Source organism: Capsicum annuum, chromosome 7, assembly GCF_002878395.1.
Source record: "Capsicum annuum cultivar UCD-10X-F1 chromosome 7, UCD10Xv1.1, whole genome shotgun sequence".
In the NCBI taxonomy this organism is placed as follows: Eukaryota; Viridiplantae; Streptophyta; class Magnoliopsida; order Solanales; family Solanaceae; genus Capsicum; species Capsicum annuum.
The window spans coordinates 84,062,683-84,134,771 of record NC_061117.1 but is presented as its reverse complement, the minus strand read 5'-3'; positions in this window follow the sequence as shown (position 1 = coordinate 84,134,771).

Genomic DNA, 72,089 nt, shown 5'->3' with positions numbered 1-72,089 from the left:
GAGAGAACTCAATATCCAAAATCGTATGTTAATGAAAAATTCTTCATAATTGGGGAAAACATAACCCCTTTGATAATTCAACAATTCCATGCACCACACAAGTTCAAAACCATTGACAAAGCATGAATAATGCATAATAAACTAGGGAAAATCAATTTATGAACCATTCATGTCAAAGCCCTCAACCATATTAAAACCCTTATTGAAATACACATAATTAACCATGTAAATTCATGCATTAGATGAAACAAGTTTAAGGATAGAGTCACATGCCCGAAATACCCAAGATTATGGAGAGAATTCAACCCTTGAAGCTCTACTTGACCCACTTCTTGGAAACCTGAGTATTGATACTTGAGAGGATTTGAGAGAGAAAAAAGTGTATAGATGAAAATAGGGTCCCAAATATGTTTACAGGTCATGGGTTATTATCTAAATAAGAGGGAAATGTCTAAAATACCCTTATTAAAAAGCCTAGAAATAGCCGTCAGTCTTTATGGGTGACCTTATGAATCGTAGGATCACCCTACAACTTATTTCCCCTCAGTCGTAGTATGGACCGTGTCCCGGACTACCAAAATTGGTTTGGTTACAAAAAGGACTATATGACTCATAGAGAGTCCATGCGACTCGTTATATCCTAGTCGTACTCAAGATAGAATACTTTGAGCATCATACTAGTTTCCTTACGGAAAGGACTATACAAGTTGTTTAAAGTCCTTACGGCTCATAACATGACAGTCGTAGTCAAAATAGTAAATTAGAAAAATCATATTGGGCACATTACGACTGGGTCTTATGACCCATAATGACTCCCCATGACTCACAAAGAGAGTTATAGTTAGGGCAGTAATCTCATAACTCAGAATTTTTTAGGGACCAAAACCTAGGGTGTTTCATTCTCTCCCTTAGGATCATTTTTCCTCGAATGATGGGCCAAGGCTTTCTTTGGCACAATTTAACATAGAAAAACACTCACACTTACCTTTAACAAAGACCAAAAATAAAAATGTCAAGGAAATCACATTTCCTTTAACAAAGTTAGAAAACAAGGACGTTAAGATTTATAAATACCTTAGGTATGATTATCCGGAATGGGGAACAACAATGGGTACTTGGACTACATGTCCACCTTGGATTCCCAAGTGGATTTCTCAAATTTTTAGTTTCTCCAAAGAACCTTTACTGAAGCCACATCCTTCATCCATAACCGATGGGCTTGTCGATCCAAGATCTCCACCAAAACTTCCTCATAAGACTAGAAATCCAAAATACCCACACATTCCAAAGGAACAACCAATGAAGGACCACCCACGCACTTTCTCAACATAAATACATGGAAGAATGGATGAATAGATCCCAAGTTATAAGGCAAATCCAATTCATATGCAACTTTACCAACCCTCCTTAAAACTAAATATGGACAAACAAAATAGGGACTAAGCTTCCCCTTCTTTCCGAACAACATCACTCCCTTCATGGGAGACACCAGTAAGAACACCCAGTCACCAACATTAAACTCCAACTTTCTGTCTCATATCTTCATAGGACTTTTGGTGACTTTGGGCGGTCTTAAGCCTATCTCGAATCACCTTCACCTTCTCTGTGGATTGATGGACCAAATCAGGACCAACTAACTCAGCCTCACCAACTTTGCACCACCCAATAGAAGAACAACACCTCTTACCATACAAAGCCTCAAATGGAGCCATACCAATTCTAGAGTGATAGCTTGTTGTTGTAGGCAAAGTCTATGAAAGGCAAGTGGTCAACCTAGCTACCACCAAAGTCGATCATACATGATCTAAGCATATCCTCCTATGTCTAAATGGTTCTCTTTACTTTCTCATTCGTCTATGGATGGAAAATGGTACTAAGGCTCACTCTAGTCCCCAAACCTCTCTGAAATGAGCACCAGAACTATGATGAGAACTGAGTACCTCAATTAGAGATAATATAAATAGGTGTACCATGAAACTTCACGATCTCTTGAATCAACAACTTTGCATAGTCCTCAATAAAGTATTAGTTCTCATCGACAGAAAGTAAGCAGACTTAGTCATCTTATCCATGATGACCTAAATAGAATTAAAATAATTTAGATACCATGCAAGACCGGTAAAAAATCCATATTAATTATTTCCTATTTCTACATAGGTAACTCAATTTTATGAAATAATCCATCGGGCCTCAAGTGCTCCACCTTCACTTGCTGACAGACCATGCACTCAGCTACAAAATTGGCCATATCCCTCTTTATGTTATTCCACCAATATATCTCCTTAAGATAATGATACATCTTTTTGATCTAGTATAAACCATATAACACGACTCATGACCAACTACCAAAATTCTTCCTCACAGCCCATCAAAGTCGGGAATACATAACCTTCCTTGGTACCTCAAGATACCATTACCACCAATCTTGAAATCTATCACTTTATGCCTACCTACATCCTCTTTGATATATATCAAAATAGGGTCCAACACCTTCTTCTCTTTTACCTCAGAACTAAGAGATGATTTCTCCACCTCTTGGACCAACACAGCACCATCCTTAGAATCTAAGAGATGAACTCCCAGATTAGCCAAGCGGTGAATATCCTTTATCAAGTCCCAGTTATCCTCATCCACATGAGATAAGCTCCCCATGGATAGCCTGCTAAGAACATCAACAACTAATGTCACCCAAAATTAATACCCGAAAAAAGTATGCTGCGATAGATGCCAAATAAAGTAACCCAACTAGGTTAGGGTCTATCCCATAGGAAAAACATTGAACAATGGCTTAAATTGATGCAATGTACGAGCAGTACAAAAAGTAAATGGGGAAATTTGGAATTATCAGTAACTAGTAACCAAATCTTAAATACTTTGAGTTGTAAACAATAGGAGATGAACATCAGGGTTATGTTCCATCTGGCTTCTCAACTCAGTAAATTTCTCGTGTCCAATCCACCTATTCTACCGCTCTAAAAATAAAGTAAACAAGACATGTATTACCAACCATATTATGAACGTGTTGGTAAATCTCACCCTTTACTTTATTAGTCTCAGGGCATCGCCTTATTGCTCCTTGTCTATGAATTTGGTTCATATTCAATTTTTAAGTCTCAAGTGATTAGATGAGATAATGGAATAATATGACGGAGGTGAATCTCAAATTACTATCGTAATCCTCATTTCCAATCACAAACTCCCTTCTGAGGATGTTTACAAATACAAGATATCCCCAAGATTCTATACTAGCTATGAGGTCAATTATAGTGAAGGAGATTAAAATACATGCATAAGACCTAGAATAGATGAATCTCCCACTTTCTTTACATAGCTAATCTACCAGGGTTCCACAACCCTAGTTAGGGTGATTAGCCGCTCAGTTTATAAAAGAATCCATGATTATCAATGAAGAAAACATGTAATTAATTAAACAAGAATAAGATGAATAAAATACCAATTTTTAAATTGAATAAAACCCAAAATCTCAAGAGTAATTGTAAAGTGTGTAAAAGTATGCTGAAGTAAAGCAAAGTAATTAACCTAATAAAATATAAATCCTAGGGTATTTATAGTATCTCAAAAATACTCTGAAATCCTAAAAAAATGAAAAAGGTAAAGTTATATCAGCACAAGGTACAACTTGCCCATCTACTCGTACCATCTTCTTATGAATCATATTGTGTGTCTTGTATCTACCCAGGGTCTGGTCTTCTAGGCTTTAACTTTCTGTTCTACTTACAACTCGAGCTCACAAGTCGTACCTTGATCATACAACTCGTGGACTTCACTCGTATCCACTTGGGACTTCTTTCTTTCACTCTTTGGACATTGGTTTGCTTATGGTTTATCCATACAAGTCATACTCAGACTTTTAACTCGTATTCTCTTGAGATTTCAACTTTGATTTGCTTTCTTGTTTTTGTTTTGTGTATGATTTTATGATACGACTCGTATCCTCAGATTATGACTCTGATGCTTAGTCATATTTTCTCAATGCTTAGCTTTCTTTTTGGACTTCATTTCTATTATGCTTATGAGTTAGCCTATGAGTCATATGAGGTGTTGATGACTCAAGAGGAGACTCATACCTCTGTAACTTTGGTCTTTTCAGGTCTTTTTTTTCTAGTTTTAGTCCTACACTTATATTGACCTGTTTTACCTGCAATAACCACAAAAGCACATCATATCTACTAAAATAACCTAAATTCAAGTATAATTTCATGGTTTTAAGCATCGAATGTTTTGTGTTTCTAAGACATATCAACACCCTCAACTTAGAAGTTTGCGTGGCCTACGACAAAGTAAAAACTAAGAACTATCACAAGACAACGATGATTTAATAGGAAGATCTTAAGATACCTATGGCTGTGAACTTTAAATTCAATTTTCAATAGTTTTCTTCCCCTTCTTACTTTCAAATTTTCAAGAAATGGTTGTGTATACGATTTGGTACATGGAATGACAAAAAAGAATTTGATTATGGCATTGAATAAATAACAGACAACTGGGTATGTACAAGTAGCATTCGACGAATAGTCTAGCAACTTAACAACATACCCCATATGTGCTCAGATCAAAGAAATCCCTATTTTACTCAATCTGGAACACTTAATTTTTAGGGATATAGCAAAATATACTCTTTCTCATAAAGAAGTTCTGCCGGTGTATATAGAATACCATAGGCTTTCCCATATGCTCTCTTCCTATATTTTCGAATAGTCGAGGTAGGATTATTAAAGGACTTTATTTGTCTTGTAATGTAGGTTTAGGGGCTGGTATGGCATCTTTTTGGGATTTATTTATTGACTAAGCCTCCTTGACAGTACGCTTTATTCCGGGTCCACTCATTTTCCGCTTTTCTTCTTTTTTATTTCTACCCTTATGTCTCCCTTTTTATTTTAAGAACATTTTATCTTGGACCAAGTGCTGTTTTATTTTTCTTTCTTTTTTCTTTTACTTTCTTTTATTTGTACCGCACCTTTCCTTTTTCATTTATTTTTTCTTTCACATGTCTTTATTCACACTCATTTTTCCTATGCAAATCTATAATAGCCATACTCAACTTAGACGATTTTACTAAGTTAAGATGCATAGTGTCCAAGGAGGACCAAGGACAAGACAGGTTCATTGTAAAAATGGGCAAGTGAAATTGGTGTAAACAAAAAATTTGGTTAATTAAGGATCAAATATTTGGATCAAAGGGATTCATGATTTATTTGATTGTACATTTATTTTCAAGTGGACTTACAATAAAAACGTCTTGTGATTATCTCCTACTCGACTATCCTAGACCTAGGTAAAAGAAACTGGGTAAATTTTAGATTATGATTCATTGGGAACTCAGTAGAGCCTCACACACACTTGCATAGGTTTACATTGCTAAGAACTACCTATCCAGCTGTGCAAAATTTCACCTTAGTTGTTCTATTCCTAATCCTAATGCCATTATTAGATTCTCAATCATCTCACCCACATACAGATAACACAGTTAACACAAAAATTAGGAGGGGAATCAATTTTTTCACAAAATTTTCCAACTCAAACCGTTACCAGCATAATTATTACAACCACATACACAAATTCTCCCTCTAATTCAGCGATTCCCAGCATACAAAACAAAAACAACATGAAAGAAAAATTAAAAAATACTAGTTTTTTTAGATTTTTTAGGTTGTGGTCACAGGCTTTAAAATATGGAAAGTATAGCTCGTGGAAACTTGGTACACCCCCGCTCCCAACTTAAAGCTTATGCACTGTCCTCAGTGCATTTTTTAAAAATAAAGTACACGGGATTGGGAACATACCTGGGCTCTCAAGGCATTGGATCATACAATTTCAGCACACGGGCCTTTAGAGTGAGTCCCACTATTAGCAACTGACATCCCATCTACTATTGGGACTGGCTCCATATCATTAGGTGGGGCACAACATCGTCCCCCTTAGCAACATCAGTGGCTGACATTAAACTCTCGGCTCCAGGATGCATCTCCTGGACCTTAGCCTATCAGTCCTGCTTACTCTAATTCTATCTCTTCTAGCCTTATTGATTTCTTTCTTTTCTGCATGCTTTCTCCTTTTTCTCTTTCTTCTTTCCTCTTTGATCTTTTCTATCTAGTTCAGAATAACCATATGTCTTTAAACTCTATCTCGGGCATAAGTTTTGTAACCATGGGCTCTGGGATAATTGGTCTATCATATAACTCCATGACCATCCTTTGTATTTTAGCCACGTCCAACTTGACCTTTTAAATATTTTGGGTTCGACTGCTACCTAACTATCAGGTAATCCTCAACAAAAAGGCATCTAGCTGACCCTATACCTGTTTATCCTGGTCTACTAGCCTCAAATCAACCTAGGGTTTTACACCCCTACCATGTTTCAGACTTTGGCTTCCAGCGTGCCTAGTCTTCGTGTAACCTCATCCCACATATATTATGAAATCATCATAAAATCAGCTGGCATACCCCTCAGGTGAAGTAGTATAGACTGAATCTAAGGAGAGGTACTAGATATACCCACTGGATTTGAAGTCTAGGTGGTTAGAGTCTGGCCACCCACCTTACCCACCCTAGCAGTCTCAGTAGCCTCAGTCTAACTGCTCTGTGATGTGTGATCAATTGCTAACACATTTAAGACCTTAAACTAAGAATAATCGCAAATTCTTAAACAATTTTAGTAGTTTTTGATTTGTTTAAGTCTGATTTTACAGTTTAAGCTGATGGGATAGAGGACCAACAAGAATAGAAGCAAAAAAGTTGGAATCTTAAGGAATCTGAAGAGAAATTTGGCTGACAACATTTGTGATAAGTTGTCAGCTCTGTGATAGGCTATCACAGTTGTCATCAGACTTAACCAGATATTTGGCATGAGTTGAAGCCTGTGACAACATCTGATGATATACCATCAAAAGTATGATACACCGCCATGAATGTCGTTATCCTTAACCAAAGAATGGTAGTTGAAGAGAAGTTGTGATGACATTTATGATAAGTCATCAGCCCAGTGATAAGGCGTCAGGAGCACCGTCAGACTTAGGCAGAACTTGGAAGCTGAGATGAAGTTTTGATGAAATTGGTGACAAGCCGTCAAACTCAGTAAACGTAATCATCGTCATTGTTAGCCTTAGGAAGAAAGAGCCAAAATTGCAGAGGATCTGACGACATTAGTGATAAGTCGTCAGATTCCTGACAAGCTATCACAGATGTCGTCGTCTATTTTGAGAAAAAAATAAAACTTTTATTTTGTTTCCTTTTTTAGGGTAAACTATTTAAATATTTGTCTTAGGGTTTTCTAGAGGCATTCATTCATCATCATCATTATTCTAAAGAGGGTTTGATACTTTAAGTCTTGGAGAATATTTTCCAATATTTCTTTCAATATCTTTTTTGATTCGAACAATACAACTATTTTGGGGATTTTCCTTTGTCATCTAATCTATGATTCACTAATTATTATTCATCTCTATAATTTAATCTTGTTAACTATGAATTCAATTATGTGTTTTGTTCTTTGCATCATGATTGGCTAAACTCCATTACCCTGAATTATGGGATCTATGGTTAGGTCATGATGATGTTCTAAACACTAAAGATTTTATAGGTGTTAGGATTATTTATAATTTTGAGACTTTAATTAACGTCTGTTGGTTGCAAATAGTAGACACACTTATGTTGATTTTCTTGAGAAAGAATTAAAATTCAGTAGGAAGTGAATTACCAACACGGACTCAAAAATACTTCATTTAATAATCAGTGCTGTAACAAGGTTAATTAACTTGAGGTAAAATCTGGGCAGTGAATAGCGATTTCCTAAATCTGAGAGGATTAGGAAATTAGACACTTAAATAGGTCGAGAGACATTTGAGGATATCATCAATAAAGATAGCTTGTTATCCTAACCATCATGAGAATATTGAGTCACCTTTAGCTTCGGTCATGTACCGTAAGCCTTAGTGAACATAATTCTGGTTATTTCATAAAATCTTGATTACAAACATAGAAATTAAACTAACAAACTATTATTTGTGAAACTTCAACCCCCTTTTCAGGAAAAATTTAACTATTAGTTAATTAAATCGCAAACGACTTAAGTTCACACCATATTCCCTGTGTGATTCGACCCCAACCTAGTTGGGTTTTATATTAACAATGATTTCTTACACCCATTCAAGAGTTTAGTTTAACCATTATCAAAAATGGTGCAATGGGTGTAAGCAATCGTTGTCAATATGAAACTTAACTAGGTTATGGTCAAATCCCACAGGGAATATGGTGTGAACTCAAGTCGTTTTCAATTTAATTGACTGATAGTTCAATGTTTCCTGAAATGGGGGTTGAAGTTTCACAAATAATTGTTTGTCACTTTAATTTTGATGAGTGTAATCAAGATTTTATGAAATAACAAGAACTAAGTTCACTAGGGCTTACGGTACATGACAGATGTTAAAGGTGACTGAAGATTCTCATGGTGGTTAGGATAATAAGATATCTTTATAGATGATATGCTCAAATGTATATCGACCTATTTAAGAGCTTAATTTTATAATCCTCTTGGACTTAGGAAATCGCTATTCACTGTCCAGATATTACCTCAGGTTAATCAACCTTGTTACAACGCTGATTATTAAACAAAGTATTTTCGAGTCCCTCTTGATAACTCACTTCCTACTGTATTTGATTTCTTTCTCAAGCAAATCAAAGTAGGTGTGTATACTTTTTGCAACTGACAAGCATTAATTAAAATCTCAGACTTATCAATAAATCCTAACACCTATTAAATCTTGAGTGTTTAGCACATCATCATGACCTAACCCTACATCCCATAGTTCAGGTGATGGAGTTTAGCCACTCATGATGCATAGAACGAAACACATAATTGAATTCATAATTGAGAAGATTAACTTACAGAGATTAATAAGAATTAGTGAATCGTAGGTAAGATTACAAAGGAAAATCCCCAAAATAGTTTTATTGTTCGAATCCATGAAGATAGAGAAAGAAATATCGAAATATATTCTCCAAGACTCAAAGTATCTAAATCTATTTAGAATAATGATGATGATGAATGAATGCATCTAGAAAACCCTAAGACAAAGCTTTAAATATCTTACCCTAATTAATGAAACAAAATAAAAGTTTCAGCTTTTCATCGGAATAGACGACGACATCCGTGACAGCTTATCAGGAGTCTGACGACTTATCACTGATGTCGTCAGCTCTTCTACAATTTTGGCTCTTACTGCATAAGGCTGACGATGATGATGACGACATATCAAGAGTTAGACAGTTTGTCACCAATGTCATCAAAACTTCATCTCAGCTTCCAAGTTTTGCCTTAGTCTAATGGTGCTCCTGACGCCTTATCACCGGGCTGACGACATATCATGAATGCCATCACAACTTCTCTTTAACTCCCATTCTCTGGTTAAGGATGACGACATATATGAAGGCGTATCACACTTTTGACATCATATCACCAGATGTCGCCACAGGCTTCAACTCTTGCCAAATCTCTGGTTAAGTCAGACGGAACTGTGATAGCCTATCACAGGGCTGACAACTTATCACAGATGTCGTCAGCCAAACTTCTTTTTAGATTCCTCTAGATTTCAACTTATTTGCTTTCATTCTTGTTAGTCCTTTATCCCATCAGCTTAAACTGTAAAATCAGGCTTAAACAAATCAAAAACGACAAAAGTTGCTTAAGACTTTGCGATTATTCTTGGTTAAAGGTCTTAAATGTGTTAGCAATTGCTCACACATCAACACCCTCAACTGAAAACAATTTCTTGTCCTCAAGTAACTCAGACCAACTAAGAGAATACATAGCACATTCAGTAGTAAATTTTCTCTTTTAAGCTCAATTCATAGTTACAACCTCCAAGGTCAATCCAATTAAAACCAACTGTGTATGTCATTGAAGAATAATAATGTATCACAAAGGACTCAAGCGATGGTATCAATCTTAGCGACAACAACCATTCATATACCAATGTTGCACCATCTAAACAAGTAAGTAGCTAGCAACAATACCAGTGTGCCCTCACAACAAAGAAATCCCCCTCCTCACATATAGTAAACTAAAAATGTAAATATGGGGATCATCAAAAGACTCTCACTCTGAAAATTAAGTTCCAGTCAGTGTATTGCAAGTACCATAGGCTTACCCTTATTTTCATTACTAAGACCTTCAGATAGGCTAGCTAGGATCACTATAGGACTTTTTTTAGGCTTATAATGTAGGATGGGGCTGGTATATATTTAAGGATATTTAGAGTGACTATGCCTTCTTGATACTACACTACTCTCTTGGGACTTACTTATTAACCTATTTTTCATTTTCTTTTCTATTGATCGCACATATTCAAATTGGGTGACTCTTTGTTTTAGAATAGCACCTAAATTTTATTCTTTTTCCTTTATTCTACCCTTCTTCATACTCATCTTACACCATGTACCCCTATGATAGCCACCCTCAACTTAGGCTATTTGCCTAGGTCAAGGTGCACAGTGTCAAAGGAGGACCACGACCAAAATAGGTTCATTATGGTATAAATGGGAAGGTAAAAGGTGTCATAAGAAATAAATAGGCTAATTAGGCTCAAACAAGGATCAAGGGATATGATGCACATAGAGAAGGCTATTTAGGCTAAAAGTGGGTTAATCAACAAAACGGCCTACGATTCTTTCCTAACCCCTATCCTTTAACCATGGTAAGACTAATCAGGCAAGTTCTGACTTTACCCTACAGAGGGAATTAAGTAGTTTCTTACAAACACATGGCACTCAAGTATATCGTAGGCTACCAATTGTCTATTTCATGCAATTGTTCAGCAATGATCATCAAGCAGCTAGAACTAATGCCACAACAAGATTCACAATGGTCATAAGTAAATGTAATTCACACATTCATTGCAAACAAAACATTTGAGAAGTGTTTAAAAATCAATCAAAAATATGTCAAATGCTTTTTGTACTTGTATTTCTCCTAGTTATGATAAAATATGTTACAACAATATACTACCCTACACCTTCAACTCAAAATCAAAGCAAAACTAAACGAAGGGTTAGAGTGTACCTGGAATAGATCCATCTCGGGGGTCATGGGTTGTCTCCTATGCAGCGCCTGATTTAACATTGTGACACGACTCAGGTATCTCGATTACTTCAGACCTTATTGGGATAGATAATGGTGATACTTTTCACTGATTCTTTCAGGCTAATGTAAGGCTTGACACGTTGCCCATTTACCTTGAAGGTATTGCTATCTTCGTTTTTGAGTTCCACTACTCTAGATGAGTGGACTTGACTAACTTTAAAAGGGCCTGAATACTTAGATTTCAGCTTACATGGGAACAATTTGAGTCTGGAATTGAAGAGAAGCACCAAGTAACCCTTTTGGAATTCTCGTTTCTCTATTCTCCAGTCATGGTACTTTTTATATTTTCTTTATACAGATCTTCTCGTTCATAGGCCCTGAGACAGAATTCATCCATCTCATTCAATTGCCCCAGTCTCAACTCTGCTGCTTCCTTCCAATTTAGATTTAAACTTTTGAGTGCCCATAAGGCTTTGTGCTCCAGCTCTACGGGTAGGTGGCAAGCTTTTCCATTGATTAGCTAAAATGGTAACATGCCAATGGGTGTCTTGAAAGCAGTCCGATATGCCCTCTAAGCATCATCAAGCTTTCAAGACTAATCTTTTCGGCTAGCATTCACCATTTTGGCTAGGATGGCTTTAATCTCACAATTGGATACCTCCACTTGCCCACTGGTTTTTGGGTGGTATGGAGTAGACACTCTGTGCAATTTCAAATCATATTTTACCAAAGCTGCTCGAAATATTTTGTTGCAAAAATAAGATCCTCCATCGTTTATGATAGTACGTGGTACTCCAAAGAAAAAGAAGATGTTCTTCTTAAGACAAGAAACAACCCTCTTCCCTTCATTATCAGACAAGGCCACTAAAATATACTTTATCCCGTTCAATCTCACAAAAGGACCTATGAAATCAATGCCCCAGACATCAAATAATTCCACTTCAAGCATCTTTATCAAGGGCATCTCATGTTTTTTAGTGATTGACCCCTGCCTCTAGCATTGGTCACATTTCATCACAAATTTGTGAGCACCCTTGAACAATGTTGGACAATAATAGCCACTCTGTAACACCTTTCTAGCCGTTCGGTCACCTGCGTGGTGACCCTCGACTGGGGAAGCATGACATGCTTCCAATATGCACAATACATCCATTTCCAACATGCATCTTTTTATATTTTTGTCTGCACATCGCCGAAGAAGATACGGATCATCCCAAAAGTAGTACGTCACATCATACAAGAACTTCTTCCTTTGATGGAAAGAAAGGTTTTCTAGGATGACCTCACTCATAACATAATTTGCATAATTTGCATACCAAGACTATTTTTCCATAGCGACAGCCAGGATCTCCTCCTCAGGAAATGCATCATTTATCTTCATTTCATCACTAGTTTCCTATTCACTTTCCATTCTAGACAAATGATTTGCAACCTGGTTTTCACAACCTTTCCTATCCTTGACCTTAAAGTCAAATTAATGTAGCAGCAATACACATCTTATCAGCCTTGGTTTAGTATCCTTCTTAGCAATCAAATACCTCAAGGCAGCATGGTCAGAGTGGACCACTAATTTGATCCCAAGAAGATAAGCTCTGAACTTCTCGAAAGCATACACTACAACCAAAAGTTCCTATTCAATGATGGTGTAATCCTTTTGTGCTCCATTCAGTGCTTTGCTAGCATAATATATCAGATGGAATAGTTTGTCCCTCTTTTTCCCCAATACAGATCCAAGGGCAACACCACTTGTATCAAACATGATCTTAAATGGTTTTGTCCAGTTAGATGCACTAACAATAGGGGCCTCAATCAGCTTCATTTTAAGGCATTCAAATGCCTTTAAGCACTCGTCATTAAAGAAAAATTTCACCTCCTTCTCCAAAATTTTAAAAAATGGATTTGAAATCATTAAGAAGTCTTTTATAAATCTTCGATAAAAGCCAGCATATCGAAGAAAACTATGCACTCCTTTTACTGAAATGTGAGGTGGTAGTTTCTGAATAACTTCCACCTTTACTGGATCAACTTCTATCCCCTTTTTAGAAATTTTGTGGCCGAGAACGATGCCTTCCTTGACCATAAAATGACATTTTTCCTAGTTAAGAACCAAATTAAATTCAACACATCTTTGAAAGGCAATATTCAAATTCACCAAACACACCTCAATTGAATCACCCACCATAGAGAAATCATCCATGAATACCTCTATGGTGTCTTCCACCATGTCAGAGAAGATAGACATCATACACTATTGAAAAGTGGTGGGTGCATTACATAACCCAAATGACATCCTTTTAAATAAAAAGGTGCCATATGAGCATGTGAATGCCATTTTCTCCTGATATTCAGGAGCAATACATATTTGGTTGTATCCATAGTAACCATCCAAGAAGCAATACCATCTCCTGTTAGCTAATCAATCAAGCATTTGGTCCATAAAGGGCATCGAAAAGTGGTCTTTTTGAGTCCAAGAATTTAGCTTACTGTAGTCCATGCAAAATCTTTACCTAATTACAGGCCTGAGTTGAATCAACTCATTATTTTTATAAGCAACCACCGTTATACCCTTTTTTTTGGTACGCATTAAACTGGGCTCACCCACTTGCTGTCAGAAATAGGGTAAACCACTCCTGCATCCAACCATTTAATAATCTCCTTCTTAACTACCTCTTGTATTGGTGGATTAAGACGGTGCTGATGCTCTATGGTTGGAATTCAATCCTCCTCAAGCTAAATTTTATGCGTGCAAATGCCCGGGGGAATGCTTATAATATCTGTGATGGTCTACCCTATAGCTCTTTTGTACCTTTGAAGTACTAAAATAAGTGAATTCACCTGTTGTTCACCCAAATTAGCTACAATAATAACAGGTAGTGTGCTCCCATTGGCCAGAAGCACGTACCGTAAGTGCCCAAGCAATTCCTTTAATTCCAACACTGGAGGCTCCTCACTAGATTTGCATTTATTTGTTGTTTTTTTTATTGCAGGTTCCTTGTTGTTTATGCCAAAAACAAGAAGTTTTTGAGAACTGCTATTACCAATTAATTTGGAACCTCAGCTGATTAGGAGAATGGAAGAATAGCAAGAGGCTGATAGACTGGCATCCTTGGCCAGGGCTCAGGTGAACGCACAGAACCAGGGTCAATAATTAATTCATCCGAACCCTGATGATAAAGAATTGGGTGATGAGGAATTGCTGAATCCTCAAAACTTAAGGTGAGCTGAGCAAATTGCTGCTCTAGTACAGTGAAATTTCAATAAAAAATGTCTAGTCAAGGGAAGGTATGGTCAACAGCCTGTCCACTACAAGGTTGATAACGATGATAAAGGAATGGATGGAGCAAGTGCAATGGGTTCTATCATTTCTCCAACATTGGCACCTGGTGCAAAATTCAGCATAACAAGTACTATGATTCAACTCCTGAATCAGAAAGGGTTGTTTAGAGGCTTGCCTAGTGATGGTCCGAACATGCACTTGGTGAACTTTATCACCATTTACAAATCTTTTGATAATTCAGGAGTGAGCCAGAATACGATCCGATTAAGATTGTTTCCATTGTCTGTGTCTGGGGAGGCAAGAATATATTTAACTGAGCTGGAGCCCGATTCTATAACCAACTGGAGAAAGTTGAAAGGGGTATTCCTTGAACGATTCTTTCCATCCTCCAGAAGGGTATAGTTGAAGGACAGAATCAATAACTTCAGGAAGATCCCAATTGAAGCATTGTATCAAATTTAGGAGAGATTTAATAAGAAGATGGAATAATGTCTGAACCACAACATGATGGACTTGAACTTGATGGAGACTTTGTAGAGAGCTTTTAACTCTGTGACAAAGCCAATTGTAGGTAATGCTGCAGGTGGTTCATTCATTAACCTTTCTTTTCAAGATGCTTCAGATATGCTGAATAAAATAACCAAACAGAGTCGGACTTGGCATACTAGGGATTTTGTGGTAGCTAGCCCATCTATTTCTGGTGGTATAACTGTGGAGTAGTGTAGAAGGGATGAGGAGCGATACCAAGACATGGCCTACTTAAAGACTCAGATAGACTTACTGACCAAGCACTTGCTGTCAGGCAAGACTAAAAAGGTTAAGGTTGTGGAATCTCAGTGCACTGTTGCTATTGATGCAGATGAGGAGGCAAATCATATTAATAATCAAGGGGGTTTCTGAGGTAATAGCCAAGGTAATCAAGGTAGAAACTTTTATGACAAGCCTGATTATAAAGATAGGGAGCAAGGAAACTGGAGAAGCAATAATGATTGGAATGGTATGTATGTTTCTCCTGGAAGTCGGGATATTGCACCAAATAGATCTGGCAAGTTTTCTATAGAGGACATGATGGAAAAATTGTTGAATGGAGTTGAGGCTACCAATTAGGGGGTAACCACTATGAAGAGTGAATTTTCTACCTTGAGTTAGTTGGTTAGTTCATACTCTACTTCTATCAAGCAGTTGGAGCAATAGATGAGCAAACTTTTTGCAACACTGAACCAAAGAAAAAATGGTACTTTAACTAGTGATATGGTTTAGAATCCCCAGAATAATGTCTCATGTATGGCGATTACCACTAGGAGTGGTAAGATCTTACCTGGCCCTTTTGTGGGAAAATCTGTAGATGGTGAGGTGGTTGTTGATAAATCCAAACAAAGCAAACCAATGGATTTTGAGAAGCTGGATAGTTCTGTTGATGCTTTGAAAAAAAGAAAAAAAGAAGGAAGAGAAAGTGGTGTTGAGATCTATCCCTAGACCACTACCTCCCTTTCCTCAATGATTGAAGAATAGGCTGATGATGCCAAATTCAGCAAATTCATGGCAATTCTCAAGCAATTGACAATAAATATGCCTCTGGTTGTAGTACTTGAGCAAATGCCAGGATATGCAAAATTCATGAAGGACCTTGTGACTGATAAACGAATGGTGAGATGTGAAATAGAGGCAGATCTCCACCTTTGTAGTGCTATTTCTACAAGGACCTTAGTATAGAAAAAGCCAGACCCAGGTGCAGTCACTATTCCCTGCAAAATTAAGACTATGGAATTCACCAAAGCACTCTGTGATCTAGGAGCAAGCGTTAATTTGATACCACTAACTATTTATAGAAAGCTGGGTCAGGGAAATCCCACACCCACCAACAAGAGACTTGTGATGGCAGATAGGTCAGTAAAGCAACCTGTTGGTATTTTGTATGATGTATTGGTGAAGGTGTCCAACTTTATATTCCCTGCAGACTTTATCATTCTAGATTGCAAGGTGTACTTTGAGGTGCCCATAATCTTGGGTTGACCTTTTCTTATAACTGGAAGTGTACTGATTGATTTGAGAGCGAATGAGCTCTTATTCAGGATGAACGATGAAGTGGTACAGTTTGATGTGGCCAAATCAATGAAGCAAAATGAAGAAATAAGTGTGTTCTCAGTAGTTGATGTGTATTCTAAGGACGAACAGGAGGTGCCCATAGATGAGCAACTTGTTATTGAACCTTTAGCTACGGTCATGATGAATTATGATAGTGACGGCATTGGAGAGTATGAAGAGACCATTTGTGACTTGACAGGAATGGGTTCATATCATTATGCTCCTAAAAAGCTAGACCTTGACCTGGCTAATTGACCAATGCCACTTGCCAACCTATTTATTGAGGAGCCTCCGGTGCTGGAAATGAAGGAATTCCCTGGGCACTTATGGTATGTGTTTTAGGGAAATAGGAACACGCTACCTATTATTATTGTAGATGATTTGGGTGAACAACAGGTGAATGCTCTTATTTCAGTACTTCAAAGGAACAAGAGAGCTATAGGGTGGACCATTACAGATATTATTGGCATTCCCCCGGGTATCTGCATGCATAAAATTCTGCTTGAGGAAGATTCTATTCCAACCATAGAGCATCAGCGCCGTATTAATCCACCAATACAAGAGGCGGTTAAGAAGGATAATATTAAGTGGTTAGATACAGGAGTGGTTCACCCTATTTCTGATAGCAAGTGGGTGAGCCCAGTTCAATAAGTACCCAAAAAAGGGGGTATGGCTGTGGTTTCAAATGAAAAAAATAGGTTGATTCCACTCAGGCCTATAACTGGGTGGAGAGTTTACATGAACTACCGCAAGCTAAATTCTTGGTCTCTGAAAGACCACTTTTCAATGCCCTTTATGGACCAAATGCTTGATCAATTAGCTGGAAGGGGGTGGTATTGCTTCTTGGATGGTTATTCTTGATACAACCAAATATGTATTGCTCCTGAAGCTCAGGAGAAGACGACTCACATGCCCATATAGAACCTTTGCATTTAAAAGGAATCCATTTGGGCTATGTAATACACCTGCCACTTTTCAATGGTGTATGATGTCTATCTTCTCTGACATGGTGAACAACACTATAGAGGTATTCATAGATGATTTCTCTGTGGTGGGTGATTCATTTGAGATGTGTTTGGAAAATCTGAATGTAGTGTTGCAAATATGTGTTGAGTTTAATTTGGTGCTTAACTGGGAAAAATGCCATTTCATGGTCAAGGAGGGCATCGTTCTCAGCCACACAATTTCCAAAAAAGGGATAGAAGTTAATCGATAAAAGGTGGAAGTTATTGAGAAACTACCACCTCCTATTTCAGTGAAAAAAGTGAATAGTTTTCTTGGACATGCTGGCTTTTATCGAAGAATTATAAAAGACATCTCAAAGATTTCAAATCCACTTTGCAAACTTTTGGATAAGGAGGTGAAATTTTCCTTCGATTATGAGTACTTAAAGGCATTTGAATGCCTTAAAAAAGCGGATTGAGGCCTCTATTATTATTTCACCTGACTGGGCAAAACCATTTGAGATCATGTGTGATATCAGTAGTGTTTCCCTTAGAGTTGTATTGGGGAAAAAGAGGGACAAACTATTTCATCCGATATATTATGCTAGCAAAGCACTGAATGGAGTGCAAAAAAATTACACCATCACTAAATAGGAACTTCTAGTTGTAGTGTATACTTTCGAGAAGTTCATAGCTTATCTGCTTGGGACTAAAGTAGTGGTCCACACCGACCATACTGCCTGAGGTATTTGATGGCTAAGAAGGATGCTAAAATAAGGCTGATTAGATAGGTATTTCTGCGGTAAGAATTTAACTTGGAGGTCAAGGATAGGAAATGTTGTGAAAACCAGGCTGCAGATCATCTATGTAGAACTGAAGGTGAATAGAAAAGTAGTGATGAAATGAAGATAAATGATGCATTTCCTAATGAGAAGATCCTGGCTACTATTATGGAAAAATTGCCTTGGTATACGGATTATGCAAATTATGTTGTGAGTGAGGTCATCCCAGAAAACCTCTCTTTCCATCAAAGGAAGAAGTCTTACATGATGTGATACATTACTTTTGGTATGAGCCATATCTTTTTTGGTGATATGCAGACAATATTATAAGGAGATACGTGTTGGAAATGGATTTATTGTGCATATTAGAAGCATGTTATGCTTCCTCAGTTGGGGGTCACCACATAGGTGACCGAACGGCTAGAAAGATATTGCAGAGTGGCTATTATTGGCCAACATTGTTCAAGGATACCTACGAGTTTATGCTGACATGTGACCAATGCCAGAGGCAGGAGTCAATCTATAAAAGACATGAGATGCCCTTGACTAAGATGCTTGAAGTGGAATTATTTGATGTCTGGGGAATTAATTTCATGGGTCCTTTTGTGAGCTCGTACGGGATGAAGTATATATTAGTTGCTGTTGACTATGTCTTAAAATGGGTCAAAGCTATGGCCTTGTCTAGTAATGAAGGGAAGAGGGTTGTTGATTTTCTTAAGAAGAACATCTTCTTTTGCTTTGGAGTACCACGTAATATCATAAGCGATAGAGGATCTCATTTTTGCAACAAAAGTTTTTGAGTAGCTTTAGAAAAATATGGGGTAAAACAGCATAGAGTGGCTACTCCATACCACCCAAAAACTAGTTGGCAAGTGAAGGTATCAAATCATAAGATTAAATTCATCCTAGCCAAAATGGTGAATGCTAGCCAGAAAGATTGGTTTCAAAAGCTCGATGGTACCTTGTGGGCATGTCAGACTGTGTTCAAGACACCCGTTGGTATCTCTCTATTTTAGCTGGTCTATGGAAAAGCTTGCCACCTACCAATATAGCTAGAGAACAAGGCCTTATGGGCACTCAAAAGGTTAAATATGAATTGGAATGAAGAAGCAAAGCTGGGACAAGGGTAATTGAATGAGATGGATGAAATCCATCTCAGGGCCAATGAATGAGCAGATCTAGATAAAGAAAAAATAAAAAAGTTCCATGATTGGAGAGTAGAGAAATGAGAATTCCAAAAGGGTAACTTGGTGCTTCTGTTCAATTCCATACTCAAATTATTCCTAGGTAAGCTGAAATCTAAGTGGTTAGGCCCTTTTAAAGTTAGTCAAGTCCACTCATCTGGAGTAGTGGAACTCCAAAACGAAGATGGAATTATCTTCAATGAAATAGGCAACGTGTCGAGCTTTACATTGGCCCAAAAGAATAGTGAAAAGTATCACTATTATCTGTCTCAATAAAGTCTGAAGTAATCGAGATACCTGAGTCATGCCGTGATGTTAAATTAGGTGCTGCATGAGAGGCAACCCATGACCCCCGAGAATGATCCATTCCAGGTATACTCTAACCCTTAGTTTAGTTTTGCTTTGATTTTGAGTTGAAGGTGTAGGGTAGTCTATTTTGGTAACATATTTTATGGTAACTACGAGAAATACAAGTACAGAAAGCAGTTGACATGTTTTTGATTGATTTTTCAGCACCTCTCAAATGTTTTGTTTGCAAAGACTGTGTGAATTATATTTACTTGTGACCATTGTGAATCTTGTTGTGGCATTAGTTCTAGCTTCTTGATGATCCTTGCTGAACAATTGCATGAACTAGATAAGTGGTACACTACGATATAATTGCATGCCATGTGTGTGTGAGCAACTACTTAATTCCCTCTGTATCCTAAAGTCAGAACTTGCCTGGTTTGTGTTACCATGGTTAAAGGATAGGGGTTAGGAAAGAATCATAGGCCGTTTTATTGATTAACCCACTTTTAGCCTAAATAGTCTTCTCTATGTGCATCATATGCCTTGATCCCTGTTTGAGCCTGATTAGCCAATTACTTTTTTATGACAACTTTCACCTTCCAATTTATACCATAATGAACCTTTTTTGGCCTTGGTCCTCCTTGGACACTGTGCACTTTAACCTAGGCAAACAGCCTAAGTAGAGGGTGGCTATAATAGGAGTGCATGGTGTAAGATGAGTATGAAGAAGGGTAGAATAAAGGAAAAAGAATAAAAGCTAGGTGCTATTCTAAAAAAAATGAGAGGCACCCAACTTGAATATGTGCGTTCAATAGAAAAGAAAACGAAAAAGAGGTTAATAAGTCCAAGAGAGTAGTGTAGTATCAAGGAGGCATAGTGACTCTAAATGTCCTTGAATATCATACCAGTCCCAGCCTACATTATAACCCTAAAAGAAATCCTATTGTGATCCTAGCTAGCCTATCTGAAGTTCTTGGTAATGAAAATAAGGGCAAGCCTATGGTACTTGGCATACACTGATTGGAACTTTATTTTGGGAGTGAGAGTCTTTTAATGATCCCCGCATTTACATTTTTGGTTTATTATATGCGAGGAGGGGGATTTCTTTATTGTGAGGGAACACTGCTATTGTTGCTAGCTACTTGCTTTTTTAGATAGTGCAACATTGGTATATGAATAATTGCTGTGGCTAAGATTGATGCCATCACTTGAGTCCTTTGTGTTACATTATTGTTCTTCAACGACATACACAGTTGGTTTTAATTGGATTAACCTTGGAGATGTTAACTATGTTTTGAGCTTAAAAGAGAAAATTGGCTGCTGAATGTGCTATATATTCTCTTAGTTCGGCTGAGTTGCTTGAAGACAAACAATTGTTTTAAGTTGATGGTGTTGATATGTGAGCAATTGCTAACACATTTAAGACCTTTAACTAAGAATAATTGCAAAGTCTTAAGCCACTTTTGTCATTTTTGATTTGTTTAAGTCTGATTTTATAGTTTTAGCTGATGTGATAGAGGACCAACAAGAATGGAAGCAAAGAAGTTGAAATCTGGAGGAATCTGAAGAGAAGTTTGGCTGACGACATTTGTGATAAGTCATCAGCCCTTTGATAGGCTATCACAGTTTTCGTTAGACTTGACTAGAGATTTGGCATGAGTTGAAGCCTGTGACAACATCTGGTGATATGACGTCAAAAGTATGATATGTAGTCATGAATTTCGTCATCCTTAAACAGAGAATGGGAGTTGAAGTGAATTTATGACGACATTTATGATAAGTCGTCAACCTGGTGATAAGGTGTCAGGAGCACCGTCAGACTTAGGCAGAACTTAGAAGCTGAGATGAAGTTTTGAAGACATTGGTGACAAGCTGTTAAACTCTTGATACATCGTCATCATCATCGTCAGCCTTAGGCAGCAGAGCCAAAATTGCAGAGGAGCTGACGACATTAGTGATACGTTGTCAGACTCCTGACAAGCTGTCACGGATGTCGCCATCTATTCCGACAAAAAGCTGAAACTTTTATTTTGTTTCCTTATTTAGGGTAAACTATTTAAATCTTTGTCTTAGGGTTTTCTAGAGGCATTCATTCATCATCATCATTATTCTAAAGAGAGTTCGATACGTTGAGTCTTGGAGAATATTTTTCGATATTTCTTTCTCTATCTTTTTGGATTCGAACAATACAACTATTTTGGGGATTTTTCTTTGTCATCTAATCTACGATTCACTAATTATTATTCAACTCTGTAAGTTAATCTTCTCAATTATAAATTCAATTATGTGTTTTATTCTTTGTATCATGAGTGGCTAAACTCTGTTAACCTGAATTATGGGATCTAGGGTTAGGTCATGATGATGTTCTAAACACTCAAGATTTAATAGGTGTTAGGATTTCTTGATAATTCTGAGATTTTAATTAACATTTGTTGGTTGCAAACAGTAGACACACCTACTTTGATTTGCTTGAGAAATAAATCAAATACAGTAGGAAGTGAATTATCAACAAGGACTCGAAAATACTTTGTTTAATAATCAGCGTTGTAACAAGGTTGATTAACTTGAGGTAAAATCTGGGCAGCGAATAGATATTTCCTAAGTCCGAGAGGAATAGGAAATTAGACTCTTAAATAGGTCGAGATGAATTTGAACGTATCATCGATAAAGATAGCTTGTTATCCTAACCACCATGAGAATCTTGAGTCGCCTTTAGCATCTGTCATGTATCGTAAGCCCTACTGAACATAATTCTGGTTATTTCATAAAATCTTAATTACAAACATCGAAATTAAAGTGACAAACAATTATTTGTGAAACTTGAAACCCCATTTCAGGAAACGTTAAACTATCAGTGAATTAAATCGCAAACGACTTGAGTTCACACCATATTCCTGTGGGATTCGACCCCAACCTAGTTGGGTTTTATATCGACAACGATCGCTTACACCCATTCAAGAGTGTAGTTTGAGTGTTATCACTCTATTGGTACATCTTTCCTAACATGTATGCTCCTTTTCTCTCCTACCTAGCCAATGGTTGGCTGAATCTCTGATCAACCCCAAGTCCATGGTGTTTGTGGCCTCTATCATCTCATCAATACCCAAGAGCTCTTATACTTATGTAGCTGACAACATATGTGTAATCATAAAGGGATAAGCCAGTAATAACTTCTCACCACCAATAACTTGATCTCTTATCTTTGGGCTTAGAACTCTCTTACATCAAACTCAAAACTGACCATGAACTCGACTATCAAAGTTGCCCAAATTGGACTCAACATATTATCCCCAGTAGTGGGAGATAAACAGTGTCGGGACAGTGTCCACCATGCCTTGGCCTCGAAGTTGAGTGAATTCTTTTCAATTTTCTGGGAGACTACACTCAAGCCTCTGACAACACAAACTGCATCCTCACCATTCTATGCTATTAACCCAGCAATTCAACTAAAAGGGCCCATCTTATCATCTGTGTACAGTTATTTTCGAGTAATTTTTTTCACCTCTTCCAATCTGTACTCCATCCCACAGTGTTCATCGAAGGCTGATAATCTAGTTTGTATAAAAATAAGGAAATAGTATGTGGGGAGATCTTGATGCACACACCCCAAATAAATAATGAGGTAATGGGATCACCACCTCTCCATAGCTAGCTTTATAGATACTGTCACTACAACTCTTCCTGGTAAGTCGCGTAGAACTCTTGGACCAAAGCAACACTATATTTACCGGGTGCTCTGTAATGCCCCGAAATCGGATCCCAAGATGTCACACGGTGCTTAAGGTCACAAGTGACCCCAAGCTGACCCTTCATCTGGCATAACCCAAAGCAACTGAATAAAATACATAAAATAGAAGGAATAATGCGGAAATAACCCAAAACTTAGTCTGACCAACATGAAAGTAAATTTACATGGTCACAATTCTGCTCATATATATACAAATCTGAAACTGAATACACTTACTACTAGTGACTGTCTATGAAGCCTCTACTAGCATTGACCAAAGATAGCCGGGTCATCAATCCCAACTACCCCTACTTAATACGAATACAGAAAAAATACACCTTAAATCTGAACAATGTAAGTCCCTGAATCAAAAGGACTAATCACCTGCCGATCGAGAGCTGCGACCCAGCAGAACATCATATGTGCGCTACAGCTTGTACCTACATTTTGGTAAGAATGTAGCCCATGGAAATATGTGGGTCAGCACTTTGAAATGTACTGAGTATGTGGAAGTGCATGCAATAATATAAATAGTATAATCAATTTCATGAAAACATGCATACGGACAATGATGACTAACTTGGCTTGAGTTATATCAAATCATATTTTTTGTAATTTCATAATAAACAGTTCATATGATAAAATCTCGTAATCCACATAAATCATTATAAATCATAAATTATGATAAATCATCTTAAATCATCATAAATTATCATATCGTAAAAAATCATCATAGGTAATTATAAATCATCATAAATGACCATAAAACATCATAAACATCTCAACTCTTTGACTCAAATCTCAGAGTGACTCGGCAATTCAAGAAACTTAATCTTATGGACACGGGAGTTTCGTATAACCGACTTCACGTGAGCTACGTGGAATATCAATGTTTGAAACCCCCGTTGGCAGGAGCGTCATACTCTTTGCCAGGGAGTACGACCTTAAAATTGCAATAATAACAATCGGGCTCTCTGGCCAATAATATTATCATCAAACAACCCTATGGTGGCACATAGATTTGGAGAAATACCAAATTTCCCTCACGGTGCTAAGTACTACTCCCCGACATGCGCAGAACGCGTTAGGAAATCCACCATAACATCACAAGGGTCTATCAAAAAGGCTAAATCAAATCTCTTTCTCATTTATCAAATCATATCAATTTATGGATTCCTAACTTAACACATTTTAGCTCAAAACATTTTAATCTTCCTCAACATCAACAAGGTATCAATGCATTGAACCATTATCGACTCGACATTTGGACAAGGATATGAAGACTCAATACGTAATATTTTCAATAATTTAACTCATTAAAACCATCCGGAAAATACCAAGACTCATTACAACTTCGATATCAATTACCCAATACCTCAAATTGTCATAAGGAATCTCAAAATTTGACACATGGCTCAAAAACACTTGGAAATACCAATAATTCATTCTTGAACTTAAAATGTGGATACATGTTCACAATATATCAATTCTTGATAGAAACACCAAGAATCCCAATATTAAATCTCAATTCATAGAATGAAAATAGTCAAGTACTCATGTGATTCAAAACTTACAATTCAAATCTTTATAAGTTCATAATCGAATTATTTAGACATAATTCAACTTACAGAACCATATGAATCCATTAAATAATCATAATTGGCAAGCTTGAACAATTTACATATATACATAATCAAAATCTCATGGTAGGATATCTTGGAAATAAATTCATTTGCCAAACTTATAGAAATCCATAATAAAAATTAAAGATACGGGCACAAGAACGGAAGAATTATTCTTGTTCAAAACCCTACATACCTAAAAATGGAAGATGAATATGAACTTCCGACTCTGGAACTTTATTCACGAAAATAAAGGGTGCTTGTCGAAGCCCTTAACATGATCAACTCGAATCCCAAATCAATTTGAAATTTCTTCGGTTCAATCAAGAGACATAGAAAGATGAAATTTGGAGTAGTAGGGTTGGGGTTTGAGCCTTAGGAAATTTTAGAGAAAAATGAGCTATTGAATGCTCTTAATGGACTTAAATCCATGGTTTACCCGGATGGATTTGAGTGGAAATGACCAAAATACCCTTAAAAATCAAATAATGTCAAATCTGTCCTTTGGTGGACTGTTTTGATAGGCTGAAGTAGATAGACCATAACTTTTTGCTCCGATGGACAAATTGGTTGAAACCAATTTCATTGAAAAGAGGACTCTCAGATATTTCTATTGATATATAGTAGCTCACCCAGGTCAGTATGTACAAGGAGTTATGATCGTTTGAAGTTGACCCTAAAATTTACTTGGCCTCATTATTTTTTCCTGCATATTTACTGTTCACCACTATTCATGGTTAGATCGGAGTGATCATAACTCATCGCTCGAGTGTCTGTTTTTGATGATCCACATATCCTTAGAAATCTCATTTGATGCTCTACGCGATGACGGGTTGCATATCCAGAAATTTCACACAGAAAAATTATTAATCATGATAAATAATAGAATTCAACACATTTTTGTCCGAGATCTTAACGGACACTTGGAAAGATAAAAAGGCTTTAACGACTCGATAAATTTGGGAGCAAAATATTTAACAGAAAAATTCAGGGTATCACATCGTCTCCCCCTTGGAAATATTCGTCCCCGAATGTCGGTCGTTGGGTTACGAAGACAAGGAAAATTATGGATACGCCACTAAAATAGCTTGATGAACAAGTTTATATTTTTCTAAGCTTTGGAGTAATTTCCGGCGCATAAGCTCATGATAATCACAACGACATAGTTGAGTCTATTACTAAAAGAGTTGGATGAAGGAAAAATTATTAACTTCGATTTAAATCCGCATAAAAGAGTTGGATGAAGGAAAAATTATTAACTTCGATTTAAATCCGCATTCACAAAGAAAGAGATGAAAGATCTAGGATATGAAAACTCGGGATATCACAATACTCCCTCTTGGTTTCGGTTCTCCCCGAATAATACTAATTGATACACTTCGACTCAAATAAATCATTCTTGAAATGGTTATGCTTATGAAACTTCAAGTAGTGAGATTGGACCACGTCGGAAGATGGAAGAAATATATGAATTCATCGAAATAACTATCAAGTTGAATTTCTAGGTGCACGGACAGAATCAAGACACGCTCTCATTCAATTAGGACATGATTCAAAATCTTTCCAAGGAACTTTCACTGCTACTAGGAAGCAATTGAGTTTGGCATATGGTCCTAACAATATATCTATATCTATATCTATATCTATATCTATATATATATATATATTGAAATAAGGATTAATAACTCAACCCCAATTTTAAGTACGGAGCGTAGGTCGATCAGTCTTATATCAAAATAAAAGTACTAGACCCCACGCAGTACAACTCCTTACTTGCAAGCTTATCAATACGCTTCGCACACCCTTTCTCCGCAATACTATTTTCTGCAAATACCATACCTGATTCAATTAATAATTCTCACAAGGCATTTGCAATCTTGGTTATTCAAATCTAACTAAGCCAAACTCTCTCTCCTCATTTTCAAGTTTAATTTGGAGTCACGAATTCCTCCACCTAACACCGTAACATAGCACCATTCCGAATTATAAATTTACGTAAATCCACATTGTTACAATTCCTCATCTCACAAATAATTTTTATTACCACTCAATCAACTCTAATCCACTTAATACTCACTATTTCAACCATCATATTCATATCAACAAGTCTTGAAGCTTAGGGAACTATTCAAAGGCATATACACAATTTAACTTATAGCAAGGCCAAGGCTTGCAACTAATATCCTCAGACAGGAGATGTATTCACAATACATGAGTGCTATGCAAGATCAATTTACAGGAGCTTTTAGCTTAGGCTTCTAAATCAACATAGACACCAAAACTTATCGATAATATAAACTTTAATCTCCGTCCATATATACACACATGATGTTCAAGCCTATCTTTATAATTACGTATACACTCCTAATCAACACCCATAAAACACCTTTTTCAAATTCTACAATCCTTTATTAAGACAACTTTCGGGCACTATTCTTAAGAAAACACTAACTTTTCCAATTAACTAAGCCATGCATAAAACTTCACTTCAACAATTTCCCCACCTACAAACCTAGATAAACCATCACACAACCACTTTCACAAACACAACACGAAATACTTTAAATAACTATGACATCCATCAAAAGGCTAGCCTCAACCTTACTCCACACTTGCCACCTTAGCGAAAATGAACATGCCACAATCTTTATCAACAAAAACCCACTCACTCTCTCCTCTCGTCACCACTGTTCATCCACACTCCCTTGACAAATGGAAAGTCATGAAAGGGTAGAATATGAAGGGATATTGTGTATGACTTGGTGCGGTTATTGAGGCCAGAGAACTAGGGCATCAAATGCATAAATTCAACCAGAATCAAGATTAAAGATTAAGGACACCCAGGACATAAATCGAATCTTATTGGTCACTAAAGGTGTTGCCGGTGGACTGAACTTGAACATACAATAAAATTTAAGCACATGCATTATGAACCGCGTAACTTGAGTTTGGAGTTTATAGCTTATGGAATGTTGATTTCGCCCGCTTGAAAAATTAGGACTCCATATTTCGATAGTTAGGAGAATACATGATTTCCCATGATATGCATGAACATGTATTATGATCGGGGGAATGAAACATAAGGCATGAGAAAATATCGAAGTCATTGAAAAGGTTGGGGTTAAAATAGGATCAGCACCACTCCTTATCACCACCAACTTGCAACCCACCGATACACCTACCTAAATCCCGCAATCTTAAATTAGTTAATTTTTTTTCTACTATCTCCCCCTTAGACTTAAGCCAACACTCTGAGTCAACAAATCACCATACAAACTCTAGTCCATGGTATTCGCTTTACTCCAGGGTCCTCAGATATACCCATCCACAAGATCTATAATTTAACCCACATAACTACACCTGCGAGCGCAAAAACCAATCTTAACATAAATCTCAAATACCTACCAACTTAGACAACTTAAAAAGTTATCATACAACAATTCATGCACTCCGCAGCTTAGATTCTAGCACTTACCATGGATACATCAAACCTTCGCTAAACCATACTAATTTCTTTGTGCTTTACTAACATCACATCTCAAGATAACACCCTCGTCAACCTCTAATGCCCAAGTTAACTCACAATTACATCATATACCACATATCACTATTTATACTTACCCGATCAAGGATAACACTAACCTCTTAATATTAAATAACTTAAAAAAATCCCCATAACACCTTGAGCATACTACTACCTCAACACACAATATCACACTTGATCACAAACAAATAGACTTAAGCTCCCGTACATACGATTCAAGCCTACTAAATCTCCTCCCTATCACTAACATCGTAGCAATTTAATCATTAAATTCTTTTTTCTCATCACCCGCTATACAAACTTAACAACTCACTCTGACTACGATTAACAACAATCTCAACAACCATTTCCATCTATCAAACACCCCAAATATACTAGTCCACCAAAACCTCATAACGATAATAATCATCCACAATTCCATGGCCTATGCCATAATAATTTATTAACACCGTCTTCTACCATGTTTCTAACCCCCCGGTTCCAACCAATGGAAGAACAACAGAGTAAACAGCCAGCTACTAGTGAATTAAAACAGGGCCTCACACAGCTTCACTAGACTTTGGTTTTGTATTTTGAAAAAGGAAATAAATATGAAAACAATTATGCTAGTGAATTGAAATAAGTCCAACATGGCTTCACTAGACTTCAAGTTTTCATCAAAAGATGATCAGAAAATTTTATTAAGAAATAAAAGCCTGGTACACCATAATCAAGGATCCGAGAATATGTCTCGCTTTACCTCAACTAAATGACTCAAGAGGGATGAGGGTACATCTTAAAAGCTATGGAACCTTTGCTAGTAAGCCTAAAAATATAATCAAGAGAGGAAATTGGAACTAGTTAATCACCCTATCTCAACATTAGTACACGGATAAGGAAAATACGAAATCTCATCATGAATTCTAGGGAGAAATCGAAAAACACTTTCGACATAGGCTTAATGCACAACCTTCAAGAACATACATATGACACCTCAATTTTTTCGGAACTCAAGAGCACTAATGAAATCATTTTTTTTTCTAGCTCACTTACAAACCTGTAATATTAGAGAAGAGTATCTAAGAAAGCACCATTTATAAGGATTTATGCTTGACTATATTCGGTATTTTAGAACAAGGCAAAATGGCCCAATTTATGCAAGATATGAACCCGTATGAATTTATTAAGGAACCTTTCCATAGCACGATCTACGACTTGAAAGAAAAAGAACATTTTCCTAAATGCCTTGTATCCTCTCGAAGAAAAGTACAGACGTCTCCGTACCGGTCCACAAGACTCTATTAGACACGGCTTCATAGACACCTTAATACACTTGAACTCTGTGCTTTGATACCAACTTTGTAACGCCCTGAAATCGAATCCCGAGATGTCATACTTAGCTTAAGGTCACAAGTGACCCCAAGCTAACCCTTTATTTGGCATAACCCAAAGTAACTGAATAAAATACATAAAATAGAAGGAATAATGCAGAAACAACCCATATGTTAGTTTGACCAACATGAAAGTAAATTTACATGGTCACAATTCTGCTCATATATATACAAATCTAAAACTGAATACACTGACTACTAGTGACTATCTATGAAGCCTCTACTACATTGACCAAAGATAGCCGGGTCATGACTCCCAACTATCCCTACTCAATACGACTGAATACAGAAAATACAATACACCTGAAATCTGAACAACTCAAGTCCCTGAATCAAAAGGATAAATCATCTGCCGATCTAGAGCTGGGACCCAGCTCAACATGATATGTGAGCTACAACTTATACCTAAATTTTAGTAAGAATGTAGCCCATGGAAATATGTAGGTCAGCACTTTAAAATGTACTGAGTATGTGGGGGTGCATACAACAATATAAATAGTATAATTAATTTCATGAAAATATGCATACGAACAATGATGACTCACTTGGATTGAGTTATATCAAATCATACTTTTCATAATTTCATAATAAATAGTACATATGATAAAATCTCGTAATCCAGTAAATCATTATAAATCATAAATTATGATAAATCATCTTAAATCATCATAAATTATCATATCATCAAAAATCATCATAGGTAATTATAAATCATTATAAATGACCATAAAATGTCATAAACATCTCAACTCTTTGACTCAAATCTCGGAGTGACTCAGCAATTCAAGAAACTTAATCTTATAGACACGGGAGTTTTGTATAACCGACAACTTTACGTGAGCTACGTTCAATATCAACATTTGAAACCCCCATTGGCGGGAGCATCATACTCTTTGCCAGGGAGTACAACCTTAAAACTGCAATAGTCACAATCGGACTCTCTGGCCAATAATATCGTCATCAAACAACCCTACGGTGGCACATAGGATTGGAGAAATACCAAATTTCCCTCACGGTGCTAAGTACTACTCCCCAACAAGCACAGAACGTGTTAGGAAATCCACTACAACATCACAAGGGTCTATCAAAAAGACTAAATCAAATCTATTTCTCATTTATCAAATCATATCAATTTGTGGATTCCTAACTCAACACATTTTAGCTCAAAACATTTTAATATTCCTCAACATCAACAAGGTATCAATGCATTGAACCATTATCGACTCGACATTTGGACAAGGATATGAAGACTTAATACGTAATATTTTCAACAATTTAACTCATTAAAACCATCTGAAAAATATCAAGACTCATTACAGCTTCGATGTCAATTACCCAATAACTCCAATCGTCATAAGGAAGCTCAAAATTTGACACATGGCTCAAAAATGCTTGGAAATACCAATAATTCATTCTTGAACTTAAAACGTGAATACATGTTCAAAATATATCAATTCTTGATAGAAACACCAAGAATCCCAATATTAAATCTCAATTTATAGAACGGAAATAGTGAAATAATCATGTGATTCAAAACTTACAATTCAAATCTTTATAAGTTCATAATCGAATTCTTTAGACATAATTCAACTTACAGAACCATATGAATCCATTAAATAATCATAATTGACAAGCTTGAACAATTTACATATATACATAATAAAAATCTCATGGTAGGATATCTTGGAAATAAATTCGTTTGCCAAACTCATAATAATCCATAATAAAAATTAAAGATACGGGCACAAGAATGGAAGAATTATTCTTGTTCAAAGCCCAACATACCTAAAAATGGAAGATGTATATGAACTTCAGAGTAAAAAGTTTATTCACGAAAATAAAAGGTGCTTGTCAAAGCCCTTAACATGATCAACTCGAATCTCAAATCAATTTGACATTTCTACGGTTCAATCAAGAGACATAGAAGGATGAAATTTGGAGTAGTAGGGTTGGGGTTTGAGCCTTAGGAAATTTTGGAGAAAAATGATCTATTAAATTCTCTTAGTGGACTTAAATCCATGGTTACCTGGATGGATTGGAGTGGGAATGACCAAAATACCCTTAAAAATCAAATAATGTCAAATCTGTCCTTTGGTGGACTGTTTTGATAGGCTGAATTATATCAACCATAAATTTTTGCTTCGATGGACAAATTGGATGAAACCAATTTCATTAGAAAGTGGATTCTCAGAGATTTCTGTTGATATATAGTAGCTCAGCCATATCACTATGTACAAGGAGTTATGATCATTTAAAGTTGACCCTAAAATTCGCCTGGCCTCAGTATTTCTTTCCTGCACATTTATTGTTCACCACTATTTACGGTTAGATTGGAATGATCATAACTCATCGCTCGAGTGTCCGTTTTGGATGATCCACATATCGTTGGAAAGATTATTCGATGCTCTACGCGATGACGGGTCGTATATTTATAAATTCTACACAAAAAAATTATTAATCATGATAAATAATAGAATTCAACACATTTTTGTTCGAGATCTTAATAGACTTAATAGACTCTTGGAAAGATAAAAAGGCTTTAACGACTCGACACATTTGGGAGTAAAATATTTAATGGAAAAACTCGGGGTATCACATGCTCTGGTCATCCACTCAAATCCATATTATCTAAACTACTTCTCAAATCTGGACAACTCATTCATCCTAGTCGTGGTCTACCTCCGGTCAAGGTAAAGACTCTATTTGACATTTCCATTTCAAAGTATACTCAACCCATCATTATATTTAGCCTGCATACTGGGCTACCCTACCTGTTAAACGGTGTGTACCCAAGCAGGTGTAAGAGCAAATTGAGGGTGTTGTCAATCAATCAGAGTAGCATTCACTTCCTCTATACTAGCATTCTTTGAGCTTACTTCCTTAGAGTTGGACTCAATATAATATTCTAGTTTTGAAGGTTGAGGTAAGTGTTAAGGAGAGATACAAGTGTTCTTCAACATCGGTGCTGGTGGAGATACTTCCTCCAGAGTAACTACTTTCTTACCCCAAGCCTTTCTTTGGTCTCTTGGCTTGACCTGCCTTTTCATTTGGACTTCGACTAACTCACCAATACTACTGGATGACTTAGTGGATTCATAACTTGAGGTCTGTGCCTTTCTTTGGTCTATTGTCTAGACCAGCCCCTTCATTGGACTTTAACTAACTCACCAATACTACTGGATGACTCAGTGGATTCATAACTTGAGGTTTGTGCTTTTTTCTTTCCCCTTATAGCCACTTGTTTGGATGCTGATGTACCTTTTGGAGGCATTATACCAGGGTAAAAACACTTATTAGTAATTAAATAAGGAAAAGAAGACAAAAATAAGAAAATCACTGTCAGTATGTAGGTTTTGTACAAGGTATGACTGGGGGTATGAGTCGTATCGATTGGGTACGACTCATATGAACAAGTCGTATGCTAAACAGTGTATATATGAATGTTCACTAGACTACTAAACGATCCTCCTAACGAGTCATACAAACAAGGCACGACTCATTACCAATAGTTGTAAGCTGTCCATAAGGAATTCTCTTATATATTATATCTCCCAAGTCCTTACGACTTGAGTGGACATGTCGTATGGTATGGATACGACTTATTTAAGCAAGTCATACCCATACCAGAATCTACACGTAGTTAGACTTCTATGTTTTTAGTGGTTACGAGTCTTGTTATGACTCGTTACTTGTGGGTACAAGTCGTAAGAGGTCTCATATCCATTGAAACATAGAAGTTCAACTTTAGAGCTGACTCCATTTCAAATTTCCCAAATTACCCTCTACTTTATACAGCAATATCACCAATTTTTAGTTAAAACAACAAACAACATCAACACCCAAAATCAAGTTTACCCTTAATTTCTATACTCAACTTAAAACCTATGAATTAGGGTACCAAAATGCAACACATAAGTAATTTCAACTTGAAGAAAGTTTGCCATGTCACACATTAATACTTTCAACTAATAAATAGAGCAATTTAGTTCAAACACTTGAGTGAGTGAGAGATTAGGGTGCTTTGAGTTTTCACTTGTTCTTCCTAAATTTGTGTCTAACTCATGTAATGTAATGAATTTGATCAATTTGGTAAGTGAGTCAAAGTGATTTTGTGCCTTCGGAGCTTGAAATTAGGTCAACAATGGAGATGGGTATGTGTTTTGGATATCGGGTACCCAATGGGTACCTTATTTTGTTCTTTTAATTCAAATACTGGGTCTGCAATCCCGACTTGATAAGCTTGGATATGATTCATGTGTATGACTTGTACATAGGCTTACTGGTCTTTTTCTCTAGTCATAAAGACCTGGAACCTTACTCGTGCCTAATATCTGACCAAATTGTTACTCCAACTGCTTGATTACTATAGCATGTGACTCAACTTTCTAGTTTAGCCCTGATAGATCTACCTTGATATGCTTAAGGCAGCTCTCTTGAATTTCTTACTCCTTGACTAATTTCAAAAATAGTGCCTCCAACTAGATTCCGAATCATGATTACCTGTGGAACATATTTGTCACTCTTCTCCTTGTAGTCATTTTTTTGCTGCCAAACACCATCTCATTATCTTCTTCTATCTTTGTATCTATTGTTATAATAGTTCCAACCTTGATTCCCTTGCCCTTTGTATAGGAAATCCGCTAACCTATGATCAAGATACTTTTCTTCTTCTTCAGATTCAAACTCAAAATTTCTAAAAGTAGACCCCTGTACCGCTACTGCATTCACTTTCTTATCACTCATTGCTGTGAACTATTTTGTAAGCATCCCAATATTAGTATGAAGCTTTGCAACCTCTGGTACTACCAAATCATGACCATCTCAATAATTATTCGCCGCTCCAATATCATATGTACCTGTACAATATTCTATATCTCTAGCATGCCTACCTCTATTAGTCTATAAAATATAATTCAACATATCTTGTGCAGCATCCCATCAAAGATGCATGAATGCACCTCCCAAAATCATATCTTTCATTTCTCTCGAACTGAAATTCAATGATCTATATAAAATTTCCAACAAATTTGATCCTTTTATTCTGTGATTAAGTAATATGCTCAACTTCTTCTTGAATCTAAACCATGCCTCATACAAAGATTCTGCATGTAACCGTATGAATTTGTAAATATCATCTTTCAATTGTAACATCCTTGCAGGAGGGAAAAATCTAATCAGAAACTATTTACACAACTCATGCCAAGTAGTGATTGAGCCTCTTGGAAGTTCCCCTAACCATAGTAATGCTTCACTTGTCAATGAAAATGGGAACAACCTCAATCTCAAAGCTTTTTGATCCACCCCTAGAATAGTATATGATGTGTAGATCCCAGTAAAATTAGAAAGATGCATGTTCGCATCATCAGTAGCTGATCTCGAAATTATACCCTTCAAGTTAAATAATTGGATCTTGGCATTTGTAATATCAAGATTCACATTAGGGGTAAAACAGGAGGAATGATGGCTCCTATCTCAGCAGGTTCAACACAACCTATATCCTCTTCATCATTATATGGGTGTAAGTGTCGATATGCAGGAATCAATGGAGATTTGACTTTCTGAACTCTGTCTCAATGCTTAGCTACCTGTCTAGGCCTGGTTTGTCATTCTTGCTGGTCTAACACAACCTATCCAGCTAATCGTGCCTCTTCAGTTGCTTTTCTCTCTTTCTCAAAAGTAGCTATTAGTTGTTGTGTCTGTAAATCTACAACATTATGTGGATCTATTATAGTACAAGAAAGTGCCACATTAGGATCAACAGGTAGTGGGTCTTCAACCCAATCACGAATTTGTCTTGACATTCTTCTTGGTATTTACAGAATTCTCTCTGGCTCTGGATCAAAAGGGCATAAGAGATCACCTCTTCTCCTAGTGTTTGACATACACCGATGTATGCCAAATCAAAAATAAAAACTAGAACCCATAAACTTCACCAATTAAATAAACTACTCAAATTATTTTCTCCAACAACGGTGCAAAATTTGATGTCTCCCAAAACTAACCTCTAAAATAAGTATGCTGCGGTCAATGCCAAATATAGTAACCCAACTAGTTTGGGATCAATCCCACAGGGAAAATATTGAACAATTCCTTAACTTGATGTAATTCATGAGCAGAGTGGAAAGTAAATGGGGGAATTTGGAATTATCAGTAACTAGTAACCAAATTTTGAATGGTTTGAGTGGTAAACAAAAGGAGACGAACACTAGGCTTGTGTTTCTATCTTCTCAACTCGATAAATTTATCATGTTCAATCAACCAGTTCTTCTACTCTATATGTAAAGTAGACAAGATATGTATTACCAATTATCTTGTTAACGTGTTGGTAAATCTCACACTTACCTTGTGAGTCTCAGGGCTTCGCCTTATTGCTCCTTGTCTATGACTTCAATTCACTGTCACCTATTGAGTCTCAAGTGATTAGATGAGGTGATGGAATATTATGATGGAGGTGAATCTCCAATTACTGTCTTAATCCTCTTTTTCCAATCACAAACTCCTTTGTGAGGATGTTTGCAAATACAAACTATCCCCAAGCTTCTGTCATAGCTCTAAGGTCAATTATTGTGAATGAGATTAAAATACATGCATAAACCCTAGAATAAATGAATCTCCCACTTCCTTTATGTAGCTAATTCGCCAGCGTTCCCACAACCCTAGTTAGGGATATAAGCCACTTATGTTCATGCAAAAATCCATGATTATCAATGAAGAAAACATGTTATTAATTGCACAAGAAATAAGATGAATAAAATACTAAGTCTTCAATTGAATAAAAATACAAAATCTCAAGAGTAATTGTAATGTATGTAAAAGTATGTTGAAGTAAGTCAGCGTAAGTAACCTAGTAAAAAATAAACCCTAGGGTAATTATAGTATTTCAAAAATACTCTGAAATCCTCATAAAAATGTAAAAGGTAAAGTTATGTCGGCATAAGGTATGACTCGGTCATCCACTTGTATCGTCTTCTTACGAGTTGTACTGTGCCTCTCGTATGTACCCAGTGTCTAGCCTTCTAGGCTTAAACATTATGTTCTTCTTAATACTCAAGATCATGAGTTGTACCATGATCATACGACTTGTGGCCTTCACTCGTATCCACCTGGGACTTATTTCTTTTACTCTTTGGACACTGGTTTACTTACGGCTTGTCCATATGAGTCGCACTAAGAATTTCAACTTGTATTCTCCTGAGACTTCAACTCTAGTTTTCTTTCTTGGGTTCTGGTCTATGTTTTATTTTATGATATGACATGTATCCTAAGCTTATGACTCGAATACTCTGTCATATCTTCTCAATACTTAGCTTTTCTTCGTGGCCTTGGGTTCTGTTATGCTTATGAGTCAGACTACAAATCGTATAAGGTGCTGAAAACTTGTGAGAAGACTCGTACCTTCTGGAACTTTGGTCTTTTTCTTCCATTTTTAGTCCAACACTTGAATTGACTTGTTTTACCTAAAATAACCACAAAAGCATATCATATCTACTAAAATAACCTATGTTTAAGCATAATTTCATGGTTTTAAGCATCCAAAGTGTCTTGTTTCCACAACACATCAGCAATTATGTTAGCTTTACTTGGATGATAGTGGAGACATGTCATAGTCTTTTAGAAACTAAAGCTATCTATTTTTCCTGAGATTTAGCTACTTCTAAGTGAACACATATTGCAGGATCTTATGATCAGAATAAATATCATTATGGATCCCAACAAATAATGTCGCCAGATCTTCAATGCGAATACCTTAGCTAATAATTCCAAATTATGTGTCAGATAATTCTTCTTATAAATCTTCAACTGTCTAGAAGAATATGCCATAACTCTACCATTCTACATCAAGACAAAACCAAGTCCCACCCAAGACATATCACAATAGACAATGAAGAGATTAGTAATCTCAGGTAGAGTCAAAGCTGGAGAAGAATGTCATGACCTGAGACTACCCCTAGTCGTAACACGGTGCTTGGAACCACAATTGATCCCAAACTAACCTATGAACTGGCATACTATTGAGCAACTGATTTATAATATATTAAATAGCTATTTTTGTTGTGCAGAAATATAATCATGACAAAATCTGAGAAAAATATCATACTGATATAATTTACAATCTGATAAAACTGAAGATAGAATTGAAATTACATGACTGACTCTGACTGACATCTATGAAGCCTCTACTATACTGACTATAGATAGTTGGAACATGCCTCCAACTACCACTAATCAATACACATGAATAATAAAAATAAAGTACATGAAAAATATCTGACTGGAGTCCCAAAAATAGGAGAACTCATCACCTGCTGACTGGAAATTGCAATTGTCTGATTATGAATATATAGGCTACAACTTGTACCTATATTATAAGACAATGTAGCACATAGACATATATGTGGATCAATACTTCTGGAATGTACTGAGTAAGTAAGGGTGAATACAATAAGTAAAACTGAGTTCATGCGAAATCTTAAACATGCATGCTAAGTGTAAGTAGATTCACCAAGAGACTAAAATAAGCTAAAATCTGATATATCCTAAAAAATGATTAACAAACAACATCTGATATGCTAGTGAATCCCTACACTTACTTTCTTAAAAAACTTTACTTTTTATTATAAGTAGAACTAAAGATGGAAAACAGTAAAATATGGATAACTGTATGAATACTGGGACTGAAGCTACATGATGTAAACTAACATAAATCAAGGATCTAAATATACAAATGTACTGAGCACGAATACATAAACATATAAAACCAAACATACTATATGCTAAGATGATCTAATTAACTAACTGATTGATAGATGAATACTGAATAACGACCTTCTGAATACTGAATAACTGGTATATGGATACCGATTAATTGGTATCTGCATACTAATTAACTGATAACTATATACTAATTGGTAAAACTAAATTATACTTAGTCAGAATAATTGAACTGAAACTGTGAGGTATTGTGTATATGAGATAAGGACTAGCTGAACAACATGAAATAACTGAGCATGAATGCATGAAAACTGTAATATCTGAGAATGCAAGATCAAGCATAAATATGTACTGAGATAAATATATAATATGAAAGACTAAAAACTATATAATTGAATAAGTGAAAATCTATACACTTGGTCAATCAAACCTGAACTGAGAATACAATGTATACTGTACTGAGACTATGGAAGATATCATCTACCTAACATAAACCATGTGAGCTATCATGGAGTCCAATGTCTGACCCATGTCGAGGAGGGATATTCTATCCTTGCCATCGAAATAGAACCTGAACTATAGTGATCACTAACTGACATTATGAAGGACTAAGGAGTCACCCTATACTAATAGGTGCTCTCATGAGATATGTGTCAACCCTAAACTGGCAGGAAGACATCTCAAAACTATGCTGGCTACATAGTTCTATAACTCAGGGATTGCTACTAAGGGTCACACCTTATACTGGCAGGAATGCCCCCATCCCGGAGTTTTCTCGGTGCTAAATCCTACTCCAAACTGAGTGACACTGAAATACTGACTGGTGCATGCACTGATAATTGATAAGAGTAGGTCATGGTATTTCCAAAATAACAGTGCACACAGATTTTGAAGTAATTGTAAATATATAAACTGATAGTGCTCAATATATTCATAACAAACTGAGTTTAACTATAAAATCATGAGTTGACAGGCTCATTACTTGAAAGTTCTGAAATCATGTAAAACACATAGGTATCGTATGTTCATAACCAGCCAGCATTGAATTAACATAAAGCACGATATCAACACTTAAGATTGTAGTATGGGAATCATGGTTTAAATACCCAAAACATGAACATTCCACCAACACGTGAGAATCTTGAACTTGAACATTAGAATGCTTTAAACATAAAGAAATAGCATGATTACATGACTAAAATCATAAATTGGGGATTTAACTTGTAATTCACTTAAAATAGGACACGGGAAACTAAAATTCGTAGCATGAGGAAGACAAATCTTGTATAGAATCATACATGGTCTGAATTTAATTTAAATCACCATGAAAACATGAAATTTTATCTTTCTTGAACATACAAATTAAAATAAAGATAGAAAATTCTTTCTTTAATTAAAAGAAAAGGGTTTTGGGATCCATGGGTGAAAGGGGACCCATGAATGAACACCTACATACCTTAATTAGATGGACTCTTGAAGGAATCTTGAAATTGAGGCTTGAATCCTTGTGTTCTTAAGAGGAAAAGCTTAAACATTATTCATGGGGGAAATGGGAGGGTTTTTACATGAGTTACTTTGAGGAAGATAGGTAAATAATGCCCTTTGTAGTGCTATAAATCGTTCTTTTGATGTTTGGGGTTAAAGGGAAAGGACCCAAGTGCCCCTAGACTTTTAAGAGGCTGAAATAGAGGGGGAATAAGCTTCGCTCTGTGTCCCATATCGCGTTGAGAGAGTGACCCATCATGCCCCAAATCGTATTGAGAAATCGGCACGTCGCTGCCAAATCACAGACCTTTACTGCCTCTCATAAAAAGTCCATAACTTTTTTGCTCGGATATTGGATTTAGGCAAAATTGGTATCGTTGGAAAGCTAACTCAATTATCTAAAATTTGGTGGGTCTTGAGATGAAAAATTATCTATATATCAAAATTTATACACGTTCAAAGTTGACCCTTGTAGAATCGAATAACAAACTTGGGACGAATCAAAGGCTCTTAGCTCAACTTTTCTCTAAGTGATTTCTATGAAATTTTTTCGCTTCAAAAAGCTTCAAACATGAGGATAAAGATCATGAAACATGTATTCCAAAGTAAATCATAGGATTATAGTTTACACACGTAAGAACGATGGTTCAAAGTTAGCCTAAAAATACAGGGTGTTACAAAGAAACCAACCTGTCTTTCAGCTTCTCAAACTCCCCTCACAAAATTTGACCATAGAAATTTCTCCTTCTTCTGGGTCACCTTAGTCAATGGAGATTCAATATATGAGATTCCCTCCATAAACCTTCTATAATAGCTAGCTAAACCCAAGAAGCTCCAAATATCGATTAGAGTCATGGGTCTAGGCTTTTTCTTAACCACCGCTACCTTTTGTGGATCCACCCCTTCAGTAGATACAACTTGAACAAAAAATATAACAATGTTCAACCAAAGTTCACACTTTGAAAACATAGCATATAAACACTGATCCTTTAGGGTCTGAAATATAATATGGAGGTGATCAGTATGATTTGCCTCACTCTTTGAATAAACTAGAATATCATTGATAAACACAATGATGAACAAATAAAAAAACTGATGGAATACCCGATTCATGAGATCCATAAATACCATCGGGGCATTGGTCAACCTAAAAGACAAAACCAAGTACTCAAAATGACCTTAAGGTTATGTAAGGAAGTCTTAGGGATTTTCTCCTCCTTAATCTTTAGCTGATGGTATCCCGAATGGAGATCAATCTTGGAGAAATACCTAGCAACTTGTAGCTGGTCAAATAAGTCATCTATCCTAGTAAGAGGGTGCTTATTCTTCACTATCACCTTATTCAATTGGCGGTAATCAATGCACATTCGAAAGGAACCATCCTTATTACACACGAAAAGAACAGGAGCACCATACTGAGACACACTAGGGCGAATAAAACCCTTATTAAGGAGATCTTTCAACTTCTCCTAAAGCTTCTTAAACTCAACTGGAGCCATCCTATAGGGAGGGATAGAGATAGATAGAGTGAACAAAAGAAGATTAATCCCAAAATTAATTTCCTAGTTAGGAGGAACACCAGTAAGATCATCAGGGAAAACCTCAAGAAGTTCACTAACCACGGGTACAGACTGTAAAGAAGGACCCTCTGAATCAATCTTTAACTCGAACCAAATGATAAAGACACCTCTTGGAAATCAATTTTTGGTATCTAAGATATGATTTGAGCCTCCCCTTAGGAACTAGGGAAATCTCCTCCCATTCAATAACATGGTCATTTGAAAATTTGAAAATGACCTTATGGGTTTGACAGTCTAAAAAGAAATAACACGAGTGCAACCAATCCATTCCTAAGATCACATCAAATTCTAACATGTCAAATTCAATTTGGTACACCAAAGTTTCCATATAACAAATAGATACCACACAACCCCTATATACTCTTCTAGCAATAATAACGTCACCCACTGATGTAGAAATAAAAAAGGGGTCCAAATACACTTAGAATCAAAACAAAAATGCTCAGCTGCAAATGGGGTCATATAAAAAAGAGTAGACCCTAGATTAACAAATCAATAAATATCACAATAGAAGAGTTTCAACATACCAATGATGAAATCAGGAGATGCCTCAAATTCCTTATGGATAGTGAGAGCATAGAGACAATTCTGACTGGTGATAGAGGCAGAAGTGGCACCTTTAGTGCACGAGTCAATGAAATAAAAATAGGAACTTTATTAGCCCTAGAAGTAAACTTTGAAGGACAATACCACTGCATATAACAAATCCAACCACAACTATAGCACCGGTTCCTCTTTTTCTCATACTGACCATAGTACAACTATCTATAGAATTTGCAAAAAGGATATGATGGTGCTTTTTGGGCCCTACCATCCTGAGATTGGTCACCCTATGCCCTAAAACCATCACTACTCTAAAAACGTCAATCACCAGATGGCTTTGGGTAAAGAGAACTAGCCATTGAATAGGAGTTAGGACTCCCCTTAGTATTATTTTGAGACCATTCCCCACCATCTCTACCGCTTTACTGCTAGACTGCACCCTGTTTTGAATATATAAATCTCTTACTCTGTCTTTACCCGATCTCAGTGTGGGTTTTTTCCTCTCTGACTTATTACATATGCACCACAAGTCTAGAGATGTCCATATCATTATTAAACAAGGCAGACTTTCTCGTAAGAATCAAATTACGGGACAATCCAGAAGCAAGTTTTCTTATTCTAGCCCTTATGCTGACACTAACTCAAAACATATCATGAAAATTGGTGGAATTTTAAGGCATACTCCCGTACTATCATCTTGCCTTGCTTTAGATTTACGAACTCCTTAGCTTTTACCTCCCTTAACTCCTAAGGAAAAAAGAAATCAAGAAAGGCACCTAAAAAATCATCCCATAACTCAGCATCATCACCCTTAGTTTAATCCCACTCCTTATACCACTGATATGTTACCTTCTTTAATTGATAGGCAGCAAATTCCATACCCTCAACATAAATAGCATGCATTACTTAAAAGATCTTTTCCATTTCATCTATAAACCCTTGAGGATCTTCATCAAGCTTAGTATCAGTAAAGGTCGGAGGGTGCAACCTCATAAACTGTTGTGACTGAGATACCACTAATTTGGTCAACAGATTATTGGAGCGATGGAAATAAACATTGGTAACATCTCTTTGGGGTGAATGAGCGTGAATTCCACCATAGAGTAGGATCAGTGGAGACTAATAAAAATACACGGGGGAAATTAGAAGTCGTGACTCTAGACAGGTTCTGTACCCTAGAAGTAGGACAAGTTCCATCCACATTGTCCTCAGATGGGACAAAAAAGTTTCCAAAAATATCAGATCTTTTTGGAGGCATAATCTGAAAGGTGAGAGAAATGAGAATTATATAGATTTAAGACCTTAGACTTTATAGCCTGAAGATAAGACAACTAGAAATGGAATCATTCCTAAATCTATTATAGCCTCTCCCTTATAAGTGTGGCGTACTACACACCGATAAAAGAGACTCTACTTGACACGACTTTGTGGATACCCAATTGACCATGAACCTAGGATTTGATACTAACTTTTTCACAACCCGAATGAAGGCCTGGCCATGGCAGGCATTTCAAGTCTACCAAGGAGTGGAGGCCATCCCCATTTCATAGTCAATAGAACATAGCACACAGTAACATGGACTAAAGTTCAAACATATAACAAGATAGAGTAATATAAGTTTAAAGATTCTAAGTTATATCAATAACTACCAACCAATACCGATAACCAATACCAACCACAAATATACCACCCAAGTCCACAATACCTACAAAGCCTCTAACAAAACTAAATACCAATAGAGTGTCGAGAGATTTCCCCAACCATAGCCAAAAAGAGGTTTGAAACAAAGTTTAAGAAATAAGAAACCAAAACATAAATGTAATACCCCATATTAGTTTAGCTTAGTTCAGCTCATAGTGCACACATAAAAGGCTTAGAACTTGAACATTTAGATAAGTATTGGGGATTTAGTTTTATTTTTGGATTTTTAATTTTGATGATTTTTAAAGCGACCTTTCCAACCCCAAGACGTAAGTTTTTGAGTTAATTTATGTTTAAGGGTGTAAGGAGTATGTCTCAAGGAAGTTTTGGATTTTTCAGACAAGGATTGAGGCACATTTGGATTTCATTTCCAAAACCTCACCATGATTGCATCACGTTGTGGTGGGTATAGCGTTGAGGGGTTTATCACGTCGTGGTGATGCTGAATTCGGAGTTCCAGCTATGAATATAAATCCTCAAGGGGTAGTTTTGTCTTTTTCCCTCGCCCCAATCTATAAAAAAAAAAATAGGATTAACCTTCAGCTATGGAATTATATGCCGAAATTCCTCAATTTCTCTCTAAATTAAACCCTAACGCTTCCCCAAGTTCATCAATTTCAAGCATCGCCTCTTAAAAAACCAAGAAATTATGCTTCCCAATCCAAGAAAGTTCAAGAAAAGTAAATCCTCTTTCAAGATTAAAGCTTTAAGGTATGTGTGATGTTCATCCATGGTCCCTCTTCACCCATGGAGTCCAATAATCCATTTTTATGTTTTAAATCATGAAATTACATGTTTATAATGAGTTATATCCATGAAACTTTTATGAATTTTGATTATACATGATGTTTACAAGTGTTTTTCATTGGAAAGTAGCCCCTACACATTTGAAGCATGAAATTTCCATGTTAAAACCTAGTTTATGGTTTTAGTATTATTATTATGTTATTCCCACATGTTTAAATCATTCCTATGCTTAAGTTCATCAATTTCAAGTATTTGATGAAATGTCTAAATGATTGAAATTTGAACTATGATCCTCTACTATGCTCTTCAAAGCTTACATATGTCCATATTATTAATTCAATTCAGTGTTGGGGGATGTGAATACCCAAAACTTAGCTAATTACATAGTATATAGTATTTTTAGAATGGTTTTAGACAAACCATGAGCCTTGTCATTTATTTAGTATCATGTTTAGTTGTTGGCTTAGTTAAGCTCAATTTAGTCCAGTAGTTAGTGTCATTCTGTTGATAGTAGGATTTAGAATCAAGCAAACTTAGGGATGGGGGCTTACCCGCCAGTCGACGGTGCAACCTTTAGTAATAGTCCCTTAGTTCAAATACTACATAGCCATCATAGGTTAGAGATGTTAAACTGCCAGTTGAGGGTTGATAAAGTGTTTACTTTCCTATTGAGGGTATCACATATCTAATTAGAGCACCTACCAAATGAGGGTGACTAAGTAGATCCATATAACCATTGGTTGTACCCATGGCATAGTACTGAAACCCTTTCAATAGGGGTTATAGGTTGGACCCCAATTAGCTCAGATTGGGGCATATTGGTTAGATGATACCTCCCATACTCTCAGTTAAGTATTTAGTACAGAATTTAGTTACAGGTTTGCTTAACCATAGCATATAGTTATCAGTTATTTAGTTATCAGATTTCAGTATTTTAGTTTATAGACTACTTCAGTATCATGTTATATTCTTGGTCATGCATTCTCATATTTTACAGCTTTTATGTATATTATGCATCAGATATCTCATGTTATTCAGTTAGTCATTATCTCATGCTATTTAATCAGTCAGTATTTCATGCACATAAACCTATACATTTCATCCCGACCTTATCACATATGCCAGTACATTCAATGTACTGAACTCATAATTTTTTTGTGCTATCATATCTTATATCATAGGTTTGGACACTTAATTTCCTGATCGCACTTAGATAGTTCAGCATTACAACATCAATAGTAGTGGTGAGTCCTCATCTATCTAGGACAAGTTTATCTTTACTTAGTTGCTTTAGTATTCCTCTATTTTAGTCAGTTGGTGTTAGTTAAGGGTTTATCCCATCAACTCAACAGTCAGTCAGTGAGAGGCTTTTCAGACATTCAGACAATTAGTCAGTTTACCAGTCTTTTTAACAAGTCTTTAGACATCCAGATTTATGATTCAGTTGTATTTTAGTATTTAAAACCTTATAGAATTATTAGTTGTTTTCTCATATTTATCTCTTATCTTCAGTTTTATTCAGTGCTCACAGCAAGTACCAGCTCATGGATTAGCTTATGGTTACTTATGACCATAAGCACCGTTGTCACGACTAGGGGGTAGCATTGGGTCATGAAAAAAATTTAGTATTAGAGTGTGAGGTTTCAGAGAGTCCTAGGGAGTCTTAAAAACCATGTTGACTAGAGTCTTATGCATGGGTATGAAGCTCGCCACACTTATGGACAAGAGGCTACAAGATGCTTTTGGAAAAGTTTTCCTTTTTTTAGTATTCATATCATTTGAGTGAGCTAATCCATCCTTTATTCCATTACAAAAAATGCCTCCCAGAAAGAATAATGGAAAAAAGAATGGGAATCAGCCCGTACCTCTATCTGTTAGGAAGATCCCCTGAATGAGAACGTCTCTCATGCCGAGTTCAGAGATACATTCACTACTTTACCTCACTCAGTAGTAGCTCTGAATAATCAGCAGAATTCTATCCTAGATAATCGAGTGGATAATACCGGCACAGCTAGGATTCGGGACTTCACCCGAATGAACCCTCCCTTGTTTTCGGGATCCAAGTCTGATGAAGATTCGTAAGAGTTTCTTGACATGGTTTAGAAGGTGACTGACATTATAAGTGTCATGTATAGTGAGAGTGCAGAGTTTGTTGCTTACTAATTTTAGGATGTAGCTCATACTTAGTATAAGTAGTAGAAGGGGGATATAGGCGCAGATGTAGTGCCTGCAGAGTGGGAAGAGTTCCCCACAACCTTTTTTGACAGGTTCTTCCCTTTAGAGTTGAGAGAAGCTAAGGTGAAGGAGTTCATAAATTTGAAATAGAGTAACATGAGTGTGAACGAGTAGTCGCTTAAGTTTACTAAGTTGGTGAGGTATACTCCTTCAGTGGTGGTTGATAATAGGTGTAAGATGAGTAAGTTGGTTTTTGGTGTATTTAATAGTGTGGTAAAAGAGTGTAGGACCGCTATGTTGATTAAGGAGATGGACTTGTATAGACTTATGGTTCATGCTCAGCATATTGAGAAAGAGAAGGATTAGGAGTAGGAATGAAAGAGTATGAAGGCTAGGACTGGTAGCTTTAATTTTACTCAGCCCAGGTCAAAGAGTGGTAACCATTTTCAGCTTGGTCATAAGCTTTTAGCCCCAAATCTGTCTTTAACTAGTGCGCTAGTACGAGGGTATAAGAATGACAGTCAGAATGGGGTGCCAGGCTCTGATATCTAGTGTAACATCTTGAAAATGGGTCCCGAGACATCACACAATGCTTACGACCACAAGTGATCCTAAGCTAACACTTGTACAGGAATACTGCTAAGAAACTGATTTATATATGTATAAAATGACTGAAGTTACTGTGCAGAAACATAATTATGATGAAATATAGAAAAATAAAATAAACACAATACTGATACAAATTTACATTCTAATGAAACTAAAGAGCAAAACTAAAATTACATGACTGACTCTGACTGATATCTGTGAAGCCTTTACTTTACTGACTATGGATAGCTGGGATGTTACTCCAAATACCACTAATCAATATATATGATTAAGAAATTAAATTACATAAATAACATCTAATTGAAGTCCCCAAAGTAGAAGGACTCATTATTTGCTGCTGGAATCTGCAATTGTCAGATCGTGATACATGGGCTACAACCAAATTGGTACCTACATTATTAAACAATGTAGCACATAGACGTATATGTGGATCAGTACTTTTGGAAAGTACTGAGCAAACGGGGGTGAATGCATAAGTAAAACAATATCTCAATGTTTGTATAAACTTGTAAAATAATTCATGCTGAGTATAAATGACTCACATTGGCTGGAATAACTGAAAGATGAAAATCATGAATCATGAATCATAAAACATACTGTATAAATCTTATGAGTCATAACACTTAGTTCTAAAAGCTGTACTTTTACTCTTTCTTCTAGTGGACTAAGTAGAATTGAAGTTAAGTCTGTTTTCAAATCATGAAGACTAAGTGAAGAAAAACTCACCTTTGTATCTGTAAACTAAAAGCTAAAATCTCATAGTTAATGACTTATGTAAAACAATATCTGCATAGAATCATGAGCCCTTACACTTATTTTTTAAAAACAGTTCTGTTATTTTGTTTTAGGACATAAGATTTAGGGAGGTTCTTCTAACCAACATACATTATTTGAGCTATCATAGTGTTCAACATCTAGTTCCCCAAGGGGAAAACGTCACGTTAGGGAGAGGTGTCATACTTTTTCCAAGGAGTATAACCGAAGCTAAGTGATCACAATCTGTATCTGTATCTGTATCCATATACAAATGGAATATAATATTAATCTATACCTATGTTGGCTCGTAGTTCTTGAGAAGTAGGATGCGCTAAATCCACACTTCTCGCTCAGTGCTAAATACTACTCCCTTTAATCTGTATGCTCAATCTATAGTAAATCCAATTTAAAACTAGCATGAGGTTTTACTATGAAAACCAGTTATGAATTTTCTTACGTTAAACTGTAATCAAAATTTATAAGTGGATTCCATATCTAAACTAAGGATTAAAAAATCAAATCTTATTCAAAATCTGAGTATAAACTAATCATAGGATGCCTAAAAGCATAATCTTCTTAAAATATCAATATTCAAACTTGGGCTTAATAACCCATGCTTTAAATTCATGATAAATCAATATAATACTTCATTCTCAATAACCTTCTTAAAATACTTCAATAATTTCAGTCAAGATAATGAAATCAAAATCACAATATGAATCTTATGGATCAAAAAATAAGCATGCAAAATCTTGATGCACTAAAGCCTTTGAATCGCATGCTTTCTTTCATATTACTTGAAACATAATATCATGCTTAAATGTCAATTGAAAATCTTTAAATCAAGCATAAATAGAGGAGAACAAGCATGCACTTTAACAGTTAAATCACTTTACAAATCCATAAACTCAAAACAAGATAAGTTGGGTATGAACCCTAATTGCAATATACGTAAATTCAACTTTAAAACTAGTTTTGGGTACAAGGATGAAAGAATATCTTTGTTCATAACCCCACCTACCTTATTTGATAAATTGAATGTGAAAGCTTGAACTTTAAATCTCTAATGGTGTTATTGAAGCTTATTCTTGAAGTTCTTGAACCTGGAATCTTAGATTATTAACTTTCTTGGTGAAAATTTGGTGGAGTTCTTGGTGTTCTTGATGGGGATAGGGTTTTCTTGGAGAGAAGAGATGAATTATGATGTATCTAATGCGTTTAGGGATGAAATTAAGTGTTATGGACGGATTTTGGTGAGGGAAAGTGACCAAATTGTCCCTAGACCCTTTAGAAACTTAAATAGTGTGTTCAACAGTTCCATAATGCAATTTCCACGCATCGCATCCCAATCGTATTAGCTTATTGCCTAATAGGGAAAATGCCATAACTTTTTCCTTAGGCATTAGATTAAGTCAAAATTAGTATCATTGGAAAGCTAATTCAATTATTTACAATTTGGATGGTCTTGAACTATAAAATTCTACGTATATAAAAAGTTATACTCGTTCAAAGTAGAACTTTATAGAATTGAAAAATGAACTTTGGACTATTCAAAGGCTTTAAGCTCAACTTTGTTCTATGTGATTCTTATGAATATTTTTCACCTCGAAATCACATCAAACACGAGGATAAAGATCATGAGACTTATATTCACATGGGAATCAATAGGATTTTAGCTTATACATGTAGGAACGATGGTTCAAAGACTAGTCCAAAAATGCGGGGTATTACATTATTTCTCCCTTTAGAACATTCATCCTTGAATGAGGATGATTAAACTGAGGGTACTAAGGCAACTGTGATTATATTCTAAACATGCATGACTGAAAAAATGATTGCATAACTAATCCTGAAACATGATACATAAACTGAATATCATAAACTGAACTGATTTCTTGAGTATATGCAATGACATGAGAATGGTTATAAGGCTAAAATAGGAATGAGAGTCGAATTGTAAGTGGCCATTATCTTAAGATGGATCTGGTTTCATGATGAAAAGATGAAAGGTTAAGGATATGAATGCTCGGGGTATTATAATACATTCTCCCTTGGGATATTTTGTCCCTCGAATGATACTGACTTGGCTGAAATATAAAGGAAAAATGGAGATGATGCATAGGACACTTACAGACTGAATCATGACTGAATATCTAGAATTTAAAACTGATGCATAATGCATGAACTGAGCAGAATTCACAAATTACATGGATGCAATCAAACTACCTATTAAAATGGCCATATTCATGAGACTTCAGATAGTAAGACTAGATAAAAAGTTGGAAATCTATAGGAGCTTATCTGATTGATTACTAATGGGATTGCAGGCTATATGGATTGGATGATACTGACTACCCATACTCAAATAGAGTATTTCTTTAACTTCTTCTATATTCTAATAATATTAGAGAGTGAAGAATCTTAGGCATGATCTGAACAAGATATCTAACTAAGGAATCACAATATTAATACAACTCTATAGCTTGGAACTTACGTAATGCAAATTCTAACTTTCAAGCTTGGCAACACTTCTCGAATACTTCCTCAACTATACTATTCCTCATAAATACCATATTCATTGATTCAACTTCTAATTCTCAAATGGTCATTCTTAAATCCATCTACTAATGTCTAAACTAAACTAAGTCCTCTCTCCATGATCAAGCCTAACTCAAAATCAAAAGGTACAACATATAACACCATAATTGAACTGGACTATCGATGAGATAAGTGACACGCTACGTTACTCTACCGATGCAATATACGACGCATCGTATTGCTCCCTACCAATGCGATACACGAAATGCCAGGGCTATATCACGTTGCGTTACTATTTTTGGCCTCCAAATAGGTCTCAAACCTCACCCAAAAATCTAAAACTTACATGAGATGTGATATCGATAACCCCAATCATAAATTCACTTAAAGATTTTAATCCTTAGGTCAAGAAGGTCGAAAACTAATGTGCACTATATTCATCCACTTATAAACCAATATGACATTCAAGGCTATTGTTATAACCACATATGAACGTCTAAACAAACACCCATAATTGCATATTCCTCATATCATAACAATTTCTACGCATAACCCCAAGAACATACACATGCAAATTTCAACTAACCACAACAAGTATATAGGACTTGGCCTCAATGTTACTTTACACTTATAGACTTAGCTAAAACAAGAATACAATGATCTTTCATCAATAGAAAGCATTTACTCATCACCACTATTATTACATAAGGAACGGTCACTGAAAGGTTAGAACATGAGACCTTGAAGCATGGAAGAATACTATATGTAACTTGACACTTAACTGAGTCCTGAGGAATAGAGGATCAACATCATGGATTCATCAAAAAGATCTAAATTGAGGGCTTACATGGATATAAGTTGAATCTCGTTGATCATTAAGAGTGTAGCATGAGTTATGGGAACTGAGCATACTATAAAGAATGAGTACATAAGTCATGAGCTACATGACCTAAGTTTGGAGTTCATAAATTCCTGGAACATGATTCGTACTACTGAATGAATTGGAAATCCTCATACTAGGGACTAAGAGAGTACATAATTTTCTATGATATTTATGAATATAACTATAATCATAGAGATGATACGTAAGGCATGAGTAGATATTATGATGACTAAAGTACTAATACTGAAATAAGAATGAGTAGGGAATCTTCCTCCCATACTGGCCACACTACTAGAATCTGAGAATCTGACTTGGTTACTTATCCTATCATCTCCCCCTTAGCTTTAAGCCATTGTTCTAAGTTTATGGAACCCCTTTACTAAACTCTAACAGAACTACAACCACTTTACTCTAGGGCCTGGGGTATAACAATACACATAAATAATAGAACTTAACCTAAAAGACAACACTTAAAAGTTTAAAACCCACTGCTAATACTTCCTTCTGAGATATAACTCTATCTCTCTATAGCCCCAATAGTTATCATCCACCTTGATGATCATCCACTATTCAAACTTAGTGTCTAGGGCTTGGCATAATTAACAAACCAACCTCACATACTATTCTCACTTAGAAGCTATAAAATAAGACATCAAGAAACATTAGTCCACTAGAACCCTATAATAACAATAATTGATCACGAGCGTATGACCTGTCTTATTATAATCCATTAGCATATTATTCGTCTATACATCATTACTATTCACCTATCTATACACCTAAATTTCTTTCATAGTTCTATAAGTTTCAACTAAACTCCTTTTTGCAACCTTAAGGGAAGCCTAAATTAGCAATACTAAACCACTAAATACTTCATTAAGAATCTATACTTTTCTAACACAATAATTACCATCAATAACTCCTTTCATACTTCAAGAAAACAATAATTTACCTTAACTAACATCTCCTTCTCTACCTTTCACTAAACTAACACACCAGGACATATCACTATAACGCAAACTCTATCGCATACATAAGTTTATCTCTATACTTTCTATCAATAATCATTCTCACTTTTTCTTGTCATAACACTTTTATACCCATAATTCCAACTATAAGAAGGTTCTACTACTTATGAATCAAAACACTCCAGGTAGCAATATCCTTCAAATGCAAACTCTATTCAATAATCTAGGTTCATACTATCTCCTCTTATGAGCACTATCTGTATAGAAGGAATAATGAGAAATCTGAATCCATATCTTATTCTTTATTAACTGAACAACTCATACGAATGAGGACATAAATTTCAATTTAGAAAATTATAACACACTAGTGAGTTCCTCTCAAGCCCCTGGTATGACTTCTGAAGTTACTGATAGTAAATCTGAGAGCATCATCTTAGGATGAATTGGAACTTGCTAATCATATGATCTCAAGAATATAACATAGATGGATAATTATTAAGTGACACATAAATCAATAGAAGTTTTTGAGAGAAGAACTTTATAACACGATCTAGAGTATGAAAGAAAGGAAACTTTTCTTAAACGTCGTATAGCCTCTCAAAGAAAAGTACAGATGTCTCCGAACTATTCCGCAAGATCCTACTAGACACATCTTCACAGACATCCTAGGACACTTGAACCTTGTTCTCTAACACCAAGATCGTAAAACCCTAAAAATGGGTCCCGAGATGTCACATGGTGCTTAGGACCATAAGTGATCCCAAGCTAACCCTTGTACTAACATACTACTAAGCAACTGATTTACATATGAATAAAATGACTGAAGTTACTGTGCAAAAATATAATCATGATGAAATCTAGAAAAAAGAGAAAAACCTAATACTGATACAATTTTATATTCTGAGGAAACTGAAGAGCAAATCTAAAATTACATGACTGACTTTGACTGACATCTATGAAGCCTTTACTATATTAACTATAGATAGCTGGGACACGACTCCAACTACCACTAATCAATACATATGAGTAAGAAAGTAAAATTCATAAATTACATCTAATTGAAGTCCTCAAAGTAGGAGTCATCATTATCTGTTGACTAGAATCAACAACTGTTTGATCATAATAAATAGACTACAACTAAACTGGTACCTACATTATTAAACAATGTAGCACATAGATGTATATGTGGATCAATACTTTTGGAATGTACTGAGCATATGGGGGTGAATGCATAAGTAAAACAATATCTCAATGTTCATATAAACTTGTAAAATAATGCATGTTAAGTATAAATGACTCACATTAGATGGAATAACTGAAAGTTGAAAATTATGAATCAAGAATGATAAAACATATTGTATAAATCTTGTGAGTTATAACACTTAGTTCTTAAAGTTATAATTATACTCTTTTTGCTAGTGGACTAAGTAGAATTGAAGTTAAGTCTGTTTTCAAATCATGCAGGCTAACTGAAAAAGGACTCACCTTTGTATCCATAAACTAAAAGCTGAAATCTCATAGCTAATGACTTATGTAAAATAATATCTGCATAAAATCATAAGCCTTTAACCTTACTTTCTAAAAGTTATTTGTTATTCCATTTAAAGACTTAGGATTTAGGGAGGTTCTTCTAACCGACATACACTATGTAAGCTAACATAGTGTCCAATGTCTAGTTCCCTTAAGGAAAAAATCTTATGTTGGGGAGAGCTGTCATACTCTTGCCAAGGATTATAACCTGAGCTAAGCGATCACAATATGTATCTGTATCCATATACAAATGGAATATAATTAAAATCTATACCTACATTGGCTCATAGTTCTAGGGAAGTAGGATGCACTAAACCCACACTTTTCGTTCAGTGCTAAATACTACTCCATTTAATCTGTATGCTCAATCTGTAAGAAATCCACTTTAAAACTTACATGATGGTTTACTATGTAAACCAATTATGCATCTATTTACTTTAAACTATAATCAAAACTATAAAGTGGATTTCATATATAAACCGAGGATCAAAAGATCAAATATTGTTAAAAATCTAAGTATAAACTAATCATAGGATGCCTGAAAGCATAATCTTCTTGAAGTATCAATATTCAAACTAGGGCTTAATAACCCATGCTTTAAATTTTTGTCAAATCAAAATAATACTTTATGCTCAATAATCTTCTTGAAATAGTTCAATAATTTCAGTCAAGATAATGAAATCAAAATCATGATATAAATCTTATGGATCAAAACACGAGCATGTGAAATCTTGATGCACTAAAGCCTTTGAATCTCCTATTTTCTTTCATATAACTTGCAACATAATATCATGGTTAAATATCAATTGAAAATCTTTAGCTTAAGCATAAATAGAGGAGAACAAGCGTACACTTTAGCACTTAAATCACTTTACAGATCCATTAACTCAAAACAAGATAAGTTGGGTATGAACCCTAATTGCAATATACATAAATTCAACTTTAAAATATGTTTTGGGCACAAGGATGAAAGAGTATCCTTGTTCATAACCCTACCTATCTTATTTGATAAATTGAATATGAAAGCTTGAACCTTGAATCTCTAATGGTGTTCTTGAAGCTTATTCTTGAAGTTCTTGAACCCAAAATCTTGGATTATTAACTTTCTTGGAGAAAATTCTATGGAGTTCTTGAAGGAGATAGGGTTTTCTTGGAGAAAAGAGATGAATTATGATGTATCTAATGCTTTTAGGGCTAAAATTAAGTGTTATGGATGGATTTGGATGAGGGAAGTGACCAAAGTACCCCTATACCCTTTAGGAACTAAAATAGTGTGTGAAATTGTTTCATAACATGATTACCACTGCGTCACATCACATCCCAATCGCGTTGGCTTACTGGCTCACACGGAAAATGTCATAACTTTTTACTCGGGTAGCAGATTAAGGTAAAATTGGTATCGTTGGGAGGATAATTCAATTATATACAATTTGGTTGGTCTTGATCTACAAAATTATATGTATATAATAAGTAATACTAGTTCAAAGTAGACCCTTATAGAATCAAATACCAAACTTTGAACGAATTAAAGACTCTAAGCTTAACTTTGTTCTAAGTGATTATTATGAAAATTTTTCACCTTGAAAGAACATAAAACCTGATGATAAAGATCATAAAACTTATATTCACATAGTAATCATTTGGATTTTAGCTTATACATATAGGAACGATGGTTCAAAGACAAGCCTAAAAATATGAGGTATTACACCTAGGGTAGTGTGAACAATAGTCCTACCAATCCACTTTGCTGAGAATATAGTAGGAACAATAAGGGTGTTTGCAGAGCTGACAGTAATGTTTATTTTGGATGTGGAAAGTCAGGCAATAGATTTAGATATTTCCCAAAGAGTGGTCAACAGGGTCAGTCCAATCATCTTCTAGTTCCATCCGATTGCCTGACTCATTAGGGTGTTGTATCCAGTGTAATCAATGGACAACGCTAGAAAAGACTGTATGTATTTTAGTCCCAATAGGATCTGGAAAGCTCGCCTAATATGGTTACGAGTACATTATAGGTCTTCTATTTTTATGTTTTTGCTTTGTTAGATCCCATTGCTTTGCTCTTCTTTGTGACCCATATATAGCAGTCAATTTAGGTCTTAGTCTCAAATTTTTAGAAGTACCCTTCTCAGTTTCTACTCCAATTGGTGTCTCTATTGTGGCTAGACATGTATACAGGAACTGTTCGGTCATAATACCCCAGAAAGTCACCTCAGTTGATCTTGTGGAGTTAGATATAACTAATTTTGATGTCATTCTCAGTATGGATTTACTCTACTCATGCTATGCTTTAGTTACTGTAGAACTAGAGTCATTTATTTTTAGTTTCCAATGAACTAGTCATTGAATGAAGGCGTAGTACCTTAGTGCTGAGGGGTCAGATGTGTTTTTAGATCCCTTCATAGAATCGTATGACATCATATGATCTAGAGTTAGAAGTATGAATCCAAAATTTTAGCAGCAGTAAAGTAGGGATAGAATTTATCTGCATTTAGTAGACTACATATCCATGGGGCTAGGTGTATGAAAGGTGAATTAGTAGGCTTGAAACAGTGTGTGGAAGAATTGATTTTATTGATTCAAAATTTAGTATGATGATATTTGTGTGATTTAGAGATATGATATTAGTGGGCTATGAAAAAAGTTGGTGTGGTTCATTAAAGGTTTGGGGATATCTATATTAAGTGTTAGAATCTAAGTTTGAATCTTTAAAGATTGAGCTAATAGAAGGTAGTGTTGAGATTCTTGATAATGTGAACTTAGTGTATGGTAATACTCATCAAGATTCTAAGTTAGGTAGTGTTTAAAGCTTTTATGTAACGACTATTGGGGCTATACAAAGAGTTGTATCTCAGAAGGGAGTATTAGCAGTGGGTTTTGTACTTTCAAGTGTAGTCTTTCAGGGTAAATTTATTTTTGATGCGTATTGTCATATTCCAAAATTTAGAGTAAAGTGGTTGCAGTTTATTTTAGAGTTTCAAAAGGGTCCTCGAGACTTAGAGTGATGGATAATAGCTAAGGGGGAGATATAGAATAAGTAACCAAGTCAGGCTCTTTGATTCCAGTAGTAATGCCAGTACATTATAGAATGTCAGAAGGGGAGAAAGATGCCCAACCCATTCTTATCTCAGTGAAAATTTTTGTACTTCATCCCCTACGATATATATACTCATGCCTTACAAGTCATCCCCATGATCATAGCTCATATTCGTGCACTTTACATAGAGTCATGTACACTTCTAATTCTTAGTATAAGGAGTTCCAGTTCTCTCAGCTTTACGAATCATATTCATGAAATTTATGAAATTCAAACTCAGGTCATGCATCTCATGACTCATGTACTCATGCTTTCTAGTATGTTCATCTTTAGTACTCATTCTACTCTCTTAAGGATCAGTGAAATTCAAATTATGTCATGTATATCCTCAGTTTTTATCTCTATAATAAATCCAGGATATGGATACTCTATGTTCATGCATCAATTTTAGATTTCAGATATTCAGTCATGATTCAGTTCATAAGTGACTCATACATTATCTCAATCTTTTCTTAGTATTTCATCTAGGTCAGTATCATTTGGGGGACGACCTATCCCAAGGGGGAGATATTGTAACACCCGAAGTTTTCATATCTTAAACCTCTCATCTCTTTTTCACGAAATCGGATCCATCTTGAGTTAATAGTTACTCATAAGTTTACTCTTTCATTTATATCTCACCATTATAAACATTCTCGTGTCATGGAATGTATTCAAAGTATCAGTTCAGTTCATGAAATTTAGTTCATGTATCATGTTTCAGACTCAGTCATGTAATCATGTTTTAGTTATGCATGTTCAGTATATGATTTTAGTTCCCTCAGTATTCTTAGCTTAGTTAGTCTTATTCGAGGATGAATGTTCCTAAAGGAGAGATATTGTAATACCTCATATTAGTCTTAACTCAGTTCAGCTTATAGTGCATGCATAAGAGGTTTAAAACATGAAAATTTAGCTAAGTTTTGGGGATTTAGTTTTATTTTTGGCCTCTTAAATTTGATGATTTTTAAAGTGACCTTTTCGACTCGAAGATGTAAGTTTTTGAGTTAATTTATGTTCAGAGGTGTAAGGATCATGTCTCAGGGAAGTTTTAGATTTTTTGGATGAGTATTAAGGCACGTTTGGATTTCATTTTTAGAACTTCACCGCGATTGCATTGCATCGCAGTGGGTATAGCAATTAGGGGTTCATTGCATTGCGGTAATTCTCAATTCGACATTCCAGTTATGAATTTAAATCCCATAGGGGCAGTCTTATCTTTTACCCTCACCCCAATTCATAAAAAAACATGGGATTAACCTTTTGTTAAGGCATTATATGTGCAAATTCCTCAATTTCTCTCTAAATTAAACTCTAACCCTTCCCCAACTTCATTAAGTTCAGGCATATTTCCTTCAATAAAACCAAGATAATTATGCTTCCCAATCTAACAACATTTAAAAAATGTGATTTCTCTTTCAAGATTAAAGCTTTAAGGTATGCGTGATGTTCATCCATGGGCCCTTTTTACCCATGGAGTCCAAGAATCTATTTTATATTTGAAATCATGAAATTACATAGTTATAATGAGTTATCTCTTTGAAGGTTTTATGAATTTCAATGATACATGATGTTTACAAGTGTTTTTCGTTAGGAAGTAGCACTTACACATTTGAAGCATGAAATTTCCATGTTAAATCCAAGTTTATGGTTTTAGTGTTATAACTATGTTATTCCCACATGTTTAAATCATTACCATGCTTAAGTTCATGAATTTCAAGCGTTTGATGAAATACCTAAATTATTGAAATTTGAACTATGACTCCTTACTATTTTCTTCAAAGCTTTCTTATGTCCGTATTATTAATTCCATTAAGTATTGGGGGTTATGAATACCCGAAACTTAGTTGTTTAATGGTTTTAGAGAAACCATGAGACTTGTTATTCAGTCAGTATCATGTTTAGTTGTTAGCTCAATTAAGATCCGTTTAGTCTAGTAGTTAGTGTTATTTAGTTGGGAGTAGGATTTAGCACCGAGCGAACCTAGGGATGGGGGCTTACCTGCCAGTAGAGGGTGTAGCCTTTAGTAGTAGTCCCATAGTTTTAGAACTACATAGTTAGCGTAGGTTAGAGATATAAGCCTACCAGTTAAGGGTTAATAAAGTGTTTACCTATTAGTTGAGGGTATCACATATCTCATTAGAGTACCTGCCAGATGAAGGTTACTCAGTGGATCCACATAGCCATTGATAGTACTCGTGGCATGGTACTGACACTCTTTCAACTGTAGTTACAGGTTGGACCCCACTTAGCTCAAATTAGGGCATGTCAGTTAGACGATACCTCCAACAGTCTCAGTTCAGTATTCAGTACATAATTTAATTATAGGTTTGCTTGACCATAGTGTACAATTATTAGTTTTTCAGTTATCAGATTTTAGTATTTTAGTTTACAGAATACTTCAGTATTATGTTATCTGTTTGGTCATGTATTCTTAGATTTTGTAGTTTTCATACATATTATGCATCAGATATCTCATGTTATTCAGTCAATCATTATCTCATGCTGTTCAGTTAGACAATATTTCATGCACATGAACCTATCATTTTGGCCTATCCTCATCTCATATGCTAGTAAATTCAAAGTACTAACCACATACTTTCTTCGCATTATGATGTATTATATCATAGGTTCGGACACTTAGTTTCCTATCCGTGCTTAGATATTTCAGCATTATAACAACAATAGAAGTAGTGAGTCCTCATCTATTGAGGATAAGTTTATCTTCATTAAGTTATTTCAGTATTTCTTTATTTAAATTAGGTGGAGTTAGTTTGGGGTTTGTCCCATCAACTCCACAGTCAGTCAGTTAGAGACTTTTCAGACATTCAAACAGTTAGTCAGTTTATCAGTCTTTTCAGCATGTCTTTAGACATTCAGATATATGATTCAGTTGTATTTCAGTATTTAAAACCTTATGTCATTATCAGTTATTTTTCCATATATGTCTCTCATATTTAGTTTTACTCAGTACTCACAGCAAGTACCAACTCATGGGTTAGCTTGTGGTCACTTGTGACGTAAGTACTATTGTCGCAACTAGGGGGTAGCCTTAGGTTGTGACGTAAAATGAAGTCTTTTGAAGGATGGAAGATCATCATTTCAAGTGCTAATGAACTTTCCATGAACCTCTACAGGAAAGGTAAAAGAATTTCAAGCGCCTGCATCACATGTGCATATAGCGTCGGGAGATGGTTAGCGGTTCTAGAACTAGCATGTAACTCTATAATAAAGGGTAAGTTAATGCCATGAGTAATAATTCAAAATCAATCAAATCCAATGCACATCATAAAATGCAAATATATACATACACATACACATATATAAATCACATGTCGGGGTAGAGAACATGGCATATCATGAACTTTTAAAATCTTAACCTAGATTATGTAGCATAACCGTCACAATCAAGGCACCCACGAGCTGGATGGGCCTAGATCTCCCCTATATGGTAGGTCCCCAGCACATATAGCCACACAAACTAGAGGATAATCATATGTCATATGACTGATGGGGGAGTCGTACCTCCAGACATAAATCAAAGGTGACTTAAGCAATAATTTCTATAAAATAGGTACAAGAACCTCCCAATCATATAATAATAATAAGGGGGACTCAAACCTCCTAGTCATTTAGACCCCTGCATCGACTAGCACGGCTTTCGATGTTAGTCCTTTGGGACCTCTACTTTTGCGACCCGGCTACATAACACATTTTTAAGACTAACTAAACTATTTAACACACATTCTCAATTTATTGAACCGATTATGAATTTATTCATCCAGTTGGTATTATCATACCAACCTCACTTGCAATTTCATTATCATGCGACAATTCATTAACCATCTCACGAGGGAAATTCATGACCCCTTAGGTTTAATTAACATTGACATGGGGAATTGACATACCCCAAAGTTAAATAAAATCATACCATGGTTCATTAACCTTTTATTCTAATGCATTAGTTCAATTGAGCAAGTTAAAACATGTGACAAAGCCATGCATCATTATGAATTTCAGATTTAGGTTGAGGGAACTCAATTTACAAAACCATATGTCAAAGAAAAATTCATCACAATTGGGGAGAACATAAACCCTTTGATTCTTCACCAATCCCATGCACCCCATAATTCAAAACCATTAACAAATCATGAATATTGCATAGTAAACCAGGCATAATCAAGTTAAGAACCGTTCATATCAAAGCCCTCAACCATATCAAAACCCTTATTTCAAATCCATAAAATTAATCATGTAAATTCATGCATTAGATAAAAAAAAGTTTAAGTGTACATTCACATGCTTGAAATACTCAAGATTATGGATAGAATTCAGCCCTTGAAGCTCTACTTTACCCACTTCTTGGAAACCCTAAGTATTGAAGCTTGAGAAGATTTGAGGGAGAAGAGAGTGTATTTGATATGTATTATGGATGAATATATGGTCCCAAGTATGTTTATAGATCATGGGTTATTATTGGAATAAGAGAAAAATATCTAAAATATCCTTGTTAAAAAGTTGGGAAATAAACCATTAGTCTTTACGGGTGACCTTATGACTAGTACGGTCACCCTACGTCTTGTTTCCTTCAGTCGTAGTCTAGACAGTATCCTGGACCACCATCACTGGCCTGGTTATGAAAAGGGTCTTACGACTCAGAGCAATTCCATACGACTCATTATATCCTAGTCATATTTCGGACAAAACACCGTGGGTATTACACTGATTTCCTTATGGAAAGGACTATACGAGTCATTTAGAATCCTTACAACTTGTATCATAGTTGTCATAGTCAAAATAGTGGCTTAGATAAATCTCACTGGGCATGTTACGACTATGTCCTATGACCCTTAATGAGCCCCAGCGACTCATAAGGAGAGTCGTAGTCATGAAAGTAAGCTCAGAACCAAGAATTTTTTACGGACCACCACCTGGGGTGTTTAATTCATTCAAACTAGTTTTGTTCAAGTCTTCAAGGTGATCAAATGTTAAATGCATAATCAACATCCATACAAACAAGAACATTCATAATGCGCTCTTTCCAATTCTTGAAGTTTGTAGCATTAAGCATAAAAATATTATTTATATTGACAGATATAGAAGATACTATAAGATAATAAATAATGCTCACAATTAATTATTTAGATAAATCCTGTACTTATGAAAGATAATTAAATTAAATGAAAAATGAATAAAAAAAACAAATAAAATAAAAATTGAATATTTATCATAAACATATTCACAAAAGTGGTCTCATGTCAAGATACCTAATACAACATTATCATTTAGCCATTGGACAAAAATAATAACTTGTAAGTGTTACGCTTATACATAGTTCATGAATATTTATTACAAAACTGACCTAAAAATATGACTTTATTTGGAATGACACATTATCAATATGTATTACAAATGTATCACATATTCATAACTATTCATAATTTGGCGAAAACTATTATCCTTTGAGATAATTATTTTGTATATATAAAATAGGCTTACATGCTAAAAGTAAATAAAATGTACACAACGAAGATTACTTTGGCAACATATTAGTTTAATTCCCTCACTTTAAACAAGAAGCACAATTGAATAATAGCAACTAAAATAAAATACAAATATGAAAAAGTGCGAAAAAAGAATTCCCCAAAGTTCAAGAAGATAGAATTAATGCTCAAAAATTTTCTTGGCCTTTTCATTTCTTATTTTTAAAAAAGTATGTACTTGAAGTAATATAACTCCAAAAATCAAACAAACAAAAAGCAAGAATTCAAAAAAAATATTAAAATATTTATAAAAGGATGAACAATATTTTTCTGTAAGGCTTGATTGAACAAGACAAAAACAAACAAAATACTAAAAGTGAATAATTGCTAATACCATTAACTAGCCTTTAGGCAATACAAATCAGAATGATTAAGATACATTTATATTTTCAACCATTTGGTAAATTAGACAAAATGGTAAAATCTAAAAAACAAGTTTCATGGATTTACATATATAAAATGCAAAATACTTTTGCCCCAATAGAGAAGAAAAAACTCTAGGGAAAAAACCTGAAAAAAGCAGTGGAATTTTCCATCAAAGTTTTATAACTAAATAAACTGATTCAGTAGGAATATTTTTTTAAGAAAAAACCATAATATTTGTTTTCTTATAGTACTTAAACTGTAACAAACAAAACAAAGAAAGTTTTATACTTCCATCCAACCAAAACATAAATGTGATTCTAAAAAAATTAAATATAACATCTTGATCTAACAAGACCTAGATCTTGACACCACTTATAGAAAAACTTAAAATAGAATTCACACAATATCACAAAGAAATTATTACACAATGATATAATAATCTATAAGAATGGTATGAACGCCAATGCTGTTTCGTTGCAATAACTTGACTAAACGTCTTTACAGATTTTGATACTCAATTGTTGGATCTTTTAAGTCTTCGCAAACTGATGTTTTGTTTTGTCTTTCTTCGAGATGGGATAGAGAGAGAATGTCGTATGTCAGGGACTGCAACTATATATATTCTAATAACTCTTCAAAGATGACTCTTTAGAATAGGTCCTTTTAGTAAGTTTTCATCACACATATAGGACAGGTCAATAGGTCTCAATTTATCTAAAATAAATCTCATACTTATACACATTTACATTTTAATCCCTAAAACTTTAATACTTTATTAGATCACAAAATGGTCTCATTTCATGATAGCAAATTTGTGTAGCATAATAATCAAGATCAAGAATGTGCAGTTTGTCTATCAATGTTTGAAAAAGGAGAACAAGTAAGATAACTACCAAGTTGCATGCACTCAACTGACTTGAGTTCTCGAAATAAGAGAACTCATCACCTGCCAACTAATTGTTGTGAACTATCTGACCCACCTGTGTGGGCTACATCTAGTACCTATATTATGAAGGAATGTAGCCACAAACGCATATATGTGGTCAGTACTTTGGAATGTATTGAGTATGTGAGACTTGCGCTAAATAATAGAAATACTTAAATCATGCTTTAAAGCCAAGGACATAAGCTATTCGCTTAAATATGCATTTAAATAGTGGATGTATGTAAAATCTATAAGACTTATTAAAATTTCAATGTCATGAACTGAAAACATTTATGTAAGTTGGAAAGCAATAGAAACATGAGTACCATATGCAAATCTTAAATTAAAGCTAGTTAGGTTGTAAGACCATGTTAAGGATCATGTATGAATAAAATACTAAGAATGAATGCATGAATGTATAAAACGAATACAAGACCAAGTAAAACATCTACCGAAATGATTTGAATAATTGAATAAACTGAATAACTGATAAACTAAACACTTGTTCATACAAACCAGAGATGGTATAATATGAATACTAAACTGAAACTATGGGAGCTATCATGTAACCAAAATGCCCCAATCTGAGCTAATTAGGGTCCAACATGTAACCCCTGTGGGAAGGGTGTCAGTACCTTGCTCATGCCCAAAATCTATGAATTCAGTTCAGTATATGTATCAGGCATTAGTTTCAGATTTGGATATATAATTGTGATTCAGTCTTTGAGCATTCATTGAACAATCTTTGTTTTCCAAGTATTCTAGTCCAGACAATATAATGCCCATTGTGCAGTCTTATCCTTGTTTCTCATGACCTATTCCTGCAGATATTATCTCTTCACCGTCTATGAGTACGATTGCACCCTTATAACATCAAGTGAATTCTAAACTCTCAGTATGAGCCCGCTCATTAATATAGGAAGAAGGCAAATCAGCTCAGATTCAGTCGAGAATTACAGTTGTCCTCTATCTATTTTTTTCTAGTCTCGGATACAGCTGTATAGCTATTCTCATCATGAGTTTATACATTCAATGAAGTACTTAAAAGTTTATAAAGATATAGATTTCGATTTGCAAGTTGTTTCAGTTGTGTGTCTTCAATTTTCTCGATATTCTTGGCCAAAAAGCAACATTCGAGGACGAATGTTTCCAAGGGGGAGATATTGTAATACCCCAATCATTTCTTAAGCCTAAATCCATATTTTGAGTGAATATAAATGACTTCCAAATTGATTGTTATTTATCTTATATTGTATTTCCCTAAATTCTACTCTCGATCATGTGGAGAATTGGATAAGCTTTCCATAGACATAAGATTCACCCAAATGGACACCCGGTAAGGAAGTTAAAGCCATTTTGTAATTCCCCAAGACTCTAACCAATAGTACAACCATGGATCAAGATCTTGAGAAATAAATTATAGTGATTTGGTTGTTTTCTAATCAAGGATGCTGTGTATTAAGGCCTTAAAGATGTCCTAACGATTGGGCGAATGAAAACATTTCTTACCAATTGAGTTCTTGGGAAGGATATTGGTATAGTCAACTTGAAACAAGCATATCTCTCATTATTCTTGGAAATTTTGATCTCATGACCTATCAACAGATATATAGTTTAATTAGCTTTCCAACGATACTAATTTCGCCAAAATCTGATATCGGAGTAAAGAGTTATGCCCATTTTACTCCAATATGGTCAAGCTGGAAAATGGTGACGACGGTTCTGACGGGCTGTCACGTTTCTGATGCTATTTTTGACAACGTCGTCACTTTCTGATGCCATTTCTGATGACATCATCAACCTTAGGCAAAAAATCAAAAATTCGACCCTTTTGTGATGACATTTCGTGATGGCCTATCACGGGTTTGACAGCCTATCACGGATGTCGTCAGCCATTTTTTTCAGCAGTTGAGCGACATTTTTAAAAGAGCATTTTGGTCTTTTCCACCTATTTTGACCCTCTATATATCCAAGTAGATAAGAAAACTTCATTCTTCTTCCATTTCATCAAGAATACTAGAGTTTCTCAATAAAAAATCCAATACAAATTTCCCAAGAACATCAAGAATCCAACCATAGATTTTATAAATTGATTCAAGATTCAAGGTACCCAAGTCAAAAGCATCAAGAACCCTAACTCAAGAAGTGGAAAAGGATTCTATAACAAGTTTCTTCATTCAAATCCATAATCAAGGTATGTGGGGTTTGAACAAGAACACTTCTTTCGTTCTTGTGCCCAAAGATTTAATTTCTACTATTGAAATCCATGATTTTGCAAAGTGGGTTTACACCCAAATTACTTTATTAATGATTTATGATATTTGAGCTATTCAAGATCGATACACATGACTATTTCATCATTTTATTTCTTAAATTGAGAACTTATGCCATGAATTGAATATTATTATTATGAGTTGATGATTTACGAATGATTTGAGATAAGAGTCATGATTTAAGCTTTTCTATGAGAATTTTTATCATTGAATATATATATATATATATATATTGATATTTGAGCTTGAGAGTCAAGAATGAGTTCTATGATGTTTTCTTGAAGTTTTTGATACATGATTATTTTACAACTTCCAAATTATGACTTAATATTTAATAATGTGGATTTCATGTTCGACCATGAGTTGGTATTTCAAGTTCTTTGAATACATGTCAAGCTTTAAGCTTCCTTATGATAAATTAGATTATTGAGTATATTGATTCATGAGATTGAGTTTTTATAATGAGTCTTGATATTTCCTCAAAGTTATTGATGTTGCCATGACTAAATGAATTGATACATCTTGATGTTGAGAAAGATTGTTTGATTTTGATTAAAGTTAGGAATCCACAGTTGTATATGATTTATTGATGAGATATATATTTATGTTTTGGTCTTTATAATGGACCCATGAATTGATATTGATTAAGGTGGATTTTCTAACGTTTTTTGAGCTGAGTTTGGGAGGAGTATTTAGCACCGAGCGGGAAATTTGATATTTCCTCAAAACTACGTGCCACCGTAGGATTGATGTTGATAATTGTGGGCCAAAGGCTGATTGTGGGATTGTGATTATGAAATTAATATTGTACTCCCTGGCAAGAGTATAATGCTCCTGTAAATATGGGGTTCTCTCCTTATGAGGGCAATATGTTAGACTCCATATGGCTCACATGGTGTAGTTATGTCGGTTATAAGAAACTCCCAAGTCCATAAGAGTTGAAGTTTCATGAGTTACCGAGTCACTCTAAGTCATGATTTAAAAAGTTTGAGTTAAGTATGAGATTTATAATTCTTGTATTACTATTGATGATTTAAAGGAATATATTTCAGTTAATTCAAGCGAAGAAAGTTGTTATCGTCAACATGCATGATTTTGATAATCATTTATGATATTATTTATAATGTTGCATTGCACCCCCACATACTCAGTACATTCCTTAAAGTACTGACCCCCATATATTTCTATATGCTACAGTGCCTTATAATGTAGGTACAAGTTATAGCGCAGATACCGTATTCAATCAGTTCACAGCTTCCAGTCAGCAGGTGATGAGTCCTTTTGATTTGAGGGCATGAGTCAGTTATATAGTTTGAGAAGTGTTGTATTTTTCTTACTCTAGTTGTATTGAGATTGGGTAGTTGGGAGTCCTAACCTATCTATCTGAAGTCAGTACCAGTAGAGGCTTTATAAACAATCAGTAGAAGTTGATGTATTCAGTTTCAGTTTCATTTGTAAAAGTAGAGTTGTAATCTTGTAAAGTTCATGTTTATATTGATAAAGTTCAGAGAAGTTCTATATTTTCTCTAAATTTATATAGATTTAAGCATTTTATCTAGTTGTTTATGAGTTATGCCAGTAGGAGGGTTAGCTTGGGGTCACTTATGCCCCAAGCACCGTGTGACGTCCCAAGATCCAAATTTTGGGGCGTTACACTTCCACATCACATTTTACTATTCACATGAAAAATTTTTGATTCTTAGTTTCATTTTATTGTTTCCTAGTTTCATGTCTTGATTCTAGAATTAATTAACAACTACTAATCATCTACTTAATTGTAGATTAATTATTGAATCCATTTCTTTTGTGTCATTATTGTTGGTGTACTTTTCTCATTTCTAACTCATCGTAGCTTCTTTGTTTCAAGTTCGTAAGTAAATTTTATTTTGTATCTTGAGTCGATCAAACAAGAATCTATTTCGGTCGCCAAGTAGAATTGACATCTTATTGACTACCGGAGTATAAGCAACTTTCAATCTTCGCCGCTTCAATTGTGAGACTCATAAAGGTTAGTATATACGAGTATTGGAAAGGAAGCTTTACTACTAATATTGTTTGTTCATTGTGTAGGTACAAAGGTGATATTAGGGGAACATATCTTCGATAACCGAGGATTATTGTGACTATGACATAGGAGATTATGATTATTGTGAAGGATTTTATGGCTATAAAGTTGAGGGAGATTGTGGGGGCTATGAAAATAGACATGATCAAAACTTGGGTAGATTTGAGGGTCTCAGGTTTAGGGGAGAAAATGAGGGAAATGATCTGCCTAGTGCTTATGGTGAATTTGGAGAAGATGTAGGACCTCGTGATGGTTCTTATGATAAAGTTGGGGCATGTGAGGAGTCTAATACTTCCCACTCTGAACCTATATTTGGTGTTAGGTATAACCCTTTCATTCGCAAAACTTATGAAAGTTATGATGAGAGTTCGCGTGTGGAGTGTGAAAGATCATATTCTTCACCTTGTAGTACTTCTTATCAAGGTCGACATGGTGTGATTGGTTATACTAGCTATAGTAGAGGTTGTCCTATTAGAAGAAGCGGGCAAGCATCTCCAAAATTGATGGGTACTCGTGTGCCTTACGATGTTGATCCAAGGAGGAGTGTACACTCTGGAAAGGTGACTATTGGTGGGTTACTGGGCTGCTTTATGGTGTTGTATGATAGGTACTATGGACACTATATTCTTCCATCCGTGGTTGACTACTTGGGGTTATTTTGAGAGCCTTTACTTGTTCCATAATACTTGGGCGAGTTCAAGGTTACTGTGAGTGTAAAAGATGTCTTCTCCTAATTTGATTACCATAATGAGGTATGGTGCGATGTTTTTTCCTTAACCTTTGGTCATATGATCTTGGGTGCCGATTGGTTAGAACGACATCAAGTTACTAACGTTCAAAATTGGCCTGATGTTTTAAGAGACTAATGGGGAAATGGCCTCATAACATACTTGCTACCCAAACCGCAAAGAGAAATACTTCTTACTCCAATCTAATTTATGATGAGAGAAAAAAGATTAAGAGGAGTAAGGGAGTGCAAACTGGTAATCCAAGTGTGGAAAAAGGAGAGGATATGTGGAGCGAAGTGAGGGGATTGCCACCAAAGCATGCTAACATTGGTTGTCCTTCCTTTTCAAAGGACATTTGTGTAGGTACCAACATGGCAAGCAAAGGCGAACAATGCAAAAAGAAAGTTGCTGTCCAAGCTTGTGGAGGACCTTTAGCTCTCGGCAAGAAAGAGTCTACTCAAGATCTTAAAGGTAAAATATCTAACTCTTACACTTTAGTGCATGTGAATGACAATTGTGTGGTTAGTAAGCCATTGAGTGTGAGTAGTGACTTACTTATTTATGAGTCTAATAATTCCATGCTTCTTGTTGATGATGTACATATTATGAGTTTGGATACACTAGTTTATCCTATTGATAACGAAATGGACTCTTCTTGTAAGATCAATTTATGTCCACCTAGTGTTGAAGCCTATATGTTGAATGGAAGTACATCATCTTGTGTAATTAGTGTTGATCAGTGAAAATTATCCCTTACTTGAGTATGTGTATGATATGCTTAATATATCTCAAGTGAGTGAAGTATTTGAAAGTGTTGGTCAACAAAGTGGGAGTGAACCCGAGATCTCTTCTTGGGGTAATCTTATGTTTCGAACATCCTTGAAACTTGATATTTATCATTTAGAGCGTGAGAAATTTGCTTGTTCCAAATCTGTCCGTGAGGTAGATCCACTCTCTTTAGGTGTAATGTCTTGTTTGAAGATGATTTAAACACTTCTAATAAAGCTATTGGTGAAAATGATGGTATAGCTTGCCTTGGAAGCTATAGCCTATATGCTAACCCACTTTGGTGTGACAATATTCCTCCTAAAGATGGAAATCTCTTCTTGGAAGATGAGAGTACTCTTAGGGGTAAGGAATGTGTAGTTGCGGAAGCTACTTCTTCTTTTACTTTGTGTGACTTTATTGTTGACAGTACACATGGTTATTATTGGGAAACTAGCAAGGAGTACATACATGAGTGCACCTTGGTAGAAGTTGATTTGAGTGATACCTTTTTCTACTCTATATTTGCTTTGGATGATATGTATGCAATTATAGAGAGTATGTCGTTTAGTTTAGTTATAGACCACGGGAAAGGGGAGTGTTGTTTAGACCCGTGCCTATGGTAGCTTTTCCCATTTGACCCCAGTGCCAAATTTTGAAATAGTGATGTAGGTGCATCCAACTTGTCTGTTGGTCTACATGACAAGCTAAGTATCACTCTTGATGTATCCCATAACCAAATCCTTTGTACATCTTTCATTAAGATTTTAATACTCACTTCAAATGATTCTTAATTATAGTTCAAGTATGTACCCCCTTGGCGTGATGATGTTTATTGTTTTTCTAACCCTAACCCTCTTGCCATGAGGATGTTGTGCTTGTTTGTCCTTTCTCTTTATTTGCAAGGTGCGGATGCAAGGTCAAACCTTTTTCAAGAAGGGGAGGATGATACATGTGAAATGGCGGTCTTTGCTTTCGATGGTATAATTAAAAGTCACTACGTGAAGAATTAAGCTTTGGTCCCATGGACGGCACGGGATCATACTTGGAGGGGTTATTTTGAGCATGCCATCAAACAAACCCGTGTGTGGAAGATTGGTTGGAGCCTTTAAGACTAGAGGACTCATGGGTTTGGACCACATTTAATGGTTCCTAGTTTTGGACCATTTTATTAAGGTCATTTTGGTCACTTAACCTCAAGGTCATTTTGGTCTTTTAGCCTAGTCTAAATGACACTCCATTGCCACCCATATCATTAAGGTCATTTGAGTCATTTTATCTTTCATTTGTAATATACTATATATAGTCTATTTTAGGTCATTTCTCTTTAGATGATGAATGCTGAACATTTGAAGACTTGAAAGTTCTATCTCTTGAGAGTAACACCTTTGTATAGTTCTTTGTTAGGGCTTGAAAAAGCCATCCTTAGTATAGGTCTTGGAAAAGCCAATATTGTTCTTTGCTTGGAAACGGTGGATCTTGAAGTGAGTGATTTTCTTGGAGGTTACCTTAAGAGTGTCATGTTATTTTTACATTAATTAGGGGTTTAGTGTTTGAATCAAAATTTGTTCCTAAGTCTTGTAACAATCTATATCTCACTATCTATCCTTTTATTCTTGTAATCTTGTTGTGCTTTGTTCTTGTTCATTACTCTCGGTTTTGTGGAGTTGCGGGCCAAATTTATTGTTCATCTTGTTCTTCATCTTGTTGTTGTTAATCTAGTTTGGATGTTGGCTTTTTTGTTGTTCTAAATACCTTGTTCATCTCGTTATTGTGTTGTATTGTTGAATCCGCGAGATAGTTACCAAAGGGATCCTTGGTTCTTGAACTTATGAACTGATTTTCGTGTGTGATTCTGTGGTTCCCTTGGTTGTATTGTATTATTTGGTATCAAATCCATCTTTGATTTGGTTCTAACAAGATTGAGACTTGAAAAACACACACACAAAAAAAATTGTAAACTGAAATTTCTAAAAAAATGGCAATCTATCCACTTTGTGTTCTTGGCCGAAAATTGTGTTCTTGTTGTGTCTTGGCCGAAATTTTTAATTTCCTTAAGTGTTTCTAGGGATAGTATTATTTTTCACTAACACTTTGAGTCTATATCTTGATTTGAGCCTTTGTTGTTGATGTTGTTACTGTGAACTTGGACTTGGCCAATTGTTGTTGGTATTGTTGTTGTGGATTCAAGACTTGA